This window comes from Echiichthys vipera (genome assembly GCF_963691815.1).
Source record: "Echiichthys vipera genome assembly, chromosome: 9".
Lineage (NCBI taxonomy): Eukaryota > Metazoa > Chordata > Actinopteri > Perciformes > Trachinidae > Echiichthys > Echiichthys vipera.
Genome location: NC_139834.1, coordinates 16,550,403 through 16,622,491, shown reverse-complemented (window position 1 = coordinate 16,622,491; position 72,089 = coordinate 16,550,403). Strand labels below are relative to the sequence as shown.

At 40.9% G+C, this 72,089-nt stretch overlaps 3 protein-coding genes across 3 annotated transcripts in view; 1 reads left to right on the top strand and 2 right to left on the bottom strand.

The window, feature by feature from the left end:
• LOC310951869 (rho-related GTP-binding protein RhoA-D) overlaps positions 1–1,122 on the top strand; it is a 17,000-nt gene extending 15,878 nt beyond the window's left edge. The window contains exon 5 of the mRNA XM_083920329.1: positions 1–1,122. This exon is cut by the window's left edge and continues 746 nt beyond it. The gene's annotated coding sequence lies outside the window, so the exon portion shown is untranslated.
• A 327-nt stretch (positions 1,123–1,449) lies between these two features.
• LOC310952130 (putative helicase mov-10-B.2) lies at positions 1,450–13,332 on the bottom strand. Its single transcript, XM_083920633.1, has 23 exons — positions 13,177–13,332; positions 12,948–13,050; positions 11,293–11,471; positions 10,582–10,678; positions 10,310–10,451; positions 9,920–10,172; positions 9,695–9,808; positions 8,614–8,791; positions 7,541–7,683; positions 7,254–7,430; positions 6,164–6,276; positions 5,814–6,010; positions 5,452–5,549; positions 5,171–5,268; positions 4,981–5,079; positions 4,761–4,863; positions 3,862–3,979; positions 3,050–3,241; positions 2,835–2,906; positions 2,616–2,741; positions 2,449–2,537; positions 2,215–2,327; positions 1,450–2,099 (listed from the first exon to the last, which is right to left on the bottom strand). The coding sequence occupies exons 1-23, from the start codon at positions 13,308–13,310 to the stop codon at positions 2,038–2,040; spliced, it is 3,000 nt and encodes a 999-aa protein (XP_083776759.1). The 5' UTR covers positions 13,311–13,332; the 3' UTR covers positions 1,450–2,037.
• A 27,061-nt stretch (positions 13,333–40,393) lies between these two features.
• On the bottom strand, positions 40,394–56,050 carry LOC310952317 (protein Wnt-2b-A). The gene is made up of 6 exons (XM_083920897.1): positions 55,953–56,050; positions 53,528–53,713; positions 50,607–50,827; positions 46,679–46,956; positions 43,433–43,697; positions 40,394–41,652 (listed from the first exon to the last, which is right to left on the bottom strand). The coding sequence occupies exons 1-6, from the start codon at positions 55,976–55,978 to the stop codon at positions 41,423–41,425; spliced, it is 1,206 nt and encodes a 401-aa protein (XP_083777023.1). The 5' UTR covers positions 55,979–56,050; the 3' UTR covers positions 40,394–41,422.
• Between the last annotated feature and the right edge of the window lie 16,039 nt (positions 56,051–72,089).

Below are 72,089 nucleotides of genomic sequence, written 5' to 3'. Positions count from 1 at the left end.
CTGAAACAGCAGAGCTCTTTCTCTCCTGACCTAAAGGACTAAATTTAGAGCCTGTTCACTTTGTGTTTATCTACTGAGACCTACATGTTCCTTTGCTCTGTTTCTCCTTCCATGGCGATGGCTTAAGCCGGCACCGGAGACAGTGGTCTATTGTCATGGGCACAATACTCAGTCAAGCTCACACTGGCTCCGACAGACTTGCCTCTACCAAGATGTCACCAGCGCCTTCCCCAAATAGCCTCCTGTCTGAACTCTGTACTGTTGATTCAGAGCCACTATTCAGTTATTACACATCACTGTGTACGGAATCTATAGGTTACACACCATTATTAATATTCAGATAGATTATAGGCCTATTCTGTGTATAAAGATTGTAATAACATTTTCAATTGACGGCTCAGATGTTATTATGAATGACCAGTTCAGTAACTCTCTTGACTATTTGAAATTGAGGCTTGGTTGTTGTGCCTTTTATTTGACACTACACACAAGGGACATTCCTTAAAATGTGATTGGAATAACAAGGACCGCTGAGTGCATAGCCAGGGTCGGTCCAAATTTTTCTCTTGAGTAGCTGTTAAAGATCTTTTGAAGAGGGACCATGTCTGGGAACAGCTGTGGTGTTTTTGAGCTCAAGAGCAGAAACGGCAAATTAGATCTTTTCTTTTACACCATTGCGTCCTAAAAGTGCTGTTTACAGATTTGAACAAGAAATTGCAACAGAGTTGTGATGAAACCACAACCACAATTAATAATTATTCATTTTATCCAAATGTGTGTTTTCATCACAAGTGACATAATCACCCAACCTCGTTGTCATCTTCTTCTGTGAGCTTCTGTATCATGGCTGAAGGAAAAAAATACACACAGTGCAAGTATTTTTAATGGTCCCTGCATTGATTTAACCACCATCGTAAACTCTTAACTGAAGTGATATTTTTATCCAGTACATATAGAGATCAGAATGCTTGGGTTATTCCTGGACAGTGCCTCTTTGTCTGAAATTTAAACGCCATACTTCAAGAGAAAATGTTGATTGTGATGCCGCTTTACAAACAGGAGTGGAATGTGTTGAATGTCTGGATAAGACAAACATGTTATTAAAGTATTTTTGAAATACTACATACTCTACTGGTTTGGTTGAGCTTGCTTGCTTATTTATTTTTTTTTCAAACTTTTCCCCCCAAAATTTCAAATCAAGTAAATAATTTAAATATTTTTATGAATGCATTTACACTCATATTCTGACTTGAGGTGAAACGTCCTACTAGACAAATAACCAAGTCCTGTTGCATTTGACTGAAATTGCTTTGGGGATAACAATGACCTGGACAAATGAGAACATTCAGAGGCTTATTCTGACTTGTCTATACCAAAATGACTTTATTTTCTTGTTTGAAACCTGCTTTGATTTTTCAGAAAATTCCAAATAGACAAACATTTTTCATGTTTAATATTCATTTAAAAAACTGATAATGATTTCAAAATAGACTGGACATATACAGTACATACATGACTGAAAGAACAGTGAAGATTGAGCACAGTTAAAAACTACCATTTAAATAACCCTGAGACTGACGGTTTGGTTGGTAGAATTAATTTTAAAGCAACTACAAGGAACTTTCGATTTGTGTTGATTTTAGCGTCTCCTGTGTAAAGGGATAGTGTTCCCATGAGCACCATCGCATCGTATAAATTTTGATCTGTCTAGCATGTCTTTTTTTTTTAGTTATGCTGTTTTTTTTTTCAAATCATTTGCTGTGATTTTCACCAGGTAAAAGGCGTGTTTGCAGCTGGTTGAAGATACGCGTTGCTAGTGCAGTCTGCTGAGGTAGCTGAAGACACACTGCTCTAAACATGAATCAGCTCACTATTTTTTATAGTCTTTGGTCAAGTTCATATAGCTCACATTAAAAATATATTTGGAAAGGTGCCATTAAGCCTTTTTTGGAGAATGTAAGTACAAACGTAGAAACGTTGTCTTGAAACATTGTTGCAAAAATGAATCAGGATAAGAAGATTGCGCTCTCCTTTCCCTCACAGGTCACTCCTCCACTCGGGGTCAAGCAGCTGCTGAACAGCGCTCTCTGCAGTCTCCACTGTCGGAATAAAACAGATTCACAGAATGAAAGCAAGGTGAAGAATTTTAACACCAATTCAAAAATGTTAATTTTGAGGGGGTTACTTATGAAAATAAAGATATCTGTCCGTCACCTTGAACATCGATGTTGATGTAGAGGGCGGCGAGTCTAGCCACCACGTCCTCATCTTCCTCTACATGCTCATAGCCATCGTAGCCTCCTTCATCTCTACAGTACTGAATGAACCTGCAGACGAGCAGGGAGGGAGAGAATGATGCTATCAGGGACTGCTCTCTTCAATTTGTATGTAAATGTTAATATGTGTATGCTGACAGCAGAAAACCAGAAACATCCATGTGACACACACCGGGCCCAGGTAGGATCTATGTTCAGCACTCTAGGGTTTCCCACCACGATCAGCAGGGCTTTAGCTCGAGTCACAGCCACATTGAATCTCTGGACGAGAAAAGAGTTTGTCGGAATATGTTTTGCGTGCACATACACAGTGTACGTGTAGTTGTTTCTGGCCTATACCTTCTCGTTCTTGACAAAGCCGAGGTTAAACTGTTGGTCTATCTCTGCGTAATTGGGGCTGCTCCGAACTGTAGACACCATGATCACTCTCCTCTCCTGACCTTGGAACTCTTCCACTGAACCAACCTGACACACACACACACACACATATGCATTCACACTTAAAAGACGCTGCATCTGCTGTGTTTCAAATTGCTTAATTGTGCAATATTTTGTTACCTTTAGGGTGTTCATGTCCTTAAATTTAAAGTCTTTCCCAACTTTTTCCAGAGCCTTGCGGATTTTTTGCACCTATATGACACCAAGAAAAAAAACAGCTCCAGCTTTTAATCTACATGTAATTACATTTTTCCACTGCATGTGTTAATCTGGCACAAGTAATGTGCAAAAACACTACAACATTGTTGTATTCTGTGTGTTGAATTCCTTTGCACCTGTTTCCTGTAGGGGGCGATGATGCCTATGTCCCTGGGTGAGATGTTAGCAAGGCCCCTCTTGCCATGAGTCTGCAGAAGTTTCCTCACATAGTCCATTAGCACCTCCACCTCCGCTATGTTGAAGAACGAAGGACTGCTGGCCTCGCGCTCGTCAACACCAGTCACGCCTTTGAAAATCACTGGGAAGTCCTGAGAGGTATGTGAGATATATTTTATTACATAAAAGTAAATGTTACAGGAGTACTGTGAATACTGCACTCACTCAGAAAGGAGAAACTGCAACTGACAGTGAGTATTAGGCATAGGTTAATTAAAAGAATTGTGTTATCGATTGTTCCGCCAATTATTTTCTCGTTAATTTGAATCATTTAGTCTATGACAAAGATTATGTCCCTTTTGGAAATGGAACCATCAAGACATTTTTGTTTAAAAAATGGAAAAAAGATTAATTGATTATGAAAATAGCTAGAAATAGATTTTCTGTCATTCAACTAATCGATAAATCTACTCATTGTTTCCGCTCTAGAATGAGAATGAAATGGCTCCATTATATGTTGGATAACAAAGATATAATAAAGTCTGTAGGTGCAGGCAAACTGGTGGTCACTTTTCATGCTTTGACTTCTAAATGTTCATTTTCTGTTTCTGCACATGCACTCTGGTGTGTGTGTGTGTGTGTGTGTGTGTGTGTGTGTGTGTGTGTGTGTGTGTGTGTGTGTGTGTGTGTGTGTGTGTGTGTGTGTGTGTGTGTGTGTGTGTGTGTGTGTGTGTGTGTGTGTGTGTGTGTGTGCTTAAAAGGGAGACATTACCTTCTTCTTGAGGTGTTCCCATCCGCAGTAGGAGTTGCGTAAAATTTCATCTGCGCAACACTGCAGCTCTCCGTCATAGAAGAGCTCGTTGGGAACCTTCAGAATGGCAGGATGGGACCTGAAAAGTACAAAGTCAAATGAATCAACTGCATCATTTCTGTCAAAGTGTGACTAAGGGTCTACTCACATTTGGCCCAGATGATACGTGCCGGCTGTTAAGTCTGACATAACACCCTTTCCAAATACGATTTCTGGGTCCAAGCGATCCGTTGGAGCAACGGTCGAACATGTGAACAATCACCTTTATGGCAGTTAGACATATTTTTCATCGATAAGAAAAAGAGGTAAAATGAAAATTGTTTTTAAAAAACTCAGATCCATTCAAACAACGGGGAACACAGCACTGCTGCGGTGGAAATACGAAGCTTGGACCGGCTTGGACTAGGAAATCATATTTTGAAAGGGCGTTACATCACGACTTAACAGCCGGATAGCATGGTTGTCCCATCCCCCACAGACCCGGCACGGCGTGCACTCACATTACTTCAAAAGATCAGGGCCACGGCATGATTGCTTCTTGCTCATACGTCATCACTCCTAAGCTCAGAGTGTTGGTTTTGTCTGACTGCTTTTGAATATCTTCATCTGAAAAAATCTGAAGGAAACACTCAACGCAAACCTTTTGGCTGCATCTTTTTAAATGTACGTCGCGGGGAACAGTCGCATGTAAATAGTCATCAAGACCGTCGATGCTTGTGCTCCTACATGAGCGCATGCTCGTGCTCCTACATGTGTAATCGTGCTAGGCCCGGTTGAGAGAGGTGGGCTTCATCACGGTACAGTTGTACTCTACTGGTCAAAGTGTGAGTAGGCCCTTATAACCATCTCTTGTGCCACACCTGTAGTTGCGCAGCAGTTTCGTGACAAAGCCATTGTCGAACACATCCTCGTGCTTCTGGTACAGAGTGAAATCATTCATCATGCGCTCCAAAAGGGACCTCCCTGCAGACAGAAGAGCCTTTTAACTCCAGACGCACACACACACACACACACACACACACACACACTACAAACTACAGTGTCATAAGCAGGACAGTGCACATGTGAGTCTGTACTTACCCATGCCGTATTTCTGTGCAAAAGGGGATCGGAGAATGGGACCAAGCTGCTTGGGATCTCCAGCCAGAACAACTTGACCAGACTCAGCATCGAGCAGCCCTTTGTCCCGCGGATAACAAAAATCAACCAACACATAAAACAAAGTTCAATACAATTACAGAAATCCCATTGAATTGTTTGTGGCGTCTACCTGCCAGTGCCACTAAACATTCCGTCTCCACAGCGTGTCCTGCCTCGTCCACAAAGATGTGAGTGAAATGACCACCAGGAATGTCTCCTGTGACCAGCCTGCGGGGATCATAGATGACAAACATGGCAAAAAACCCACAGAAGGTAATCTGTAGAGTTTACTGTATTTTGGATGATAGAGGATATTACTAGGATGTGAATACTGCAGTATGCAACAGCGAAATGTAACTTTTTATGATGTCATGCAGGTGAGCAAACTGCACTGTCAGAGTCAGTCAGTACCTTCCAGCTGTTAACAGGGTGGTGACCATGATCCTATACTCCATCAGTGTCTCTTTAGCGGGATAATCGTAACACTCCCCTACCAGGTTAGAGCATGCCTGTGAAGGTACCACAATGTCCATGCAAAAAAACAACTTAAACACTTAAAACTTAATAAGGCTAGAAAAAGTTTTAAACACTGGTAAGTGCAGCAATATTGTTGTCATCTATAGATGCTATGCACCATTAAATCTACTTGGGGGGGGGGGGGGGGGGGGTATATTATCTTAAATTGAATGAGAGTGTGAATGAGTGTCAGTTACTTTCTGCATCAAAGAAATACTTCCCATCTAAAACAAACATCATGCATCAAATGCACTGACCTTTAGTTCCTCAGGGACAATTTTTGGGTCTCGGCTGCTTGCGTACATGCGGAACACCTTACGCCCGTCCACATGGTCCAGAATCTTCTTACAGAGCAAATCAGCAGCACTGTTGGAGGGAGCGCAGGCCAGGATGTGGCAGGAGCTCTGGGTCTTCTCTATCTGCTTGATGGCCTCCACCAGAGTCACAGTTTTACCTCAACAGACAATGAACCATCAGAATTAATACAAATGCATTGATTTTTTTGGCTTTGTCAGTGGCTGGCAGGATAACAAATCAAACCTAAATTGCTTAAACAGTGCAGCGCTATTGAAGACCAAGCCGAGCAATAAGCATGCACTGTCTGTACCTGTTCCTGGAGGGCCAAACACCAGGTAAGGGGCAGGTTTGGATGAGCCAGCCACAATGTGTTGTACGGCTTGATACTGTTCTGGGTTTTTCTCCAGCTTTATGTCAAACAGCCTGTTGAGAGGAAGATAGACAGACATGATGCCAGAGCTAAGTGACAGGTAGAGTCAGCTGTCATGTTTAAATGAACAGCGAATCACATACTTTTATCAGATAACAGAAGTACCTGGTTTTGAGAATGGTTAAACTAACATGGCTTGTCTTGTCATGAAATTATGAGAAACCTCCAGTGTTGTGCAAGATCACACTTGGTACAAGCTAACGCAAAGATCTGTTCACGCGGATGAAAAATGAACTAGTTCACATTCTTTGTTCATAATTTAAATTTTTAAATAAAGTTCACAGCCCTGAAATATGAACTGTTAATTTTTTCTGTTTTTGTTTATTAAATGCTGTTCCGAGACTGGATGGACGCTTTAAATCGATGGTATTTCAAATTTGTGGCTGACATGGCACATGACATTCAGTTTGGTTTATTTGTTCTTTTTTTTCCAGAAAAGTTGCTCTGTCAAAGTCTGTTCCCCAGTCTAATAGTGTTCCCCTCCTGTTGACATGAGGGAAACAGCATTGGAATGCCTCCATTAATAGGATATTTAATGCACTACATGCTGTAGTGTCATATTTAGTGCAGTATTTATTTCTTACAATAACTCTGTATTTGTAGGTGTAGCTAGGAATTAGTTAGCCCATCTGAACTACTGCTATGTCCGTGTCTGCATTTGGGTCCAGTCTCTTTGTGTTATCCCCGTACGGTTCATGACACCCACCTTCTCCTGGAATTTCATTCATGAAAAAGTCTGTAATTTGTCTTAAGGCTGGAACAGGCCTCTTCCATGTGCACATAGGTGAGTGTGCACAGGGGCTGTTTGGAGACGTTTGCACAGCTATTTTTTTCAAATTGGCACGAGTTTTGAGTGTAACGTTTACTCCAACAGACATCTCTCCTGAAAAAAAACCAGCTTAAACTTTATATATAATTTATATACACTTTATATACAGATATATACAATTTATGTGCTAGCATGTCTAACCAGAGTTGAGGAAGCTTAGGTTCCTGGGAGGAGTCGGCAGGTGCAGTAGGAAACAACACTTTTCCCAGTCCGAATGTAGTTGCCAGCTCTGCTGCTCTTTGCTGGACACGCAGTGTCAGGCGGTTGACAGTGAACTCAACATTGAACTTCATGTTATCTATGAAGCGATCCAGCAATCTGCAAACAAATTCACAGACAAAGTGTATGAATCTCGATGTTAACAAACATGTTAAATACGGGTCAAAATCAATACTTTACTGTATATCACTGTAATGTCTTGATCTTACTCTGAGCCAAAGCCGAGTTTGACACTGTCCAGCAGCACGCTATGGACATAGCCACGGTACTTTTTCCCTTTTTCTCCCGCAGGGTATGCCAGCAGCGAATCCCCTCGTAGCACAGATGGTCGGTTCTCAGACACACCAGGTACCTGGCAGGTGAACAAGAACAAGGAAAGACGTGAATATGCAGGTGAATGCAAAATCGTTTAAAATATATCAGATATTATTTGGCTTTTTATTAGATTTTTTTCATCAAACTGCATAACAACCTCATCTCAGGAATGTATGATTACACTTTAGGCAGTGTACCGCACATCCCCTGAAACTACTTACTTATCACAAGTAGACAGCTCTAAGTACAGGTGTAAATGCTCCCAAGACGCATTGAGTACGCATTGAGATCCAATTGCTCGGACCACATTCGGAGGTGGTCTGGGCCTCATGTGGCCAGATTCTTTTAGCAGTGTGTACACAAAAGTGTCCTAGGCCACAGTGTTCTTAATCAATCGCTTTGTCTTGCTCTGCGTATTTTGGTCGTCTCTGTATTATGAAATATTAGCATTTTGATAGTATTTCTCATGTTTCGTAGATACCACTGAGAATGAATCCGGTGTTTTTGATGTTCTCTTAATCTCTGAAACTCTGTGTGCTGCTGTTTTGTCAGACGATAAGCTTAAGCTTACATTCTTATGCCAGGTGTGAACAGACATACTTAGAGCTGTCTACTTGTGATCGGATTACCTAATACACATGTACTGTAATTAGCAGGTCTGAACAGGGCTTAACAGTGTATTTTGGATGAAACCTAGACAATCCCGTCAAATCACTAATACTTGCCGTATATGACTAAAATTACTATTTCTTCGCACTGGTTGGTTTGGTTTATGATTTGAATATTCATAATATTTGTCTGTTTTGTTTATTCATCCTGTCCAACCACTACATACATTTAGGTTGCTAGCTAGTGGTAATTATCAAAGAGAAATATCTAAGCCACAGAGGGAATAAACAAGTGACAAAATGTGTATTATTATGTGAGTACTGTAATTTAATTGGTGAATGAACGGGCACAGATTAACCTCCAGGATGAGAAGTTTCTTGTTGACTGGGTCTCTGGTCATGACGGCCTGTTCTCTTTCACTGTTGGGGATGTTGTATCTTTTGATGTCCACCTCCATCTGAAGCTCCTCCAGATACAGCAGCAGCTGAAACTTCTCAGAGTATCTCTCCCAGCTTAAGGGATTTTCCAGCAAACTTCTAAACAGACCAAAGGAAAAAAACTGTATTGCAGAGAGAGAGTGAGAGAGAGAGAGAGAGAGAGTGTGTGTGTGTGTGTGTGTGTGTGTGTGTGTGTGTGTGTGTGTGTGTGTGTGTGTGTGTGTGTGTGTGTGTGTGTGTGTGTGTGTGTGTGTGTGTGGGGGGGGGGGGGGTGTGTGTGTGTGTGTGGGGGTGTGTTCATGTGTGTTGGGTTTAATCAACAAAAGGGATTGATCGTTTTTTCAATTAAAATTTTCTTTATCAAACCTAGAACATCCCAAGATCTTTCCCTATTTTGCTCTGTACTAAGCCACAGACCAGCTGTCTGGGTCAGATTTTCTGTGGTTTATGGGAGAGAACATATACAAGAAAATAAAAATGCCTCACCCACCCCACATGATATAAATGGTTAAGATTCGACCTGTATGTCTCAAGTTTCCTAAAATCTGTCTGAAGAGGATGGAGGACAAATATCTGCCAGAGCAAATGAAACATGAGCTGGACAGAATCGTCTGGTTCCCATGCTAGCAAGATCAGCTATTTTGGTGGAAAACAAATGAAATGCATCGTCAACTAACATTTTACTGATACGTTCAATATTGCACATAGAAAAAGTTAATTCTATAATTTATGGTATCTATGCTATTTTTGCTACTTGCCAGTTAATTAAGAACATTTTCTTGTTATGGTGATAGAAAATGTTAACTTGCTAGCTCTTCATTTCCCTCAAAATGTAATTGCTCTTGCAAATTAGTTGTATAAAAACATATTCTACTGGCTACACTGTAATATATACACCCTAACGTCACATGAAAAACACATCAGTGTGGTTTGGCTTCCTATATTCCTTACACCAGTGTTGTCCTTTAACGACTGACCTGGAAATGAACAAATTGAATTTACCTTTTCTCGCAGGAGTAAGTTGACAGCTTCAGTGACTGGATGAGCTGCTTCATGTATTTTGGTACTCTATACTGTTTTAGTTCAATCACATTTTGTAGGTGCATCACTGACAGCCTGGTAAGAGGAGACAAATGGAAAAGGTTAGGTAAATCACAAGGAGACATACAGCATTTAAACGTTTACATCTGCTGTGTATTTAACAGTGTGTTGAGTGAACCGTGATACCCTTCAGGTCGCTGTCCATCCACAATCGTGAAATCAGCTTCAGGCGTCCAGGCGGGGAGGGAGCGAGGTTTGTAGGGGGCTATAGGTGCCAGCTCCAGTCCTAAGGCAGTTATACACTGAGCCTCAATAAAGCGCACAATGTGGAACGCTGCGGAGGAGGGCTGCAGGTCTGGTTTGAACTCAAAGGCCAGTGTAGCTGGATAGAAACCAACCAAACTGCAGCGGAAGTAAACCTGGATTGCATAGCTGTCACCTTAGCGTAGAACATAAAAGGTAACGTTTAGTGTAGTCTTTAGTGGTTTATTGTGTCCAATAATTCTGTCTCAGCGGAGAAACATATGGCATCATGAATTCCAATAAAAGTAAACGTGTTTATGATATTTACATTACCTGGTTGTAGACATAGAGGGTTTGTCTTGGTCACATTGAGCTCATCCTTCAGAATAACATCCCTGAGCCAGTGCAGTGGGGTGTAGTAGGTAAAATACACAGGTCTTGTTCCAGTATTTTCCACGTTCAGATTTACCATGCACTGTTAAAAGAAAAAGAAAAACAGATCCATGCAGTGGCGCTTCACATTTGAACCACGACCAACAATGGGTTTAAGCGTTTCAGCAGATGATCATCATGAGAACATCGTTCATTTTTCATAACATCAATACCTCACATGTGCCATCCATATGCAAGCGCAGCTTCCCGTTCTCAAACTGATGGTCGGAGTCAATGCAGATACCATGTTTGTCAGAGATGAACTGAGCCCTGCGGGGGGCATAAAGCGCAGGTAATATACTGTATTAAAGGCGAAGAGTGTGTCACTTTGAAGATCACTATTAGATCACAGAGCGAAATTCCAACTGTACTGTTTCAGGTATGTTTTTGTTTTATAGCTGCATGGAGAAATAATAAAAAATGAGGGTAAATGCAGTGACAGAAGTTAATGACAGAAAAGCATTTGATGAGAACCTGTATAGTTCACAACTTTATGGACCACTGTAAGCTGCTGGAAATTCAATTTCCTTGCGGGAGTCATCCCAAAGGGATCAATAAAGAGAAGTCTAAGTCTAATTTGCTCATTAGATGTTGTATCTCTGGCAGTTTATGCTTACACTCTACAGTTATTTCCTGACAGTACATTAAGCCTGTTGTTCTGGGTCAAAAGAGGACCCTTTGTGTGCTGAAAAAGACTTTTAAACTCCAGTTTCCATTTTTTTGACTTGCCTACAAAAATCATAAAACATTTTTTATTTCAGATGGATTGCAATGAAGAAAAAATATAGTAAAAAAACAGAAGACAAACTGCTCTTTCTGCACACTTGTAGAGACAAGCAAAGGTAAAAACATTTTGGGGGGCTCTTGCTGTTTGCTCCTGTTACCTGTCTGTCTTTAGTCTGTTCATCAGAAGACTGGCCAGCTTTCTCCGGGCTCGAACTCCTGTCTCTGCCTGATCTCCAGAGGTGATCTGTATTGTCCCTGGATTGGCCGCCCCATTCCCAACAAACTCTGCCTGTCGGCCCCTGGGGGAGTGCCACTGGTCCATAAAAAGAGCTGTGACCTGTGCAGAGGAACCCTTCATGTCAGTTTTGCTGTCAAAGAGAAAAGTCCACTACCAAGTAGCTGAGTGTCCTCTGTCAGGATTTTTTTATTTAAAGTAGCAGGTGTAAGGGGGTTGTCAGTGTACCCTAAGGTCCCTCAATATGAATATAATATATATAAATATATAGCAGTCTTTGTGTTAAAGGTCCCATATTGTAAAAAGTGGATTTTCCTTGTCTGATATTATAAAGCATTTTAAAGTACTATATAAATACTGTGAATGTATCAAAATGCTCAATCCACAGAGAAAAGTACACAGCCGTATTCAGAAAATGTTCTTTTTTATGACTAACGTACAGTTGTGATGTAACAACTACTCTATATATACAGTGAGTGGTGTAGTGGAGGGTATACGCAGGTATACGGAGTATACCCACCTCTTATTTGGGGAGTTTACAGTATACCCACCTATCAGCCAGAAAGACACTGAAATATATAGGAGTTTGGTATCTTTTACTTCAGTTCAGTTTTGTTTCTCAGAAAGTGGAACCACCCTGCCATAGCACAAGCAGTGATTATGCAAGTCATCAGGGCTTATGGAGCTGAACCCCTTTTTTTAAGAATTGACACATTGCTATTGTCAGTTTTAAAACATTCCATCTCTAAAAACTTGGCTTCAAATCTTTGATATTTTACCATAATATTAAATTATTATTACTGTAATAAATGATCCACCAGAATAATGAGATTGAAAAGAAAATATGAATTTGTGCTTTGACTTTACATTGTAGCATTGCAGGTAGTGCACATGATACATATTCAATCAGGTATGTAATAGACTCTGATCCATAATTTAGAGCAATGAAACTCTTGGTAATTCAGTCATTTTGAATTCAATTGGATCGTTTTTTCACATTGTGCCACTAAACAACTTAAACGTTGTTTTTAATATGAGCTAGATAGATTTTGCTTCATGGTACTGGCGACCCCAGCCAAAAAAAACAACAAACAAAAAAAAATATTTTGTTATTGACTTTTAATAAAGTCAGAAAACCTATTCGCAATTAGCCTGATAGTCCTCGGTACATTGTTGCCACCAAGGGGGGGGATACAGTGTAGCCTACCATATTAGTGACATTGACATTGGTCAACACAGCGGATGTAATGCTTCAAAGTTCAAAGGATGTAAGAACTTCAAAGTTGGCAGCCTAATATCAAGTGGAGCGTCATCTGAGTTCTGAATTCACAGGCCCTCGGTCTGAGAAACCCTGTAATCCCGACCTCACATCACGACATACAGTACTAGCTGCTCCTGGCATCAACAGTGGTGAAAGCTGTTGGAAAACACTGTTTATCACAACATCTGGAAATTTTCATCTGGAACCCACCATAAACCAAAGATGGCAAACTCCAAAACGGTATTCGCGGTTACCACTGCAAAAAATAAATAAATAAAATCTTTGAACAGGCTCAAATACAATGCGGAAGTGCATACCGTGGAGTTAAAGCGAATATTGTCTCTTCTTCTTGTTACTTTGTTGCACGTCTTCAGGGCATAGAGGACTGAACCGAAGTTTGGATCTTTGGTCCCCGCATTCCTACAAAGAAGCACAAAAACATGTATTTTCTAAGGCATTTATCAAAAAAAACTGTCAAAACACAAATCTCCCATCTTAAGATCTCTTTATAATGTATATAATGTCGACAGGCCTAGAACACCTCACCTGCTCCTGAACTCGTTGTTGTAAATGTCTCTTAGTTCAAGTCTGTCTGTGATGGATGCTCGCTCACTCTCCTTCAGAAACTCAAAAAACTCCACTCCAATTTGGCAGCGTATAGATAACTTCATATTCACCATAATTGAGGATTAATATGTTCAACCAGGACAAACATCCGCGTTATTCGCCTGAGTATGAATGTGGTATATCGCTTATTTTCTCATCTCAGAGGAGATTTGCTTATCCGGAGACTGTGGTTGCCTTTATATGCCCGGACAGTCCACAGGGGCGGTGTCTCCGCGGTCTCTCGTGTTAAGGAGGTGTAATAGTGAGGCGGTCATGTAAAGCAGGTGCACCCACACAGAGAGTCAGTGCGGAGAAACGAAACTTAACGTGTTGAATACAGTAAAACCAAATGAACAAAACGAAACTGCAAATGACCAGGAAATAGCCATAAAAACATCAGTTGTGAATGAGTCAGCATACTAACTTAACCTTTTCTGTCATGTGACTAGTTATTTTAGTCTGTATAATGTATGATGTCCTTCCTCATAACTGTAGGCCTAGCCGAACATCAGATATACAACATTAGGCTACAAATTAGGTCATTGCCCCCTACTGATACATACATTCAGTATTAATATGAATACGACTATTACTACTTCTACTACAACCACTGCTACTAATAATAAAAGTAATAATGTGAAAAATGAATGGTTTTCAAATTTTTAAATGAAAATTTAAAGTGTTTTCAACATAGCAAAACATCACATTATAAGATACTTGAGTTATTTGTCATGTGCACAACAATTACAACAGCAGTCCTTGCCAATGACAATCTTGACTTGTCTCCTTCAACAATGTAATATAAAATAAAATGTACAAGAGAAAGACGAGTAAAGAGAGCAACCTGAGACCCAAATAAACTTAAAAAGTAGTGCAAAGACATAGTGCACATTCAAATTTAAGTGATGGTAAAAGGTGTAACATATGAATATAAAGTCAAATGTAGAATAAGATTAAATAAAATAAAATACAGGACATTGTCAAGAAGGGTCAAAGAGTTGGGACCACTGAGCCCCTATGAAGAGCAGTATGGTGATTGTGTAAAGGACAATAACATTCAGCTCTAAAGTGTACTGAGGTGATTATACACACACACACACACACACACACGAGTTAGGCTTTGACTGTAACCAGCTTTATTATGACTATAACTTGGAAGGATGTATAAGACTTATCACTTAATAGCAGTTTCTATTGTCTGTCTAAGCATTTATACAGTATTGTAGGATGACAGAGCTTGTTTTCGTATTTTAATTCTCCTGCCACAGACATGGGATAATAAGTGCTTCAGACATTCCAGCTCACCGGACTGGCCTGGGTTTTTACTGGCTTCTTCCACCTTAAGCAGTAAAAGTGCCAACCTGACACTCCACAGATCTGAGAAAGAGATGCTCTGACCAGATAAATGAACAGCAGGACGTGAAACAACCTATGCCCCCCCCCCCCCCCCCCCCCCAGCTGTGACAGACACTTAGGACTGATCATGTGTCTTATATCTCAACCTAAAATCTATTTTCTTATTATTTTTCCTCCCTCCCTTAAACCTCATCTCACACACACATACACCCTCCAATACATACCTATCTTGCGTTCATCTCCCTCTTCCTCAAATGGAGCGGAGGTAAGGAACTGACCAGGACAAATCGTAAATTCACCTTTATGACTTGATCTCTATTTTCTCCTGCTCAATTCCATCATTTTGTAATATGGTTAATGGAACTGGAGAGGTATTTTCTACTAGAGTTTTTATTTCAATTACTAACAGGCATTGGTCAGTACTGAAGCCACTTTTTCAAACTCCTCATACAGTCCAACGTGCATCTTGAACAACCAGTTAATCTCACCTCCAAAACTCATTCAAACCACCAAAACACATAATATATGATTCAAAATAAGCTTGTTGGACCAGAAATGTTTTTTTAATGTTAAATACTGGAGCTTAAGATGATTGTGCGTCGTTTGTTGGTTCCTTCATCAAGGGTTCAGATGTTGCTGTATCACTCTCCACTGTGGGGTGGGGTCAAAGATGGAAAGAAAACCCAAATATATTTTAAACTTCAATACAATTTTCGGACAAAACAAAGACATACAGTATGAAGAGTGTGTGAGTATGTGTTAATGTGCATATTGGCAGAGGCTTGGGAAGTGTACGTTAGTCAGTGTATCTTACTCTTTTTTGCATTTGAGACTGTAATGCCACGGTAACCCCCTTCTGTGAAGCAGTAATGGATGAATCTAAAAAGAGAAGTCACTGTATGAGGCACGTGTGCTTAAGATATGTGTTTGTCCAACCCATCCGTCTCCACTGAACGAGAATTAGACTGATGAGGACTTATAGCCTTACTTGTTCCAGACGTCATCAGTTTTCAAGACTCTCGGGTCTCCAACCACAATCAGCAAGGCTCTTGCTCGTGTCATTGCCACATTGAACCTCTGAGGGGACAGTTTCAGTTAGTGTGAATGTATTAATACCATTGTGGACATTGTAATCAATGTCTCCTCATTAATATTGAAGTATTTGAACCCATGGTGCTGTAAATTCTAAAACGAGCATCTTATTTATTATGGAAATCTTGCAAGAACATCATATATTGCTCTTGAGTCATTGTTCGTTTGTGTAATGCTTCTCACCTTCTCATTATCAACAAAACCTAAAGTGAATCGTTGCTTCTTTGCAGTCAGTTTGGGATTGCTGCGCACTGTAGACATCAGAATCACGTTGAACTCTTTGCCCTGAAACTGCTCCACTGAACCAACCTATGTAAAATATAAATGTAAGTCTCTTTGGTACTGCACTTTCAATGTCTTTCAAACATGTTTTGCAACCAACATACAACCACTTTCTTTCTCCATACCAATATATTTTCCAAGTTTTTCTCCCTTAGATCTTTGTCTGTCAGAAGGGCGTTCTGGATTTTCTCCACCTGTCAGCACCCCAAAATAGGACAATATTAACAGGATTACCCTTACCAGATCTGGTGTTGGTCATTAGTGTCTGATCATACTCACACTTATATGTAACTATCACTTTAGCAATATTGCATTGCCAAAGTAAAATATTTCATGGCTATATTGAACAGTAAAACAGAGTAACACATGATAATAATTTATCTTGTTTGAGGTGTCCTCCAGCCAGTTTTACAGATGTGTTTTTATATTGGCTCTCCATGGGGTAAATGTACTTTGGGGCCATAGAGGATTATTTTTGTGTTGCATGGCGCTTTGCTTCTAAGAAGAAATAGCAGCAAAGCTGGTGTTCATATCCAGCTCTATTTATATATCCACGAATGATTGTCATACTTTACTCACTTGTTTTCTGTATGGGGCAATGATGCCAATTTCTCCTGGTTCAATTTTGGTTACTTCCTTTTTTTGAAGATGAGCAATGAGGGCTTTTAGGTATTTCTTTACCACCTCCACCTCTGCCATGTTGTAAACAGAGGGACTGTTGCCTTCGCGTTCGTCAGTACCTGCCACACCATGGAAGATCAAAGGGAAACCCTGGGACAAGGAGAGAAAAATGAGAAAAGGGGGACTACGTGTGTGTGTGTGTGTGTGTGTGTGTGTGTGTGTGTGTGTGTATGTATATATTACTTTCTTGGGCAGGTGTTCCCATTGGCAGTATGAATTGCATGTTGCTTTATCTCCATAAGGCTTAAGTTCTCCATTATAAAACAGCTCATTGGGAATTTTCAGAATTGCAGGATGTGATCTGAGAGAGTGAAGAAGAAAGGAAGACAATAGAAAAATGTGAAGCAGGGACAAGCTTAGAAAAAGCATGGGCATGGTCGGAGGTATCAAAGAGGGGTTTAAAAGTAACATTGTAAGATGATAATGCAGTAAATATAAGCATCGTCACTGCCCCACCTGTAGTTCCTCAGTAATTTGGTTACAAAGCGGTTGTTGAACCCCTGTGTCTCTTGCGACTTGTAAAGGTTGCTGTCATTCATCAGACGCTCCAACAGGGACACACCTGCACAGAGTAAATGTCTTCAAACTTCCTTAGGTACAGGCACTAATAATAATAACAATAATAATGATAACAGCATTCAGATATAACTTTAGTGAGTAAGTAGCCACAATTTCAAGATCTGTTGCATTAGTTTCAAATGTCACTGTTATTTTCAGATTTTGCAATAAATAAACGTTAAAAGTTATACACATTGCTCACCCATGCCATTTTTCGCTGCCACTCTGGATGTGATGATGGGGCCTAACTGTTTAGGGTCTCCAGCCAGCACTACCTGGCACTTCTGTGAGTTCAGTAAACCTTTGGAGCAAACACAGAAACATTAAGGACACACGTCATACAGAATGTCAGATACTGTATGTTAAACATGCTCAGCTTGCTTGTCACCTGCTATCGGAATGATGCATTCTGTTTCTGCAGCCTGGCCTGCCTCGTCCACAAACATATAACTGTAATGATCTGCAGGAATCCCTCCGGTCACTAGCCTGGAGAAAGAGAGAGAGGGACAGTGAGTGATGAAAACACACACACGCACACACACACACACACACACACACACACACATAATGTGGATAATGTATATAACTTGTCTGAATATTTGTACTTATTTTATTGTATTTTGATGTTTTGCTTTGGCAATATTGTTTTTCTCTAAAACTTTCATGCCAATAAAGCCCATTTTGAATTTGAATTGAAACTGAGAGAGAGAGAGAGAGAGAGAGAGAGAGAGAGAGAGAGAGAGAGAGAGAGAGAGAGAGAGAGAGAGAGAGAATAATAAAATTATTCAAATAAAGGAATTGCAGTTGTAACAAGTGCTTTTTGATATTACTTTCTTGCACTGAAGTGAATGACTGATATTTTTTTTAGGGAACACCAAATGTCTTAAGGTTAAACTAGAGCTTGTATGAATGTAATGTAAAGGGTGTCTGTTAGCATATCAGACCCAAAGCAAAGAACTCTTGTCACTTAACATAAAGTTGCATTGTAGTCATGTGGGGATAGCAGTTATGCCCGTGGGCATCGCAGGTTATCCATTGATCGGTTGGGTGGGTTCAAAAATATGACATTCGGAATAACAGTGGATAGGTTGCAGGTGAAATAATGCATCATTAGGAAAATATTAATTACATTCTATTCAACGCATGCATTCAAAATACCTCTGCATGCAATTGTATAGCACTACGACCGACTACTACCAATCAGCGTAATAGATACTAGTATGATAGGTGTAACTACAAACATTAATGATGGTCAACACCAGTTAGCCACACTATTGAGCCAGCATCAACGTTACCACTATACTTAGAACTTGTATCTGTTGTATAAAAAAAAGATTAAAAAAAGAAGAAAGATATTGTACCTCCCTGCTGTTAGCAGGCTGGTGACCATGATCTTTTGCCTCATTAGCTCCGCTTTAGGGGGAATCATGAGTGCGTTCGTTTTGAGGTCCAGGTTGCAGCAAGGCTGTAAAAGAAATGAAGAGTTCAAATAAAGTTTGTCATCATTTACTTAACATTAAAAACAATAGAATATCAGAGAGTGAAAGATAATATTTAATAGAGAAATAGTATAACTAATGTCCTATTAGGAAGATCTTTGTGGATTTTCGAAAACAATCCTTGTCACTCCACTCAAAAAACAGAGTGGCTACACTGTGTCACTACCAGCAAACTTCACGGAGAACAATGAGGGCATTGCTGATCTATTTTAACCGAATATTCTCTGAGTCTTTTTGTAACTGGTAGGTTGCAGACAATGTTATTTTCACTTCAACTGTTCAACCTACTTGAGCAGTTCAGATAAAAGACATTCAACTGTCCTGCTGTTATTACAGACATGTGAACTAACCACAGACACTTCCCTAATTCATGGACACATGTGGTGCACCGCTGCAGAATGAAACACTGATGTATGAAACAGCCAACCAGATTATTTCAGTCATCCAAACCCACTTTTTTCAGTATTTCAAGTAACTATCTTTGAGTCATTTTTAATCCTCCATAAATGTTTAGGTTTGCTTATTTCTGAGGACCTGAGTAAAAAAAAAGAAAAAGATCCAGACCTTTATATTTTCGGGAATATTTCTCACAGAGCAGCTTAGTGCATACAAGCGATACACCCTGTGCTCGCCTATCATTCCCTCCAGAATCTTCTCACAGAAATGATCAGTTGCACCGTTGGAAGGAGCGCAAACCAGGATTCTGCACGATGGCTGCGTTTTCATAATCTGCTTGATGGTTTCCACCATAGTCACTGTTTTGCCTGACCAATACATGTAAAAATACATTATTTAATATTTACTTAAATAATTTCGTACTAATAAAAATGAATACTTAAGCATCAATAGACATTCACACACACATACACACACGTATACAGTACCTGTGCCAGGTGGACCAAAGACCAGGTAAGGGGCAGGTTTTGCGGTAGCAGCTAAAATGTGTTGAACAGCCTTGCTCTGCTCGGGGTTGTTCTCCAGCTCTAGCAGTCTAATGGAAGAGAGACACAGGTGCTAAAGAATGACATCAGCCTTGAGAGACAGTGTCTACGTGCAGGTATGTTCACATGTACAGAGAAAATTGAATTGTAGAGATAAATGTAATAAAAGGCATACAGACCCAGTAAGACAGTATCATGTTTTCAATTAGTTATTGACCTTGAGGGACTCTGACCTGGGTAGATATGAACTGTGGGATGAGAATTTTCCAGTCGGGAACAGCACCTCCTTCAGTGTGCTAACGTTCACCAACTCTGCTGCTCTATGCTGGGTACGCAGGGGCAAACGGTTGAGAGCAAAGTTACAATGGAACCGCATGCCCTCCTTGAACTGACTCAGGAACCTGTATTCAAATTCACACAAAGTCATGTGGAGCAACATGCAGTTATACAGATCTACCTCTTGTTTATTTAGCTGATTTTAATCTGCAGCATTATAATGAGTATGCATATAGATTCAGTCATCTAAACCCATTTGACCCCTTCTTGTGTTTAAACAATAGTCTATTCTTACTTTTCACCGAAATGCAGGCAGACCTGCTCTGCATCCACGTGCTGGACCAAGCCTTTGTGAAGTGTATTTTCAAAAACTTCTGGCTGGTCTAAAGGAGTTACCAGCACCATGTTACCGGTCAGCCTCGATGGTGAGATGTGAGAGACACCTGTGATCTGATTACACAAACGTTTGTGCCATTTACAGTTTCATCCTGACTCGTTGAGGTAAAATCTCCAGCCAAAACCATAGTGATCGTCACTCTTTTTGTCTTATTGTGGGTTTGAGGCACATCACCTGCAGAGTGAGAAGGTTTCTGTTGCTTTTGTGTCTAAACATGGGTGCATCCTGGTTGAATTTCTCAATCTCTTTCTTCAGATTGTGCTCCTCCACATGCAGCAGCAATTTGAACCTCCAGGTGTAGTTTTTCCACTTCAGAGGTGTCTTCTCCAGGTCCCTAAAGATAGCCCAGTGAAATGAGAAATTGTATCACTTCATACAGCATAGCAGGCATTTTTCTTGCTTTGAAAGCTTACAGCGTATTGTGGCATTTTCTGATGAATTTTACTAACCATAGATTAGCCAAGGCACCCTGAATCTAAAACTTTCTCCATTCACGTTTATATTCTTACATAAACCAGTACCCTTAACACACTATAAGGCACAATATAAATTGCTGTGTAGAATAAAAGTGCCAATATAGTCAATTGCTATGAGTACTGCTTCAGTGAGTCATTTAGAGAACTGGTTAGATTTCCTTAAACCAATTACAGCAGCAGGGTGCCATTATGCCACAATAGATACATTTGTAAGCTTGAGACGTGTTTTTACACACTGTAGTGTTACCAGCTCTTTGCTCAGGGTGGAGTGAGACTACTTCAAAGATGAGTCATCATTTAATGATAAATGAATTGTCCTTGACATGTTTCGTTCTAAATACTGCTGGGTAAACAATTAAATTGTTCTACCTCAATAGAATAAATTAAATCTGGTACTCATTATGTTCACCTTCTCATTTAGTGTGTGTGCATGTGAAAATACATACGTTTCGCATTTATCAACGTCTTTTATCATTTCGGGCATTGGATAACCCTTCAAAGGCACCACAGGCCTAAGCCACGTCATTTTAACACTGAAGAGGAAAACCAAAGACAATGCAGGATAATAATAGCTTACATAACTAATAATCATACGAGTGACCAAAACATTAAGTTGCTCAATCACAAAAATGACTGTATTGGATGATTTCATGTGCAATGCTGTGCAGCATAACAGACACAATAATAAAGGTAACATGAATATTATAGAATATTAAGTTGTTATACCCTTCATCAACTGTCTCAATTTGAAGGTTGCGCAATGAGTTTGTGGATGTAGGGAGGGGCTCTTCACTCAAAGATGTTCGATGTATGACCTCCAAGAGGCGCATGATCTGAATACAAGCTGAGGACTGCTGGAATGAATCAAACCTAAAGGCCAGTAACTGTTCATAGAAACCTGCATCCTCAGAGTAGAAATGGACCTGGATTTTAAAGGCCTCTCCTAGAAAAAGGGAAGAAAGGAAAAGAAGGTGAAGAAATTAGACCCGCATGTAGTTACTTTGTGAAATGTAAATTAGAATAGTAGCTGTGCCAAAGCTGCAGACCATGTAAAAACATGGCTTTTGCATATACATTCCTAAAAAAATAAAAAAATAATAATAAATTCTGTATTACATGTGAGATTCAGTATTTTCATTGTCAAACCACTTATTATGATGTTACAGGTGCCTATGCAGAGCCTAACCTAACACATGACTGTCTGGAGTCATTTGCAAAAGGATTATAAACAGTAATTTGGGTGAACTGGACTGAAAATGACACTTACTTCAATTATGCAAAATGACAATGTAACTCCTGTTTCTGTCACGACTAAAGCTTACAGTCACCAGTTTTATAACAGTTGTTGAATTCCATTTTTACATTTTATCTTCCATTTTTGCCATACTAGACACATTGATTGAGCCTTTGTTATGTCACAGTCACTACCTGTGCTGTTTGTGTGTTTTACCCCTCTCTCTTTTGTCCACTGTATAGACCTTCTTGTGTGGGGCTTATGATTGTGTTCGTCTTTGTCATACCTGGTCCAAGAGGAAGATTTCTCAATTTCTTGATAACATTTCCATGGCAGTCTCTGACAGTGAAAGTGTCCTTTACAAATTCAGAAGCATGAAAAGTGAAATAAACCATTTTGGCACCAGAGTTCGTCACAGTGAGTGGCACAACTTTCTGTTGGGCAGGAAAAGTTAAATGCACATTGTCAGCATTATCACTGCATCACTGTGTAAATGCACATTCACACACAAAAATCCACACTTAAAAAAGTGCAGCTTATTAGTCATCATAGTCTCACCTTGTTTTCATACACAGTGATGCAGATCTTCTCTTCTGTTGACGGAGGATCTGAGGTTACAGTGACATCATGTTTATTGGCAACCAGCTGAGCTCTGTGTTGTTGGACGACAATTATTACAAAAAGGCTTGTTTGATTATATCATAATTGGTCTTGCCAAACACGTACAGTACTTTTGTTGCAAGTATTTGTACTTTATGTGTGCATCACAGTTGTTGGGATCAAACCAGCAAAAATCCTATTTTAAAAATGAATAAAGAAATCATATCTGCTTTATAATAAGCAGTAAATACAGCGAAAAGACATTTTAAATGAGGCAAAAATCATCAAAATAAATGCTTGCATTATAAATAGTCTTAAAATTCAAGTTCAGAAAGGCTGACTCAATGAAAATTGGATGTGGAAATGGAGCATTGCTACTATTATAGAGCCAGATTTTAGTTAAAAGAATAAAAAGATTATATGTAGCGAAAAATATAGTGGAGGGAAATAATAAAATTGGTATAAGATTAGTCCGATTTGGTAGTTGAGCAGAGTGCACCATCCACTTTCTATTGCATATCAAGATAGTGCTGGGATAGAGAAAGCTAGTGGGTCCTGGCTTGTCCTGGGAACATATTTGACCACCACCGTCCTTGTGGCCTGGACCCAACAGATATCAGAGAGTTTGCTGTATTTTGCACACAATCAGTTGTGCTATGTGGACATGATGTGCTTTTATCAGGCTGGGAGAAGCAGAGAATGATTCGGATGCTGTTGAGAAAGGGGGGTGGGGACTGAGGTGGTTCCTCTTCAAGGTTTTCTGGTTAGTTGTGTTATGTCTTCTCTTATAAGAGTGATTCCTCTCATCTCTTTTCCTTGGTAGAGGGGGCAGATGGCAGATGCAGGTAGTAAAATGGTTTGGAGACTAACTTTTACTCCTGACTTCAGGTTTCCATCTGCCCCAAAAAGATGTCAACAATTCCGGAAAAAGTTTAAATTCTTATTAAAGTGCACTGTATGGAGGCTACATGTAATTGAAAGTGCCAACAATCTGTTGACTCTTTGAACCCCTTAGTACCTCTGATTGCTCTTTTACTATGTCATTGCCTTTTACATATTTAAAAAGCAACATCACCCATAATTGCAGCTTGAGGTCAACTCATTAAGTTTCCCTGTATCCTTTTACTTTAGGGATCACTCTCACCCTGTTGTGTCAAGACAGGTGGATATAAAGGTCATCTGAGATCCAGGGTCCTCCAGCAGTGGTGCAAACATATTATCAAGTTATACACTTGCTTGTTGGGGAGGTTTGATGCTAAGTCTTCTTTTTTATAGCTTTTCACAGCTGTGTCCTACTAAGTACTAAAGGGGTTGATGCACCTGGATTGTAGTGCAGGCCAGCATGTAGTATCACAAATCTTAGGGAGTTCATTTTTCCTCCCATTTCCCAGGGAAATCATTTATTCTTAGGCGTTGTACCTGTTTCTTAGTAGTCCTGTTGGTGTCTTTTATAAAATATGGTCGTACTGATTCCTATAGCATCCAGGATCCACGGTCAATAATTAGCAGAAAACCCCCAAAGATATCAGCGAAGGAATGTAAGCAAAGCAGAGAGTAAGCAGCAAAGTGTGTGAACTGTAAGAAAGCAGGAAGCTTGGTACTACAGCCAAAATAATCCTATTATTTCTATTATTTCATATAACCAATGCTGTCCTTTATCAGGAGATGTCAATTATTGTTTAGGACAGGGTCAGGAAAAGTTTTAAAAATGTATATCACACCAGTGATGATCTTCTGCCTGTGTACACTTCAAATACATTTAGAAAAAGATTTGTCGAATTAACCTTCATTTATTTATTAATTTTAATTTAAGTCATAACGTCATGGAACCTTAATAGTACGGTGCCTTTGAATAGTCTGTAATAACAACTTTTCTTACCTGTATTTCTGAAACATCGATGCCAATCTCAGACGAGCACCAATCTTTTGGCGAGCCTGCTTGGCCATCCGTGCTTCATCATTGAATGTATATTGTGGCCCATTCAGGTAACCAGATTTTCCTGTATTCTGGATAGACTGCATCACAGACAACCTCTGTGGCTACTGTTGCTGCTGGTGGAGTAAGCTAATTTGTCTCTGATGGTTGTGGGAACAAAAGAACCAGAAAGGGTCAAAAACCCACCCTCTGCAGTATGAGTATACTGAGTTGTGAATACAGCTGTACGTGCTGGCATTGACATTTCATCTGCCTTGCTATTCCCTAGGCTCTTGCTTTTTTATAAGCTTGTGTTAAATGTGATGTGTGTTAAACTTTTCATCAAAACACTTAACTACCTAATTAGAGCATCTAACCTAAAGTAGACCAAATAATAATAATAATAATAATAATAATAATAATAATAATAATAATAATAATAATAATAATTCCTACAAGAATATGTTGTCCAATTGCACAGGTTTCACTGACCCTGCTGTCTGTGCACCCAACTCCAGGACAGGAAACACAAAATTACTAAACATATTGTTATTAAATGGGTTAGGGTATAAGCCATAGCACCTCACATATATGTATCAATTAAGTTTATAATCAACTCTATAATATATACATATAACAGAAAAGTTATGGAAATATTGTAAGTTTTGGTATCTTGCCTAAACATACTGTTAACATTTTATTGTTATTCTGATACATGGCTGACAGTAACAATGGTACTTCACTATACGGACAATTTTATTTGCCAGGTCAAGTAGTTAGCTAGTTAGTTAACGTTACTTGTTGCAACATTTATCCCCTAGAACATGGGTCTTCAACACTTCTTAGGCCAAGGACTGTAAACTGAAAAGAGTGACAAGCCCCCTAATACAAATATTGTATTAGATTAAGTTGCATACTAAACTGGGCCCAACTTCAAGCCTAAAGGCTGTACACACAGCTTTATTCGATGCATGCAATACTAAGATATAACAATGATCATTATTAACATATTCATATATTTATACATCATTTGTTAATGTTAGACATACATTTGGAAAGCACACAGAATCCATTAGCTAAGCCAGTGGGCCCATGCCTATCATCAAGGTTGTGTACATGGATTTATTTTTTTATTTCACAAATTATCTTTGCATTTATGTTCAGACATATTTCTTAAAAAAAAAAACAACAACGTTGGAAAGATTATCAAACAATTTGGCGGACCCCCTGCAGTAACTGTGAGGACCCCTGGGGGTCCCGGACCCCCTGTTGAAGATCTGTGCGCTAGGCAGCAGGGAAAAACCCGGGAGGAAAGCTAACGTTAGTTTAAGATTAACACCGTGATTGGCACGGATGAGTCTGCATGAGTGTAGCTAACTCCGGTCAATAAACATCATAAAAATAACTGGGTGTATTGGTAAGTATATAGCTAACGTTAAGTGCCCGGTTTAACGTAGTCGGGGATTTACTGAATTCTCATAGTTGATATTCATAAATAGATTAGCATGCTAACGTTGCCACACCACTAAAGTTAGCTACCCGTAATATCAACTACAGCAAACAGCAGTGATATAACTATTTAGCTAACATATAAAGGTACAGTTACTTACTTTATAGGCGGAGAACAGGTAACGTAACGTCGAGCAGCACGGGAGCCTCGGGGGGATGAATTCAAAATTAAATTTTAATTTGAAGATAAACATAATCCAAGTTTGAGTGTATCCTAGCAACTGTAGGGATGTGACGTGCAACTATAATTCCAACAGGTGCTGAAGAAGATCCCTGGAAACTAAAGTACTGTATGTTCTGTGGCACATTTTGCATACACTTAACGCATGAACTTGTCCCTTGCTGTTCAAATTTTGGGAGAGGCTCAGGCACAGCAGGGGCCACGGGAACACTTGATCACGTCTCCCCGTGACACAGGGCATGACCCATAGACTGTATAAATGGGCATGACCCATAGACTATGCAGAATATGACCAAATTAGAATGCTCATTTGGATTATCAGGCCTTTTTTAAAATTGTATTTTTATTTTTTTATTGAAAAGATTCAATTCAGACATTACTTTTCTTACAGGTTCCAGAGTCATACACAATACCAAAAATATTTCTTAATTTAGAAGTAATTTTAATAGCAGTTAAAATGTACATTTTAACTTTGACCACTAGGGGGCAACGCAGACTAATAGTTATTTGTGCTTTGTATCTCTGAAATAGAAGTAGGTCTAAAGTTTCAGCAAGCTGTACCTAATGGTAGTCTGGTCTCTTTTATAGTTTGCTTATGAGGTCATTTGTTTGCACTCTTAGGGGTAGGCAATTTACGGTTTGTCTGCAATGCTTTGTGAGTGTATAGTGACAGAATCACAATATATACAGTATATATACACACACCTTTGGAAACATTTTCATCGTTGATTAATCTGTTGATTTTTTTCTCAATTGGATGTTTGGTCAATACATTTTTTAATATAAATTTGATAGTTGACAACTAATCAATTGATATTTGCAGATCTAAAATGTGCAAAAATCGGTAAGCAGGTGCAAACAAATGAAAATGAATTTATATATATATATATATATATATATATATATATATATATATATATATATATATATATATATATATATACACTGGAGATCAAAATTAGAGAACAAATTATTAATACTTGATTTATTTTTATTGTTCAGAATATGATAGCATATCCACTGCTGTACTAGCAAGTTTTCTTTAAGCAAAAGACAGAGAATAAATAAGGTAAAATTGGGACGTACAATATGCACAATAGTTCCTCAAGAGCAATGCTAGAGAGTTTGGTACGTTTTGATGCTGTTTGTAAGTTGTGAGTGTGTGTATCTGAGCGTAGGAGGTGTCTACTGAAGACGCTGAAGAAAGTTTGGAAGTGGCCAAGTGAGGATTAGTGGAACAGGGGGTCGGCTTTGTTTGACACAAAATCTTCAGAACAACCAGAGGTGTTTGTTTATCCTGATCTATGTTAGTTCTGTGCATGTGTCTGTTTGTGTGTGTGTTTCTGTCAGCCCCTATCTGTCTGCCTACCCATGTTTGCATTCGAAGCTGAATGCTGTCAGACTGCATGATGACTCAGCCGTCCAGATTGTCTTACTGTATGATCGTCTCTCTCTCTCAGTCTTGCTGCGCTGAGAGGGACTCAGTGATCATCTTAGTGTCCTGGCGGCTACGACCCCACATAAGCCAGAATCACACCCAGACACCAGAGCTTGTATGTTTCTGCGTGTTAGAGAGACATAGTGCCCCTGATAGCAGTGTGCATGTGTAACTGTTTATCTGACGACATGTCGATGCATTGTGTGTTTGTGTGTCAATGACCCAGAGAGACAGCAGAGCCAAAAAAATGACTTAAACGGCCGCAGCTGCATTTCCATGGCAACATTGTGTTTTAATGGAGGGACATTATGGGCTAGAGAGCAGGCTAATGACCGCTCTGGCCGTCGGAATGCCTTGATCTTATCACTATGGCGAGAGAGGATGCTCCCACTTTCTGATGGTCTAATAGCCCCTGCTCTAATAGACAGGCAACCTGGGCCACTGAGGTCACTCAGAAACACAGGACCACCCCTCCCACACATACAGTACACACACACACATACTCACACACACACACACACACAAACACACACACACACACACACACACACACACCCACAGTGCTGCTTTGCCACAGAAGCATAAGCACTTTAATAGCTGGTTATATGTTTCTTATAACACTGCCTTTCGGATAAATGTAGCACAGGTATTTGTGATGGAAATGTAGTCAAAGGGCATTTCTTCCAGGAGAGGAAGAAACAAGGGAATGGACGAGGGAAAGCAAAAGAGAGATAAGACTTTGTTGAAAATCTGGTTTTAGAAGAATGGCCTGTCGCTGTTTTGGCACCCTCACACATGACTCGCATACCGTCACGAATCTCACACAGCACAGCAGAGTGTATACACGGGCAAAGCCTATAAGTCCATTTGAATACCACAACAGTCTTCTTCTAATCTGTTTGTTTGAAATTTGTGATGAATCTGCAATTTTCAGCCGACCCAACGCAGGCCTTATCCACACCTATTTGTCCATGCTAAGGGTTGAGTTATTTCTCATCACGATTGGTTGGATGCCTGTGTGTGTGTGTGTGTGTGTGTGTGTGTGTGTGTGTGTGTGTGTGTGTGTGTGTGTGTGTGAGAGAGAGAGAGAGAGAATGTTCCTCTTTATCTCACTCAATGAGTGAGTGGAGGCTGGCTGTTAGGCTATCTGTCCCTCTCAGACACCCAATCTGTCTCTGTCACTGTGCCGGCAGTCCGCACACACACATACACGCATATACAACTTTTGTTAGGTGCCAATATCCCATCAACGTCACGCTATTTTATATTTGGTACTTGCCATACCAAAAATGACTCACTTTATTAATGATTGACTGAAGTGAGTAGTGTTTTAGTTGGACTTGCTTGTAATCAAATCAAGAATGTTGATGTAAGATGAATTTATCAAAGTCCCTTTCCTTCTCTGTCATGACAGGCAGACAGACAGTGCTCAGGGTGAGAGCTGCGCCTGTACTGAAGTGTCCCATTGAGTTTCCCGAAGTGGACTTATCGCCTAGCATCCCTTCTCACATCTCAGTCTTTCCTGGATCCAGACACAGCTGAGCTCAACACTCATCATGCCCTCCGTACACCACAGAGGCCTCTCTCTTCTGGGCTCAGTCCCCTTCAAGAACACAACCTCCTTACAGTTGGCAGAGTGTTGCTTGAAACTCAAGGTAATGATCATGTTTGTGAGGACAGTTGATAGCGATGATGCTGACAGAAATATTGATGCCACTGCCAAATAGAGCACTAGTTCTGAGTGGACAGAAAGGCCCCAACAGGAAGGGAGACATGAATCCTCAATGCTTGCTTCTATAGCAACCAATGTTCTGTAGACGTTTAAAGATCCCCTCCAGACATGTTTTATTCTGTTATTAGATAACAATAGTGAAGAATTGAATGGAAAATGTGGAGAGAGAAAGATGACACAAAGGTCCCCAGTGGGATTTAAACAACATTTTTGAGAGAGGACCTGTATCAGGCCATCTGCACATGCTGTAATGTACAACTATCAGATTAATGCTATGATAGTGTAGAGTAACTATACACAGACTGATCATTTTTTTTCTACCACCTGGCTGTTTCAAAAGTTTCACATTGCTACATGTTCTGTATCTACTCTGCTGCTCAGATAATGTGATGTATTGAGGCTTTTTGTCTGTCAGCTTATCACTGCAGTATTTTTTGCATACTGCTCCTTCAAATTCATCCCCTGAGACTCTACACTATGGTATTATAACCAGCTGCCAGACCGACTGTATCTGTCATTATGACTGTATAGCCATGGAATGATTTAGCTCTAGCTATTGCTGTCACTTACTGTGGTCGTTGCAGTAGCTGTGCTTTGGTACGATTATGGCTGTGACACATTTGTTTTAAAGGAACGGAGCACTACGACATGCAAGGTATTAAATAACATGGTTGTGCAACTCCGTGTGTGGTGTATTGGTAATATGTCATAGCTGATAGAAGAAGAAGCACTGCAGGCTCAAATCCTTTGTTGCTTAATGATGCTTTCTTGGCGAATGTTAATAGGAGCAATAAAGAGTAGTCACAGTTGCTGCGAGAGCTCAGCCTTTTGGAAGGAATAATTACCAATAAATGCATAATGTTAAGTGTCACATTGTTCCCCTTTCTGTAGCACTTACCAAAACTGGCAGTGTATTATGGACTGGACCAACACACTAACTGTTCCTGTAGATCAGGGGGAATGCAAAAATATTGCGGGGGAACACAAAACCTAATGCGAGGTACAGTAATATATATATAAAAAAAGGGGGGGGGGGGGTACAAGGGAGAGTTCAATTAAAGGAATTATTTACTTTATTTGTTTTACACAGGATGACAATAACTTTGAAAAAAATAGATCTGCAAGCAGCAATGTGTGAGGCCTACCCATGGGACAAACACAAATAGATGTTTGAAATACTGCAACTGTCCAGCTCCACTATGGACACACATAATATATACAAACACTAAAAGTAGCACATCAGATTAAACAAACGGGATTAAATAGCCCATGAAATGCTATTATATGCCAATCTTGTTTGTTTAATCTAGGTAAAAAACGTAGTGCTAAAACGCTACATGGTCTTATGTGGGGTCTCGTTGTCACCATTAAGGTTGCCAGGCAAACAGCAGAGACTCCAGGACGATATTGAGCCAAGGTATAAAAGTCTGGCACATACAGTAAACCCACGTAAAAACCACAAAGTGTAATTTTATACTTTCAGATATACAGTGTTAATTATTGATTGATTATGTTTTAGAGGTACTGGTAAGTGGGTTTTGTTACCATAAGAAAGAGACAGACTGCTTGCAGTAGCTTCATATTTACCCCACAGACACAACAGTGGTATCAACCGTATTGAACTCGATAAGACAAAGTGAATAAGCATATTTAATGTCCAACTATTTCTTTACAAATCTCTTTTTTTTTTTCAATTATTATTTTTCAGATAATGACTTGAATACCAAGAACTGTGGACACAAGGATGCACAAAGTAAGGATTTAGTTTATATTCAAGAGAATTCTGATGAACATTCACATTTGGCCAGGACACAAACAATGTTGACGTTGAAGATGTGCAAACCTAAATAGTAAATGCTAGAGCCAGCCAATGTAGCATGCAAAGTGCGTCAGACCACATTTGGTGATGCTCCTTCCTGTTTCTTTGTGAGGACAAATAGGCAAGTTATACATTCGTTTGTGTTTGTCTCCCTTGCAGTTATATCTGTTTTAATCCTCTTGTAATGTATAATCTATGTAATGTATATCTCATCTGTACTTTACATCAGATTCAATAATTAATCCACAAAACAGTCTCTTTCTTCAACTTGCTTTGTAAGGGCAACATTTCCAACATTTCTCATTGCAAAGTGACTGAAAGACTGGTTACAATACCTATAGAATGATAAACAGATAATCAGTGAAATGTCAGGGGTGGAGGCTGTGACTGATGGATAATCCAAGTGATGAAATCCACTTTGTTTCTGTGTGCACAGTGCAGTGTGATGAATTGTTTCTGAAGGTTTTGCTACATGTATATTTGCATGTAGTTTAGTCTGGCTTGGTGTATTGCTGTGAAGTGGAATCATGTCTATTGATTTGTTTAGTAGGAGGCTTTTGAAGCATACACAACTTTTGTTCTTTCTCCGTCACTCATCCGCTTTGACTCAAACTCTAGAGTGAGAGAGTGTGTTCCTGTTGGAGTTGGATATTCACGTGCAGGGTGGCCATATTGTCAAATTCCCCCAACCTATCCAAGACAAAGACTCCCTTCAAAATCACCTTCCCTTACAGCGTGTAACTCAGATTACATGTTCCTCGTGCTGTTGTTGTTGTATGCGGCTTGGCTCTCTGTGTGGTAAACAGCTGTTGGTGTGTGCTTTAGTGTTAGATAAACACATTAGACTGTTGTTTACTCTCCCCTAAACTATCCCGGTTCAAACACTTGATAGAGACGGAGCTCCATGCCAATAACGAAGATGTGAGCATCGTTATAATAGTGAGAGCAAAATCATGCTGACCGAGTGGACTCAAGACACACACAAACACACACACACACACACACACACACACACACACACACACACACACACACACATACACACACACACACATTTGGAGATCTTGTTTTAGTGTTTGTATACATTTTATTATGTATGTACATAGTGGCAGAGCTTTTCCCTGCATAAGGGGCTTTGTGAGACCATGCAACACATAGAAATTATTTATGATTTTTCACTCTCTGACTGTGTGTATGTATGTACCCGGGGTAAATTGGTGTTTGCATGTACAGTGTAAATGTGTGTGTATATGCTGTCACATCATGTGTTGAATGTATGATCTATAATGTACACCAAGTGCAGAGAAGCTAGTGCCGCCTCCACAGTCTCTGCATGAGAGGTGCTGTTGTCTAGTTGGAGGTGAATCAAAACCATATCAAACTTTTGTCAGTAGTTGGCTTCAGTTACTGGAGGAGGACACATCTCGGTATCGCCAAAACATGGTGTGGTTTGCTCCAGCCTGTCTAACTGGCTATGGGTATAATTAAAGTACCTTGGTACACCAATGTGATGTGGCTGCGTCCCTTCTCTCCTGAGCGTTTCCTGTTGTTAGGCCGATTGCGTGATTGTCTTACATATGACAATATGTGGCATATGTTGCAGAGGTTTTTTTGTTGTTGAGGATATTAGTGTATTTTTTATTGTTATGCCATCTGATCTATTATAGTGGCTTTATGGACAGTAGTATTTCCTAAAAAATAAAATAAAAATAATTTGTTTTACATACATAAAAGCAAAACCTCTCATCTTTTGATGTGTAATAGAATAACATTCTAGATATATGAGATCAGGCTCCAGATGTGGATGTTGTAGCATCTGTATCAAAGCTAGGTTAAGCCTGTGTGAAAGCTCTATTATACTTGATTGAATTATCTCCTTACAGAGAGTGGGAGGCCAAAGCATAAACAAGTCACTCTGAACGCAGAGAGGGACAGATGAGTTTCCCTCTGTTGTTTTTGTTACACCAGCACTTTATTGTAAAACTGAAATGATATTGTTTCCGTGGCAGCTTTGTGTAAATGTTTTGTGCACAGTATTCCTCCATTTCATGCCGAGCGCTCACTCTGTTTACCACTGTTTACCGAGCGACTGAGGCTACTGTACTATGTCCTTGCTCTTGATCAGCTGTCTAAGGGCCGGTGGAAGGTAAAGCCCAGTCGGGGGTAGTGTTGAGGCTTGTTTGGGCTGCAGACATCAGCTGACTGGTTGTGAAAAATATGTATTTGAAGTCAAAGATAATGCCAAGTTTCTATAATTCTTGTGCCAATATACTGTATATTCTGGAAGATGAGCAGGAAAATTAACATTGGAAAAAAACTGCAACTCAAAACACAAACAAGACAATCTTCCACATTCCAGACTGAGAGTGTTTGTTTATGTGGTGTGAGTTTGGGATTTGTTGTACGAGTGAATTTGTGTGTCTTTAGTGGTTTGTGTTTTTTAAAGGTGAAGAGTCTAGGAGACTGGCAGTGGGACTTTGGCTCCAGTGATGTGGTAAACACATCTTCTCCACTCTAAGCATCAATAAACACATAGTTGTGAACACGTTTGAATACAGGTAGACACTCAGTAGATGCTTTCACCTTTCAACCATTTGCCACTTAAGAAGCTACGGCCTTAAATGATTTTTTGTGCAGAGGTTTTAGGAGACAGAGCGTACAACCCTTTGACACATCATAAGTAAAAGTCACAGGGATGAGCTTTGGTGTGATTGTGTGTGCACACTTGGATGGCTCAGTGCTATCTATCAATGTCACTCAGGTAGCCATGGTATCACTGTTAGTGTCAGCATCAGTGTGTGTCAGCTGGTATCACTCACTGTTATCTATGTCTGTGAGGCCTACACAATTTGACCCTGACCCTGTATCTCTCCTGTTTCCCACACCTCTGTCTCTCGTTGTCTGTTTCTGTGTGTGTGTGTGTGTGTGTGTCAGTGTGTATTGTCAGCCCAAACCCCCAGATTCCCTGGTATGTTGGTGGAATTTCGACAATTTTTCCAGGTCACCGTTGTTTGTGCCTAGCGAGGTGTGTCTGTAAATTCCCACACAGGGAGGGAGATAAACACACTCACACTGTCACACGCATACACAAATCTTGTCACATCGCAGCCCTCACCTTGTACGGTGAAGAATTCACCGTGACTTACTGTCTTAAAGGTCCCATATGATCATCTTCATGTTTATACTTGTCGTACTGAAGATGTTTACATACTTTAATGTTCAAAAAACACATTTTTCTCATACTCCATGTCTGAATATACCTATATTCATCTTCTTTCTGAAACGCTCAGTTTTTGCGCGTGTCTCTTTAAGACCCCCTCCCGAAAAAGGCCAGTCTGCTCTGATTGGTCACCATTTCCAGGTCTTCCGCATCTGTTCTCTGCTCTGGTACAAAAAACATTCTAGTCTGTATGTTTAGGTCATATTTCCATGACACCACTGAGTGGGGTGAATTTTTTTATACCAGGCTAGTTTTTCTTCTATTGGAGTCTAAAGTTTATGAATAATTAGGAGTGCAGCCTCTTAAGTGACAGCTAGCCCCTGGCCCTCACGTCTCCTCTGAGGCTGGTTGTCAGGATTAGCATGCTAACTCCGTCATCTCGACCTGGAATGCGGTCATTCGTGTGGTGGCGTTACCATTAGTGACACGATGGTTTACTCTTCGATCAACTGTACAAAGAGATGGTTTAGGAACACACCATGTTAACGTTAGCTCTGTTATGTTAATTAAATAGCTGCACTTGCACAATAACTTGCAATATAGCTTACTATCGATGGCATATAAACTAGATGCTAATCTGGAGCACCGGGAGGATTTGGCCCATGAGGGTCGGGGGTTTTCAGTCTATGGGCATGGTACTATGTTGAATATCAGTTTAAGTCATAGATCATAAATGCTGGCTTCCTGCACTTCACCCACAGAGCCGGTGTGTTTCCCACTAAACTGACATGGGAGTGCCGTGTGTCTCTACCCTCTAAAAAATCCTGGTCACGTCAAAAAATAAAAAAATGACTCCCATTCAATATTGACTCCCACACCATTTTATCTAGTAACATGTTCTGTTAGCCTAGCTCCCGGGCGGCGGAGCTAATGTGGCTAATTCTGTAAACGTCAGCCAGGCAGCCGCATCTCCCTCCCCCTAACGTCACATCAATGCCCTTTTTTGGTAAGAGGAAATGAGGCGGATTCACAGTCTGACAGGGTAGCGGCTCCCAGAGGTGAGTACGATTGGATCAAGTTGAGAGAACGGACCCTGATGGAGAGGCTACGTCCATTTTTATACAGTCTATGCTGCTCTGTCTTTGCACCATTATTGCAAATGGGGGATTACATTAATGGCACTATAGCTGCACTTTCTACCTATATACGATACCAGTCCAAACTTTTGACTGGTACTGGTACGGGCTTTTTCCATTTCTCTGTGGATTGAGCGTTTTGATACCTTCACAGTGCTTGTATTGCACCTCGACCTAAAAAGAGATATGGGACCTTTAAATGTCTGCCTCAGTATTGGCACTCTTTGTCCTTTAACCCTTGTGGTGGCTGTCTGTGAGTTGAACCTGTGGAATATTCTGCCATAAAAAGCTAAACTTGCCTTCTGGCCTAGCAGTGAGCGAGTTATATCACGGATAAATTAGGGATGACAAATTGGTGCAGTGTCAAGTCACACAGGTTTTCTACTCAAGGAAAATTTGTTGAGGTCACTCTGCTGGTTGTACGTGTCAGTAATAGGAACAATTATAGAAGCACCAGAAATGTTTTACATGCAACGGTGAGTGAGTGCAGAAACAATCCCCGGCCAATGAAGGGAAATTGTGAGGAACTTGCCACTTACTCAGCAACTTGCCAGACCAAAGATGTGATTTGACAACCGGTTGCCTGTTGGGCCAAACTCTTGAGTTGCTGCGGGGCGGACGGTGGCTGAGCGGTTAGAGCAGTCACCCCATGTAAAGAGGCTCAACGTCCTTGAGGCAGAGGTTCGACTCCGACCTGTGGCCCTTTGCTGCATGTCTCCCCCCCTCTCTCTCACCCCATTTCCTTTCCTGTTTATCCTATGCAATAAAGGCTTGGAAAACTGCCAAAAAAATTAGTTGCTGTGACCCAGTATAGGAAATGACATGTTGTGGGTCTCAGGAGATAAGTGTTTTGTGTTGTAATCCCCTTTTTCCCTCAATACAGCCGCTGCAATTCATACCCATACTTTCACTCCTTCTCTGTCTCTCCACCCCTCGGGTCCTGGCAGGTCACGTAAATATTAGTCTGAGCTTCCTAATAAATCAGCACCTCCTACTGCTCCCACAGCCTTCCAACCCAAACCTGTTCCCAAAAAAGCTGCGCCACCTAATGCTGATAATGGCTGACACCCTCCCTGTCAGATGGAGGCAGAGCAAAAGGATGAAAGATGAATGGAAGAGTTGACATTTTAGACTGCTTTGAATCCATCTGAGCAGGTGTTCTTTTGAATAAATTCACCTTTTTATTGGCCAGCCAAAGAAAAGCTTAGCTACATGAGCAAGCCGTTAATGTTTAGGAGGTGTCAACGGGTGACAGAAAAGTGGTCATCGTTCATAGTGCTGAAGTTTCTCTGTTGATACACCTAAACTTTATGACCCCTGACCTGGAACAGACTCCTCTTCCAACCTCCGGGGAAAAAAATGAACCAGGTTCTACTGGCCCTGGGGGGTAAACTTATCCCACCACACACACTTGTATGTTTGCTTGCACTTTCTGGTCTCAAACAGTGAGTGACAGAATAGAAAGGCTCGCTAACATGCTGAGGGTTTTACCAGACAGGTGATAGGTGAGCTCAGGGGGCATTGAGGGGGGTCCGGTCCCGGCCTGCAGGTATGTACATGTGAATATGTGTGTGAAACAGATCACATAGCTGACACCCGGACCACCCCAAAGTGAATGTGATAGGGCAATTGTTGATGAGTTCTCTGGCTAGATTCTCACAGAGAGAAACCTGTATCAGAGGTAAGGAGCAAGAGGGAGGTGGAGGGAGGTGGAGGGAGGCGGTCAGAGGGGATGTGGCAGGTGGGGCGAGTAATGATGATGAATTGTGGGGAACATGGTTCTTTCTGCTCAGATTAAGATCTGCTGATAAACATGCCCGCCAGGTCTCTACGTAACCTTATACATTTCTCCTTCCCCTTCATCTATCCATGTGACTCTTCCTTGTCTCACACCTCTTCTTTTTTCCTCTGTCTCAGTCCAAGATGGATTCTAGATGTCAAACTCACACAGTCTAGGTGGTGGGCTCTGCCCTGTCTATGTACCCCCAAGCTCTGTGTATTTGTGTGTGTTTGTGTGTGTGCACTTGAACCCATGTTTGTGTATGTAATCGGAGTGTGGTTTATCCTCTATTCTCAGGGTTGTAGTCATTTGGCAACCAGAGGTCAGACTGAAATGCATTACTGCCTGGACACAAGGTTGATAAATCTACATAACTGTCAGTACTGCGACAGCGGGGGAGTCAAGAGTGAAAGAGTAGAAGTGTTAAAAAAGATGACACAGTTGAGAATAACTGTGATGATGTTAAAGAAGTGATTGGGCTGCCTGCATGGCTAACAGTCTAAAGATAATGCAGCAATGTGTATACATAGCATACATAGCATTTCCGTTTGATGAAAAGAATTGTCCCGGAAAAAAAAGGATGTGATGTCACAACTATGTTAATAAATACCAATACCAAAATAAATACAGGCTAGGAGGGAATGATGATGGGATGGAAGTGTGATGTGACCCTACCAGACATTAAACACTACTGGGCTAGTATCACACAACTGGGCAACCTTTACATTTCATTTCACTGACAAATATTTGAATTCAGCCAGATCACAGTTTCAACTACTATTGCCTGTGAGTTGGTCCCAGACAGATTACTTAGCTTTGCTGTGGAATTAAAGAATATTTCTGGTTTATTCCAACATGAGTCTTGGGTCTTACCTATCACGTTAACAACAGGGATTGTTATAGGGCAATTAATACAAGCAGTCAAGACATTCATTGTAAACAAGCCAACAGATCATCTAAACCAATCTATTTGAGGTAAAACTGAAAGTGAGCACACCTGTAATGTCCATAATAATCCCCTATTACAAAAGAAAACAGTGCGGTGACAACTACCACAACAATTTTACTATTTGCCTTTTTTTTTCAAAATAACTTTGGCGTGTGTAGGGGTGTGTTTGAAACTCGTATGATCGTCTGACTTCTTTTTTAGTGACACCACTCCCATTCCTAGATTCCAGTCATCAGCTTGGTGAGTGCAATTTTATCATAGCCAAAATAACTGCCTAACCTACAAAAAAAGTATCCAAGTTGACCTCCTTACTGTGTTGCTTGATGCCAATTCTGTGCCCTCAGCAAGTACGGTCTTTCTCGCCCACAGTGCCACACTGCCTGCCAGCTCTTAAGACGAATGGGTTGCCCGTAAAACTCTGTAACAAGAATGCTGTCAGCCTGGCAGGCAGAACCGAGATGGATTGTACCGCAGGAAACTGGCACTAAAATAGTCTCAATGAATGGAATTGTTTGATAATATTACCCTGAGAGACAATAAAGCGTATCTTATCTAACAATATGTGCCTCCCGTGGCTATTAAATGACTTCCTCTAGGATGAGCTCTTTTTGGGGCAGAATTATGATATTTGTCCATTAAAATTTTCATCTCAGACACACAGCTGCTGTATCTGAGTTTGTGTCTGCTTCCTGCATTAAGGTAGAGCTCTGTTGTTTTTTACCCGCAGATCAGTCTGGTAGCCTGCGACAGAAAGAATTTGGAGAGTTTTCCAAGTGACCGAACCAATCAGCATTGGTTTTGAGGCAGGTCGAAGTGTGACACAATGAAAAGCTACTGTTCAGTGTAAACAACATGATGGCTTCAGCGGGTGAGATGAGTGCAGCTTACGCTTTTTTCTCTTGGATCCTTCTGTTGGAATATGCACCAGGCACCTGAAATTATGCCTTTTATCTATAAATTCCGATTACATAAACGGCAAATATCCTTTACCGACATGTTGTTTACTTTCTGAGCTTTGCCTCGACGCTCTGTAAGTCCGTCATATGCTTCGTTGATCTGTTTGGTTGATTTGGTCTGTCTATCACCAACATAGGTAGTGATAGACAGATGATTTATCCAATCAGCAACCAGTATTTCTCCCCCTTCCAAAAGATCTTCAACGGAGAATTCCCAGATCGATATGCAGTCAAATGCGAATTATGCAAATTAATCTACCTGGCGGAATAAGGTTAGCATCAAGGTATCTCCAGGGCAGATGCTTTGCATTTCTTTTGTCATGGCCTCGGTTTGTCCAGTCAGGCCTGAAAAGGACTGCATCCTGTCCCAAGCCTGGGCAAGGAGAGGTAATCTTATCACTATGACACATTTACCAACACAGAGTAACGGGTTAGAGTTGGTTTGCTGAGTAAGTAAGTATGTATTAATGCTTAAGGTGTCCGTGCAGTTGTGATTACTTTCGTCTTAAGTTTGCGCTTGTGTGCCATATTCCTTTAAATTCATGTTATCAGGAGTCTCTGGGCTTTAATGTAACAGAGACTGAACTGGACAGAGAGTCTGGGGAGCAGAGGGGGCTGAGGCGGGGAAGATTGCCAGAAAGTATTCCCTTTGATAAGCTGGCCAAGAAGCCTTTGATTAAATGTGGTCCCAGCAGGAGCCCACACTAGGTCCTCTGTGGCACAACCATGTCCAATTACCAGCTATCAACAGCCCCGGGTAATTACAGCCATCTAGTCATTAGCCTGGGACCCACCTGGAATTCCACATAGCGAGGGGTGGGATGAGGCCAGCAGGGGATGGGGTTTAGGTTGGGCCTTTAATCAAACACTTCCCTCCCCTTGACTGATATAACACACACCCACCCCAGCTCACACAGAATCAGCCTTTGTTAACGGCATAGATTGTATTATTACTACCCCAGTGTCTCTCAACTCATGTTGTTGAGTAGCAGCAATATTGTGTGTGTGTTTGTGTGATGGGAATAACACAGCAGGTTTTGACAGCAGTGCAACAGGAAGTTACTCACTATCCTGCTCGGTCACACTGATTAGTTCTGCTCTGTCTGCATCTAGTCTCTTTCTTGCCTTCTACCTCTATGTTTGTCTGTTTGAACAAAAAACAAAGATTCCAATGTCATACTAATGCAACATATATTTCATATGAACATCTGTTTAGATAAGGCAATATACACAATGTTATACAAGCAAGCTGGAGAGCAGAGAAGTGAAATCTGTCTGATGTTGTGCTTATGTGTGACTGAATGACCACCTTGTTTCTTCTTTTTTTCCTCAGCAGCAGTTTGTCGTCTTACTCGCTGAAAACAGTACACTGTATAATCATAATAATGGGAGTGCTCTTCTCTCTTCTTGTGTCAGTCAATGTAGTGCAGTCTCATCCGCAGATGAGAAATGAAACAACACTTAACAAATTAAATAAATCACTTTACAGCTTTTTTCTCTCTCTCTCTCTTTTTTTTTTAACAGTTGCATTCAAAGTCCCAATGACGCATCTGTCCATTTATATATCAAGTGTCCATCTCCCTGTCCTCTGGGAGTCCTCTGCCTGGACTTCTGCTTGGCCACACGGAGCCAAACTTCCACTTAGATGTCCACTTCTCAAAGTGCACTTGTCAAGCTACTTCCCAAACTCCAACCAAGTATTCGTTTTTGGTAGATAAAAGTGTATTTCCCCCCAAAAAAGAAAGAAAATTATGTGAGTATATGATGTTGTTGTAATAATACTGGATACGTTTGAAGGCTCAGTTAATGTAAAAATGTGTCTTTAAAGCATCATGAAAGCAGCAAACCATTTTTTAACCCAGAACCACACTCGAGAAAAAAAGGCCGTCTTGACTGAAACTTCGATGAAAGCCCAATCCTCCCAAACCCCAAAGTGTTCACTAGTTTCATCGTTCATCATCTGATTCCAGCAGTTCAGTCACAGGGCCATTCACAAACAACGACTAATGGGTGTTAATTCATATTGATGGGTACTGAATTCTAGTGCTTTCAGAGAGACCTGTAGAAAAGCCATGCAATGATGAACCAAGTTGGGGGAAGGAGAGGGCGGAGACGCAGAGCACTTTCGGACATACTTTCTCAGAATGCCAAGTTCCACAGGATGTCCTGTAAAGGGGAAAGGGGTGGGGTTGCATTGCAGGGGCAGAGGGGGCGTGTCCTCAGGTCTGGTCCAACCATTCAGCTCGTTTAGGAGCTTTGCACGTGTGTATGTCCACTGCTTCCTCACAGTCCTTACACTCCACAGCGCAGCACCATTTGAACTTGCATTCGCACTTGGTGATTTGCTTAACTCTCGTAGTGTCGTAGCCCCGCCCACAGCACATGACCTCACAGCCATCTGTGCCGCGTGATGTCTTGTTGCAGACCCGACCAGCCGTGCCTAGAGAGCCTGCACAGAGCACAAAAGAGTTAGCTAATAAGAGATAAAAGTTAAAGGTCCCATATTATTCGAATTTTCAGGTCCAGTGTTGAAAAAGCACATTATTTTTCTCATACTGTCTGTCTGAATTTACCTGTATTCACCATTGGTCTGGTGACAACTGTCTCTTTAAGCTTCCCTCCCGAAAAATGTAGATCACATTTTTTCTTAAAAAAGCACTCAAAAATATCAAAATAATTGGTGATTAACTAAATAATAACTACAACTTATCGATTAATCATTACAGCTCTAATTTCGATAAAAATATGGTGGGCCTTTGCAGAGGGTGCATGCGCCAAGCCCACCGAAATTAAAGTTAAATGTTGCCGGGTGCTTTACCACGCTGAGTTAAAGTTTGCTTCACTCTCATTGAAATGCTGCCCCACAGGCTTTGATCAGGGCGTTAGGCTTATAGAAAATGGTGTTTGTCAAAGGCAGCGTGCTAAATAGAACAAAAATGACACTGTTTTTAAAAAGAAAAACATCACCATCTCAGTCTAGACAAAAGGAGTTGACTTCAGGGTTATACTGTACACAAGTTTAAAGTCTAACTTCACCCCCAGGTCTGAGCCTAACTCCACCCACTGCAACATTTTGAAAAACGCAACAAAGTGTGCATAAGGCAGGGAGAGAGAGACAGCCCATCGTTGATTGGAGGGCATTACCATTTTTAAATTTGATGGGTTAAGACTTGCGAGGTTAGGGCTGATTTAAAACAGTAGGGGGCATGTTGAGCCGATTTTTATGAATTTGGTGAGAAATCCCCACATAGATTAGTGCTGGAGTTTCGTGTGAGAAGCTCCCTGTTTGAACTGCTACCTATCACAACAAGCTGCCCATAGAACAACAGACCCACACACACAACTATGCAGTGTTGGTAGAGTGGCCTATAGTTACACTGCCTTTCCCAAGCCACTGCTTCCTTTGAAGCCACTCTGTGAGTGTGTGTGTGTGTGTGTGTGTGTGTGTGTGTGTGTGTGTGTGTGTGTGTGTGTGTGTGTGTGTGTGTGTGAGTGTGTGAGAGAGAGGGAGAGAGAGAGAGAGAGAGACAGAGGGAGAGGGTTAAATGGACAGTGGAGCGTGACAGACAGACAGGCTCTCACACTCTGAGGCCCACTCTGCCCTCCAGCTACACTTAGTTCAGACAGACAGAGAGGGAGAGACTGTGACAGACAGAAAGAAGTGATTTTCTTTTTAATTAGCTGCTTGTGTCCCTAGGCTGTGGATTCCACCGGGAAGGTGAGAAAGGGGGGAGGATGGATGAAGGGATGAAGAGAGAGGCAGACAAAGGGAACGAGGACAAGGAAGAACTGGACAGAGCTTCTGAGTGATGGAGGTGTTGATCCCGAATATCATAAAAAGTATGTCCGACAGTCATAACTAAATAGGTGAATTGTGTAAAGGTTGATCAACATATCCTCGGACCATAGGGTTGTGTGTGTGTGTGTGTACATAGAACGATAGAGGTCAGGTGGTCACAGAACGACCGTGTCCCCAGGGTACAAGGATATTAGCTTCCACCGACATCACAAGGGAGACCTGCTGTGTTATCTGACAACCATTACACACACACACACACACACTGACATTCACACACACAAACACACTAGTCATGCATGAAACATACACACATAACACCCCTAAATCATAACACAGTCGGGGAAATCCATCAACAACCATGAGAAGCCTCTCTTTGTCTTTCAGTTCAGTCCACCTTCTTCTCCATTCATCTCTACATTTGCTATCTTACCTGCTGTTTTGTCTTGAAGGCAGTAATCTGGAGAGTTCTCAAAGTAAACCAGGTCATTCTTGGTGGCCTTCCTGAAGGCTTTGTTAGCTACAGCAAAGCCTGTCCCATCCTGAGTCATCGTCACCTCGATGGCCCCGTTGTATTTCCTCCTCAGGTAGTCACCGGTTTTCCTGAAGTCTGACATGGCCATCCAACATGTCCGCAGCGTGCACGAGCCGCTCACACCGTGACATTTACACTCCAGCTTCATGAACCGCTTCACTGCCTAAACGCATAGATAGACGCAAGTGAGGATTATGTGTATGTTGTTTTAGCCATTGTGACTTTTGGTTTTACATGTTCTGAAAAATGCAGAGCTGAAGCAGGAATGTTTCTTAAAGTGTTTAACCTTATTTCATGAAAACATATTTCTCACACTTCTAGTGGTATCTAGTCTTGCAGATAGTCTTTGGCTTTATCTGCAAAGGTTTTTGGAGATATATGTTTACCTCTGAGATTCCTGCCTACACTCTATTACAAAGGGTGTGGGAGGATTTTTGTTTGAGGTGCTAAAATCCTTGACAATTTGCATTTTTTTTAAATCACTCTGGATAATCCACAGATTTAATCTGAGATACTAATATATGGGGACACTCTCCGGAAAGAGATGTCGTGGAATTCTCTGAATGTGTTTTTTTAAACACTGCCAGCACCACAAACAAAATTCCTTTTACCTAAATTGGGTGGTGAAATAAATCTTAGACCCTATTTACCAGAGGTGGGAGTAAGTCACACGTGTGCAAGTCACAAACAGGACTGAAGTTACTGTGGTGAGAATCAAGCAAATCAAGTCAAGTCCCTGCTAAGTCAAATAAGTCCCAAGTCAAATCAAATGGCATTGTGATGATCTACCCCAGTATCCACATTTAAAGACAATGGTCCTCAGGAGTTGTGTTTTATTTTCAACATTAATGAAAACTGTGGCAGCCTGTGTCAAGTTTAAGTCAAGTTCAAGTCATGAAGTCAAAGTCAAGTCGAGTCTAAATTCCTCAAAACCAGGACTCTTGTCCCCCAACTCGGCTAGTTAGACCACACTTAGTATTAACATGTGATCTGTAAATTGGAAAATCACATGTTAATGCAAGGTGTAAATGTACTAGGACTGTCACTTTTTTACAAAAAATCAAGTTCAAACACATTTGTATGCAACCCACCTAGCTTATCCTAGCTCCTAAAAGTTCATAGTAGGAGCCCCCCTGCAAGAGCACAAGACACAACGTGTAAACACTTACACACTATTCTGGTTTATCAGATTTACAGAGCGGGTATAACCCCCCTTCCACTAAAGGACATTGTTGCTGCAGCCGTGGCTAAGCACCACCCAAGACGATTGTGATTGGTTTAAAGAAATACAAACAAGCTAGAGCCTTATACTTGAATGTCACTCATGCAGTGGTCTGGCAATGCAAGTCACTGACAGTGTGTGAAGAGGCTGTACAGATCAAATATTTCCAACAATCGAACGGTAGTTTGAATTTCAAATAAAAAACTGACACTAAAATGCACTCAGAATGCAATTATGAATGGCATTGCATTGAGATTAGATCCCAGTAAGGTTTGAATGTGGTCTGTACACTTGTTTTTTTTTTTTTTTTAAATCCCTCGAACAAGCTCATAGGTCACCAGCTGTAATTCATATTAAGTTTGGGTATTAGCAAGAACCTACAATACGTATCATAGTACAGGGGTTAAGATTCAATATATTGCTATACTGTAAGAAAGGTGATATATCAGGGTTTTTTGGTGGGTTTTTTTTCAGGAGAACTGGCTTGTTTCGTCGGAGTGGAAGATTCAAATGGCTAAAGATACATTGTCACACTGCTATCCAGCGTTCGGAGGTTTAAACAACACAAAATGAACCACTGTCTGCCACGAATCTGTAAACCATTCATTTGAAAACAACAGTGTTTTTGAGAATCGATACAGTATCACAAAGCATAATATCGAGATAAGTGCAAAGATATTTTCTTTCACCCCTACTCTGCATCCACTAGTTTGTCTGCTCTGCCTACCGGATTTGCACATAGAGATTTGATCACAGGGGCCCTCATTTTTCAAACGAACGTACGGCAGAAAAACATGCGTACGACCATTTCCTGGCAAACTTCGGCATTTATCAATTTGGACGTGAGCGGGAGCTACAATCAAATCTCACGTCAGGTCTGAGATCGTGTACACAAATTTGAGCCTGTGTATTTGCGGTGCAGCACAGCAAAATCTGGCTGAAAATAATAAACAAACCTCAGTTGTCGTTAAGCATAAGCAGTCACATATTAAGAACAGATCAAAACGGATTCTTAAAACGAATAAAAAAAATTGATTGCTACCACTCGATAAATGTACAGGTGATTTGTGATGCCAAGCTGTCGCTTTTAAACGTGGTGGCCAGGGGGACAAACACGATTCTTTTATATTTCAAAACAGTGGCTACCCTCCATAAATTGCATTAAATCAAACAAGGTATCAGATGATTAACATCTTGGTGTGGTTCTTCTAGGTGACAAAGGTTATCCTCTAACAGAATACCTTATAACCCCGCTGACAAACCCCGCTACAGAGCAGGAGCACAGGTTCAACAGTGCGCACACACGCACAAGGGACACAGTGGAGCGCTGCTTCGGGTTGACTGCCTCCGTTATTCTTTTCCATACAGCGTTTTTATGGGCCCCTTTTATTCCACTCTTAAGACTGCCAAAAATCACATCTTTATTTTGCTCCCTCTCGATGTCAGGAGGCCGATCTCTGTGTCGGAAAAGTTTCTTTTCTTCCCAGTGTTTCTCCGAACCAGGAATATTTAAGGGCGTAACATGTTAATGACGATCGAATTCAGCCGCTGCATTGATCAAGGCCCGCTCATTCATACACTGAGATTGGTCAGATACGAATGTTTCATAAATCACACGTGTGTCCTGTCATACGACCAACTCTGCACTCAGATCTGCGCCCATTTACACGCAAGATTGATAAATGAGGGTCAATATGTGTGAAACAGAGATAACAAGAACGCTTATTAATACCAGGTATAAATGCAAAGGTACCAACATGATATTGCCAGGTACATTTGCATGTTAGTTACAGGTGTAAGTGGGGTCCAGAATTCATATTTATCAAATCTCAAAAATCTGCATAGCTAGATATACCACTAGATGTGAGGAAATATGTTTGGTTATTTTTGGTAAATTGATGCTGCTGTAGTGGCACACTTACTGTTCTGCCGCAGCGGTTGTTGTGTAGGTTCATGAGCGCCCGTGCATCTCGGACAGTCCTCTCTTTGGCATCTATGAAGGCCTTGGCAAACTTTATCCCATAGTTGATATTATCGCTACAGCCACCCCAGTCAAACTCTCCTCTCTCATCGCTAGCCCGTCCACGCTTGTGCGGGTCGCAGTTACACGTCTTCAGCTCCCCCTGGCTACAGGCGCGAGTGAGCGCATAAACCACTCCTGCTGAGGAAATAGCGTAGACGAATGCTGCTTCACGACTGCCTGAGAAAGAGAGACAGAGAGGAGAAAGCACAAAAGCAAAAACTAAGAGTTTAGACTAAATTACTCATATCATGCAGTACAATAGATTATATACAACCTAAAGACTTAAAGCTACGCAGCCCAAATGTACAACATGCATGCAGAGATACACATAATGCTATGACCAGGCCTGGGCCTGAGCCACCGGGACATGAAGGTGCAGCTGACGGGGGCATATCAGGCCTGATGTGGAGTATAGGACAGCGCTGTTTAAATATTATCATGGAAATAATCCCAGCTGTGGGGCTCTCCTCTGCTCACATAAATTGTTTAAATACAGACACAGTGATACCCCATTAATCAACGCCAGAGTGATGTCATGACAGTGTTTTCTACCATTGCTTCTTTAGTTCCTTAGAATATGACTCATCTATTGTGTGGCCAAAGACACAGAGAATTAGATATAGTGTTTAGTCACAGTTGCTTTTTGTAGTGCCCGTGGGAGTGAATGCCTCAAAAGACAACAGCCAGAGGGAAAAGAACTTGTCCCTCTTTAGTCAGCCTAACGAAAATGTGGTGTCCACTTGGTGCCTCTGTACTCAAAGTTGAAACAACTAAAATGCTGTTTCAGATAAAAGAAAACAATGCACCTGGAATGAGATTCTAATTTCTAATTTGTAGTAAATTCATCCTCTATGTGGAATCCTCTTCTTGTACAGGAAAAGCAAACATGTCCAGTAGGGATGGGAATCTTTGGGAATCATATGGGAAGCAGAGAGAAAAACACTGTGTTGTTGTTATTAACATATCTCCGGTAGTGGAGAACAGCCTCTGTGCTGCAGCGTTAGTACAGAGCCATTGTTATCCAATAAGCTGCACAGCCGCAGGTCTTTAGAAATGAAACGGACTGTGTATGGTGTTATTTTCTTCGCCCGACCAGAGTTGGCGGAGAGTTTTGTAAAGTGCTGCAGTGTGAGTTGGTCAGCTGGTCATGAGCTACTCTCTGGGTGATGCTGGTACAAATGCTTGCCTTTTTCGAATATGAACTACAAAATATGCGTGCTGTCCACCATCCACGTGCTGCACTTTTCTTATCATTCAGTTCCATTTTTGGCAATTGTGAATTAAATCTATTAAATTTTAGTATTTAGTGTTCAGCGTGTTTTTGATGATCACGCGACCTTTTAATTTTTTGCCACCAGCAAGCCAGTTCTTTTAATTGCACACCAGATGGTTTTGTAACACAGAACCATCTGAGAAGCGGTCATTGGAAATGGGCTGGTACTTTTGAAAATACCTAGCAAGAACTGGATGAACCATCCGTCTATCAAACTCTTGTCAAAGTCAGTCGGTAGGAGATTGAAAATATCTTTTCCTTCAGTGCTGTTCTTTGCTCTTCTTTAAATAAATTAATTCAGTTCTGCTATATTTGATGCTATTACAGCATCTATACTAACCTCTTTAGGAACCGCCATTGTTGTTTTTAACAAAGAGTCGCTCAGCACACACACTTAAACCACAGTTGTAACTGCCAGTTGCTGCTTACAGGACACTGATTTGTCTGAACTGCTGCTAGTGCACAAACACATTACTTGAAGGCTGACAAGATGGATTTTTGTGATCTTGTGATCCTGAGAAAATCCAGCTGCGAAACATCAACATTTAATAAAAATTGCATTCATGTTCCCCAGATGATGAACTCTTTCTATTTTGGACCCCTGCTTTCCTTTAGCACCGCCTTTAGGCTGAAAGCCTCTGCATAAACAATATCTCATTAGGTAATGGCAGGTTGCTTTGTCATTTTCTGAGCACATTCAGCTCCCAAGAGGATAAACTAATTTTTAGACCCTATCTACATAGAATGTGTTTCATCTGTGTTAGTCATCCATCTCACACTCATCTGACTTCCCCAAACTTGAATCTACCTTTCATTTTAAGGTCACATTGGCCAGCTCTAGCTTCTATTTTCATCAATACAGCTGTCTTCACAAACTGCATAATTAGGGTCCAACAGTAAAGATTGCCTGATGGCCAGTAAAAAGTTACATTGGGACATTAAATACAATCAGCCAGTTTGCCCTATCTGACAAGTCCTTGAAAAAGTTAAAGAAAAGACAAAAAAATGTTTAAATAATTACCCAGACATTGCTTTGTGAGCGACATTTTATGTCTACTCTACTCTCCGAGACTTCACTCTGCTTTGCGTGAAGTTCAGCTATGTTCCCAGCTCACACCAGCAAACTTCAGACAGCAGTTCTTTTCCAGCCTTGATTATACATGTGAAAATATGTGAAATTTTAAATCGTGGTCCTTAGAAATTTTGTCCGGATCAGTAGATACTTGACCGACTGGGTCCATGCCAAAAAACATTATTGCTGGGGTGGGTTATGTGACCACAAAGCAGCCCTGTGACTGAACACATCCTTGATGCAGTCTTCAGACACTGATGGAAGACGTGCTGCTTTTGCCACAAAGCCTGTGTAAACAGACTTTTTAATATTGTTTTCTGTCTCAAGATAAGATCTCAAACCTAACTGATATGGTATTGATTATAAATTACTTGGGGTGGTTCACTTTTATTACCTGAAAACAAGGTTCAATCTGCAGACCTATCTGAACCAGCATGGGCCAGCGGAGTCTGTGTGATCCAACCTGCTTTCCCTGTATTCACTGGAATGTCCCGTTCCATCTCTGGGTTGAGGAGGGGGCAGTGAGTGCTATTGGGGGGGGGCGTATGTGGGGGAGGATGGAGGAGGGCACTGCTGGTCATCATTCAAACCTGCGCTGTTTGTCTGACGGTGAGAATATCTCTCTAAATATTTACATCTACATTACTGTTTATTCCTGTCCACCACACACACGCAGCCTGTATCTCCATTTCTGCTATCTTTTTTTCCACACATTGTCAACCCCCACACATGTTTAGGATGGCTGGAAGAGGGACAATAACATGTCAGATACTAAGACTGTGGAGACAAGCACCTTATTTTGTGCAATCTGAATCCAGATCCACTACAATGAACTGCTGTAAATGAAGCATTAACATTATGCATTGCTCCAGAAGCAACAAAGTCAAGAGCAAGCATAATCCACAACCATAACCTTTAAGACGTAGCACTGCATGCAACAGTGACTTACAGGTGCATCACCTCATCCATGCTCTGCATTCAGAATGTAGCTGTAATGACCTATACTGGCTACTGTAGTGTTATTGCAAAAAAATAAAACTTGTAGAACAATCATCTTTGAAATAGCCAGCTGGCTGAAGACACTTTGGCTATCGGTTATTTTTACTGAATAGCCCTTGAATAATACATACACCGGCTATAATGTACATGTAGGTTAACATGCATGCGTGTCTGTGTGCATCTGTTACAAAGCAGAGAGAGCTGGCAGGAGTGGAAGAACAAAATGACGACAAGACTGCGTCTCGAAGCCTGTGTGTTTATTGACGAGGCGTAAAGCATTACAACAGTCCATTAGCGACTATAAACACAGAGCACCAGTATACGTGAGTATGAGAAGGAACGATCAGAGAAAGAGCAGAGAGAGGGTAGAAGGACAGGGAGGAGAAAGGAGGATGAGAGAGGTTCAGTATCTCTACTCTTTGGCTGTATTGTCAGTAATCAGACAGGAAGACATGTAGAGTAGACACACACCCATGAACTTACTCCGTAGCAAGACGCGTCCGAACACGGTGTGGTCACGGTCCAGTGTGCTGCAGTTCCAGCGGTGGTGTCTGAATTGGTGCTGGCACTCTCTGATCCACTCTTTAGTGCCCTCTCCGATGGCCTGCATGATGTCCGGGTGGCGCTGGCAGAGTTGTCGCTGCTTATTCACCAAGCCTGGGATGTTGTCGCAGATCACACGGGCCCCCAGCGCACCAATGTACCTGAAGATGCAAAAAAGCACAATCGTCTAGGTGGTTTTGAACTGAATCCATATGCAGAATACGAAGTGCAGCAGTGATTGATGGTATATTGCAATTAATTAGTGCATGTAGGCACCCTCATATGGTGGTAGTTGTATACATACGTGGACACACACACACACACACACACACACACACACACACACTCAAAGCTGGTGAGAGAAGGACAGCTGCAGTAACAGTCCTCTGTGAGTCAGAGTTCACTACACTTAACAGTTTAAGGTTTGCGGGCAGGAGGGGAGTGGAAACCATTTACTCCGCTCTCCAAATAAATAAGCACTTAACCTCTCTCCAAAAGACATGTGTGTGTGTATATGTGTTTAAATGGTTCCCAATGGGATAGTTGAAATCATGTCGTCACAAATCAGAGCACGAAGTCTGGGGCCTCCAATAACCCTGTCAAACTAAGACCCCGTTTACTCCTCTCTGTCTTCTGCCTGTTTGCTCTCATGCTCATCTTACTCACAGTTATCTTGCACTCATCTTCCAATCTTTCTCCCTGCCCTAATAAAACTGACTCCTACAGTAACCGATCAAGATAAATGCTGCATTGAGCTTGCCCAAAATATCCTCTAAACCTATTTGTGTTTGTGTGTGTGTGTGTTTGTGTGTGTGCACGAGACCTCTTGCAACTCGGTGGCTGCAGAGCTTTGGCGGGTCAGCAAGCGGAGGTCAGGGAGCACGTAGCTGTGTGGTCGTATTTTACGAGGCCGGACGAGAGGATGGAGACTGGAGGCTCTCTGCTCCCCAGAGTGGGATTAGAGAGGAGAAATAAGAACAGAGTGCTCATCAAAGGACAGAGCCAGAGCGGCGATTCACACTTAATTTTCTCTCTGAGAGTCAAGAGGACTTGTGGATTTTATAGGATAGTAAATCATTATCAACAGGTCTAAAACAACATGCCGTAAAGCCGCGCGACTGTACTGTGAATCACACGAGAAAGACAAGTAGGACACAAATAGGGAAGGCTTCCCTATTGACTTCTGATGACGCAGCTGATATAAAATCGGCCTATCGTCTTCCAAAGCCCTGTTGGATCACAGTAGAGGCACTGAAAAAAGAGATCATTTTCTCTGACATTATCAGTAAAAATATCAATACTAAATTTGATAAAGATGAAGCAAATATGCAAAGTAATTTCTTGTCCTCTTCAGTATGTTACCTTTGGCAAATTAAGCAGCGGGTGCTTTTTCATGATTAAACAATGCATGTATTATGATGTATTTATGCATTAGACAGGTTTTTTTCCCTCACACAATGGCTAAAAAATCCCACTATCATTTTTCTGCGCCCCCCCCCCCCCCCACACACACACACACACACACAGATCTGTTAAAGCCCTAGATCTGTCCATATCACCACTTACTGTACACCCACAGAAATGTGATAAACAGTTAGATACAGTATCTCCTGCTCTAAATTCCCCTCAAAGCCAATAATGCCCAGCCAAAGCCTCTACACACACTCTTCCCACTACTCCCCATAACTGCTTTTAATCTACACAAACTATTAGGCATTCCATCACCCCCATACCCGCCCACACACAGACACTTCTCCTATAAACACACTCACACACATGGACATTTTCACGTATGTTATTGCGCAGGCTATGAGATATTTTTCACCCCCTCACCTATGCTCTAGATGGCTGGCTTTCGGGTATTTTAGAGAAGTAGTCGGTGTGTGTGTGTGTGTTTGTGTGTGTGTGTGTGTGTGTGTGTGGTACCTGGTGAATTAATGACTGCTCTGCCTTGTTGAATGCAGGCCCCAGCTGAGCTGAACACGCGCTCAGCCAACAGCGCCAACATAAATTACATTTATCGCTCTATTATTATTGCTCAATGTGGCAGGCCAACAAACTGACACGACGAAAAAAAAAAATGCATTTTAGAAACAAAATCCTAAAGAAGGTTGAATCTAGTTCACAAACTCATAATTGAGGTTATTTCCACTATTAACGCTGCCGCTTCATAGGCTACCCCCTACTCTTTTCAGGAGCAAATCATTCTGAATCAAATTAAGTGATGACAGAAAAACACGTGTATTGTTTCTCTTTGCAGTCATTTCCCCATAAAAAATGCAAGGCAATGCACTCACTCGTGAAAAATAATAGCCTATGAAAATCTTTTTAATAACCCCTTTCGATTTTCGCAGCAAAAATGCATAAATAAGGACAAAATAATAACGTTTGAAATGTTGCAGCAACATTGGTGAGAAAAACACTATAATCTATACAGTGAGTGCGATAATAAATTAATAAACCCTCAAACCTCATAATGGCCTTGTCGGTCTGCTGTTGGAAAATCGCTGCTGTGAATTAATTGGAACGAGTTGTGCTGTTTCTTTTGGAAAAAAAGGTTATTCAAATAGTAATCATAAGTTAAATGCGTTGGCAGTTTGAATCCCTCAAGTTTCTAACGAAATACTTAAAGCTTAGGCAAAAGGCCCAGCTCCGTTTAAAATGATTAAGATCAATGATGGATGTTTAAATCGTGTGCCATTTCCTATACCTCCCTTTTACAGTTAGACTTTTGATTTAATTTAGTTGGTAGCCTAATAGTTATTTACTTAATTTATTATAAGAGAAAAAAAATCGTTTCCCATAAATCTCGTTGGCAGGAAGGTAGGCCTGAAGGTGTGATGTACGCTGACAGTACTCACCACCATGAAGAGTCCACCCGAGGCGTCACCAACAGCAGCAGCAACAGACACGCGCAGTAAATCCTCGAGCTGGCACCGGAGCTTTGGCATGAAGAAGACCGAGGTGAGAGCTTGGCTCCCGGCGAACCACAACTCCGAATCCGTGCAGCCCGCAGGCTCAGAATCCTGTTTAAACCCAGCATAGCTCTGCGCTTAAAAAAAACGAAACAAAAAAAACACCAAAGGCTCTCAAAAAATAGACCTATAAGATTTCAAGGGAGGTGGGATGGGCAGGTGGTGGGGGATACCGGCTTTAACAGACGAGGTTTGAAGTGAAGTAGGTTAAGCACCCATTCAGTAGATAGGCCTCATTATCCAGTGTGTGGCTCCATATTAATAGCGCGACCGTCAGGAGCGCGTTTTCGGTCCCATGTGCGCACCAGACTCTCCACTTAGCACTTATTTCACCTCTCCACCCAGCTCCACAATTACTTATCCTTGTTTTTTTTTTTGGTGTCTTAGTTTAAGAAGCAGAAATATAGGATCCGATCCACAGCTGGAGCCAAAAGGTTGGCAAATGCGAGACTCGCTGCAGTTCTGTCGGCTGTGTGACTCCGTGCTGGGTCGGATGCTCGCACCGGACCTCTCCTTTATCAGTGCGCTGTGGACAGAGTCAGAGCTGAGAGAGAAAGAGAGAGAGATGAGGGAGGGCTCGCTGCCGATGGCTCCTCTTCATTGGGCAGAAGCAGGGGTTACAGAGTTTGACTAGAAGGAGATATTAAGGAGGGATGATGGAGAGAGGTGCGTCCCTCTGTGAGTGAAAGATGCTATTGAGATCGAGCCGATCCAAATGTGAGGAGCTTATCTGTAATCACAGATATTGTTAGAATTAATGATGTCTTTCTAAATTGTACAACCCAGTAATTCAATCACTGGAAGAAAAAAAAAGTTTTCATATTTTAAAGGGATTTTTGACAAAATGAGTATTATCCCAAAGTGCTGCAGAATGCAATCCTTTAGAGACAAAATGCCCTAAACAAGCACCAGTACCCTCATTTGGAGGGGGTTTAGTTAGTTAAAAAATATGACATTCGTTCTAATATTAGAAAATCCCATATAATAGCCTACGGGTGTGTAATTTTGTTTAAAAGTTTTGATTTTTAAGTTTTGTTTAGGTGAATCTTCCTTTTTTTCCACACCTTTTCCCCAGAGTCAGAAACTACTAAATGCCTTAGTTATGTCAAGTAATATAAGGCTGTGATGGCTCATTGTTGATCAAGTTATCATGATTCCATAGGCATCCAGGAAGTGAGTGAAGCTAAGCAAGTAAAATAAAGTGTGGGTGGTTCGCACTGCTTTGATGACTTGCAACTTGACTCAACTTGGAAGTTTAAGATTCGTGACATGAGTTGACTTGAAACATGACCACAAGAATGACTGGTTTGTGTTCATTTTATGTTTTCAGTTTAAATGTTAAAGATGTTCGCTGATGTTAGCAAATGTTAGCCTGATACAGTGTTCCCTCACCACTCTGTAGAGAGTTCACGTTAGCCTGATAACGACCGATATTCCTAATCAACCCAATCACCAGAATAAAACGTTGGCATTTTGATTGAGAACAAATCAAGAAATAACTAAGCTTAAGTTTTTTTTTTATTACGTTGTAATCTGGCTGTCAGTATTTCACTGTTTAAAAGGGATGGGGAAGTGTTTGATTAAAGTGATTTAATTTAATATCAATACTTATAATACATATTCAATTCATTCTCATGCTTTTTGAACAAGTTAGATGATTTATCCAATAATATTATTAGACAGGCACTAATACCTTATGACTTCTCTTTATAGAGGCGGGATACTGTAGGTAGATTACTTGACTTGACCAAGAAAAAAATGACTTGTGACTCACTTGAGACTTGGACCAAATGACTTAAATCAGATGTCTGCCTCACATACACCTTTCACATAATTACAGCTTAACATAGATCAGAACGTTAATATCAACTTGCCCAGGGGCTGGGGACAAAAATAGTCTTTTGGTAAAATCTGGCACACTTGCATCATATTCATTTTTTAAAAACGGGTGCTGTCTCTAATAAAGATATAAATCAAGTAAGTAAATCTCTGACTTTGCTTGAGTTTTATTATGATTATGATATTAGCAAATGCTTATTGAAATATTTGTTATGCCTGCAGCCGGGCACCCTCTAAAGCACAGCAGAAATGAAAGTTAGAGAAAAAAGGAATGGGAAAGGGAATGTGGGACTGGGAGAGCAGAGCCAAATCGTCCAGTGGAACAGGCTTAAATACGAACCACATGTGTAAAAGAGAGAGTGCTGAGACAGCGCTCGAATATAGCACATGCACACACACAAACACACACACACACACACACACACACACACACACACACAGTGCATTGTTCTTGGAGAGCGACCATCCTTACCTTTTTTGTAAGGAGCGTGTGTGCATCTTCAGGTTGTCTTCAGGCCTTGGCAGTGAGCTGTCATCTTTTGTCAAATATCTGAGATTTCTCTTTGTCCCTGAATGACTCGTGACAGATTACAAACTTCTAAGTTTTCAAAGATCTTTCACAAACTCAGAAATGACTCATTCACAGACACCAGTTCACACCGTTCTCATCAGCGTAGACAAGTTGAACTTCTCCGGGAGTTTGTGATATTGGATTAAGAACACCACAGTTGATTCAGCTGACCCAGTAATGCTAACAAACAGGTTAACAACTTAGGAAAATCCCTGTCGGAATTGAAACTATTAGAATTAGCTATAGCTGTCACAAACTGCTATTTCATGGAAAGCTTGGGAAAACAGCTCTAGTGTTTATGCCAAAGCTGCTGTTAAATCTAAGCTCCTTTTAGAAACATTTGTATTTCTACTTAGAGCTCGGCAGGCAGACAGGCTGACAGAATGGAACACACACTTACACTTTTAAATGTTTTTCAGTGATAGCCAGGCACATTCATAACCACACAGACTATAGTAGGTATAGGTTTGTGAGAGGCTGTGAGGTGAAGCAAATAAGTGCAGCTCTGGTGAGCATTTGTGTGCTGCGGCTTAGCTCACACAATTTTCTGCTAAATGAAAAGGAATTAGAACAGCTGAGTTATGCTCTCTCTTTCTCCCTCCCTCCTCTTTCTGTCTGTCATCCCAGCCTATGAACTTGACCCCCAGTTTTCTCCTCATAAACAATAACAAAGTCAAATGCCTTCTTGTCAGTTGGAGGAAAAGTTTGCCCTGATGTACGAAGTCCATTCTGGCAACCATCTCTTCAGAGGAAAAGTACTGACAGAGGTTGCTATGTTTAAACACTACACTGGGGTGACGTAGGGATAAAGGTGAGATTTACAGAGCCAGAGGTTTTGGACTAATCCAATTGATTTCTGTGTTGATACATTATAATCACTCAGGATTTTTTTTCAAAGGAAAGTTGCAGGAAGAAAATGGAATGGGCTGAATGAAACCAAGTGCCAGCCAGAGGCATGCACTGTATGTGAAAGAGTTGGACCAATGGCCCAGTAATGTGTCCCCTGTGGGGATTACTCTGTGGGCTGTTACCAGTCAGGCAGTCCAGGGATGAGCTCAGCGTGTATTCCCATCGCCCTGGCAGGCTGCAGCAGGGAGGACAGCCTGTCGTCAGACCTGGCAGAGTCCCTTTACTGATGGGACACACGGGCAAACTCAACATTGGGCAGGTCCGAGGGAACATTATCAAGGGACAGGTGGAAGAAGGACAAAGACAAAAAGGATATCAACTAAAGCAAGTTAGGGGGAGGGTGTTGTATGCCGTGGAGATTGTAAAGACCCTTGAATCTGATATTGGGCCATATATATATATATATACAACGCAGACCCTATATATATATATTTATATATATATATATATATATATATATATATATATATTGGGAAAGTTGAGTTGTCTAACATCTCACAATAACAACAAATGCCCCAGTCATAGAAATAGAATGAGACATAGAACATAAACGAGTATCAAACTTACTAGTCACTCACCATTTAATGAATAGAATCTGGTGACTTACCACAAGAAATATAAAGCAATTAAATCCAGCAATCCTCAGTTCCTGTCTAGCAGCAAAGGGACGTACATAGTGCATAAAAGACGCCTCTCTATGCTTTGTACTATTGTTGCAAAACTTCAGCTCCTTGAGTCTGCAAATTGCTGAAAGTCGGTTAATACAGAGGTTTATGCTACAATGGTCTATGCAATGGTAACAGTAGGCATGGAAATAGCTGCTGTGTTGATTTGAATGGGAAGGTCACTATCATTCTATATCTATGGCCATCCAACTCAATCTCCTCCTTAAGAGTTTCCACATTTGCTTCTCAGAGACTGCTGTCATTTCTCACATGGCCAAGGGCAGTTTCCATTCTAAATATTGTATTTTTATCCCTGCAGGATGACTTTTTGTATTGTAGATGGCTTTGATACTCATTATTACTGTTTGTTAAGTAGCTTGAGGATAAAAGGACCAGACCTGAGTGGCTGTTTGGATAATAATCAACTGAGAATCCAGTTACATTACTTTTAAAGCCAATGAAAGGTCAGAATACAACGCAGACCCTAAAATACACCGTCCCCCAGGGACAGGCGACCACAATGTGCGTGTCCACGAGTGTGCGCACATGCATGTGTGCTAGCCAGAGAACCAGATCTGTGTAATTTATTGTCCAGTAAATTTAGATCTGCCGACAGAGATGAACTGCCTTGAACAAACACAGCGGCGCTGGAACTCCAAAAGCTTCTGAAGCATTTGGCTAGCTCTCTGTAAAGGTGTCGGGGCCTGTTGTCAACCTCTTTCCCCTGATGCAAAGGGTGCAACAAAAGGCTTGTGCATTAAGAAAAAGTTTGTGTTTATGCAAATGCAAAAGAAATGCTCACAGACCTGTCCATAACTGCGGCTACAGTCGCCTCTATAGGGCTACAGTCTGCAAACCGTTTCTTTCTTTATCCCCGGAGTAGCTTATCATTAATAGATTTTATAGCTCCTGTGTATCCGTAGATGTGATGGTGATAACTCTGTAATAGAATGTTTACTAGCTCGCTGGAGGATGCCGTCATGCTGGACAAATTGGGAGCATGCACACACATGAACACACAGACACACACACACACACACATAGACACACACACACACAGACTCTGGCTGCAGAACAGGTGATACAGATGACATCAAAGGGATATCCGGGGCGGCATGGCCTCTCTGACGTTTAACACATGTCAGACACTTCTTAGAAGAAAACAGGCACGCTCCACTGGCAATACATAGACTGGGACAATGATACTCAGACAAACAGTCACAAAGACAGAAATAGTCGGGCAAACATGATTCATATTAGATGAGAAACACTAGCATAAACTTTAGTTCAACTGCCTCAATAACATTTTCAGATGATAATATTTAAATATTACATTTAAAGAGGGAATTGTTGAAAAATTAAATGTACCTTTATGGATGCTGGTCATTTTTACAGAACAGTGTCTCCTTGCTCCCTTTTTAGTGGAACTGAGTTTATGCTGAGTGGTTTCCTGTTTTAGTGGGGAACTGGCTGTGTGACGTACACTGCAAGTCATGGGCAGCTGATCACATGGTGGCTAGCTGAGGTAACGTAGTGTACAGTGAATCAGTAAGTTGAACTCTGAAACAGTGATATATTTTTTTCTGTCTACTTTTTACAGCTACGCTTGATTTTATCATTGGGAACTTGTTGGGAGGAAAGTTTAATGAAAGCAATATAATTAGTCGTGTTTAGTTAACTGTTATTTTAGGATTAGGACATAGGATGAGGATCTTGTGTGTGCACAATCGTGTGTGCAGATATTATAGTTATTCTTCTCAGGGTGATGTCATGTATTTTTTGGGGGGGCTTTTTCACAATTCTCCCATTAACACTCAAAATAGTTGGATGACAAAGCAAGGTGTTGAAAATAAAGTGTCTTTTACCTCATTGTTTTAGTTTTATGACCTGCAACTTTAATGTTTTGGTTTAGTCTCATAGCTTAAGCAGCTGTTCTCAGCAAAAATGACCAATGCACTGCCCAGCACCAGAGGCAGACAGACAAAGTTAGCGATTAGCTGGTGAACATAGTTGGTAGAGAAAGACAAAGCTAAAATGAGAGTGACTGTTGGACTTTAATTCATCAGTTGGCCAGAAACATGTTAACGTTGCTCCGCGTCTGCTAAATATGTTTGCCATAACAACTTTATAAGGTGATGTAGAGGCGATTTTAGGATCAGACCTTAGGGGGGCCCAGCCCCTAATAAGAATTGTGACATTTGCCAAATAGAAAGGGTTGAATACGACTTTGAGAAACACCATGGAAAACATTTGGAGATTTCTTTGAGAATTGCATCAGAAAGTTTAGAGGTTAATAATTATAGAGTGCTCGAGCATGATGTTGTCAAGGATTCTAAAATTGCCCATGAGATGATGATATGTTACTGTTTTGTTTACAGCTTGTGCACACAAGTGGCCAAAAAAATGAATTTAGGTTTAACCGTGTCCTTTTATTTATTTTCTACCCTTTATTTCACCAGGCAAATCATTGCAATGGTCATTAAGCGTTTTGAGGGGAAGAGGAAGGGGACACCTAATGCCGGGCACCAAAGGAAATAATACTCTTTTGAAAGTATAGCAGTGTATAGAACACACCAGAGGAAAAAGGGGTTGGATTGTGAGCAAAAGAAATTGCAGGCATACTGTATATTATCATATCAATATATAATTTACAAGTCTCCCCACTCAAATTTCTTTCCAAATACAGTTTTTGCAGTTCTACAAATTTTAAATTGATTCATTATTAATTAATTAATTAATTGATCCGAGCAAAAACCCTAACCTGAACAGCTCTCTCTGTGACTAATTTGTATACATTTAGAGATCCATGAAATTCCCAGTTCAGACCATAATGTGGTGGTTATATGAGCTCTGTGTGACCTGTGACAGAGCATGCACCCTGTGGTTGATACTGCAGGAACCCTGCTGTGGGTCTTCTGTGAGCATTCACCCCGAGTGATTAACGTTCAGAGTTCGATTCTCAGAGAGAGATTCTTGAGTGCGGGCCATTATGGCCCTTTGGCAAAAAGCTTTGTGGTGAGGGCATAAGTCGTAGGAGAGGTCCTTCCACGCCCTGAGTGATGAGAGCAGGGCTTAACCGGCTGCAGGTGCGCTTGAGACAGGCGGGTTGAGCCTTTGAAGTGGAAGCCAACTGGGACCCTGGCCCATCTCTGACCAGCAGCCAGCACAGACACATTCGCTTTCAATTAACACTCTCCCTTCTCTCTCAATCGCTGCTCTTTTACTTTCTGCTTTTTTTTAATGCCAATCTATATATATGTTCAGAAGAGAACAGCCTGAACACTATGGTGCGGTAATTTAATATCGTACTAGTTGAAGACTATTCTGACCATCTCAGTGCTTGTTATTTGGGTGTGTTTCTGTGAGTGTGTGCTCATTTTTTACTTCACCTCTCGCTTAAGCCTTCATGAATCTTCTTGTGTTTCAGAGCCAAGTTGAGGATCCAGAGAACTGCAAGTCCTCAGAGCTCTGACATCCTGATCTATTGTCTGGGATTTATCTTCAAGTGATGAAATCAGAGATCCTTCACTCTCATGCTCTGTCATCTGAACAGGACACATCCTATCTCTGACACTGCTAAACAAGCGAGCATACCAGCTTTATTACCCAATTGAGAAATATTGCAAATATTATTTATTGGCTGCTTTTATTTGAGCATATATATATATATATATATATATATATATATATATATATATATATACACATACACATACAGTATGTATGTAAGCATGCACACATCTCATTAAAGAGAGCAAAAAAAGGGAAATAAATGGCTGTTTCGATGGTAAGCTCCCTGGAGGCAGCTACATCTGGCTCCTGTTAGCCACAAGCGTATAAAAATCAAATGTGGTTTAGTCCCAGGCATTCTGTACTACAAACACACACACACACACACACACATACACACACACACACACACACACACACACACACACACACTGGGAGGTAGGACTCAGGCATGGTGGTCACCCCCACCAGTCCCAGTCTCTCCAGTGCCAACCCTAGTGAACTCAGTAGATATCAAGGGGCTCAGACAGGGACTAGTACTCCTGGCACAAATAGTAACAACAACCCATATACAGCCTCTATACAAAATATTAAGCCCTTAAAACCCTGTGGATACCTGTCTGCTGGGCCTCTGCTAATATGTCTGAGAGTGGGGGGTGTCAATAATAGAAAGAGTTATAAAAACGTTTAACTCATAGTTCTATATATGGTAAAATACACAACTGCATTCAGACAAAATAGGAAGAATAACCACCACAAAATATCTTGCACACAAATGTGAACATAAACCTGTAAGAGGACATTATTATTTATTTTATTTTTATTTTGTGTACTTGCATAGGGTGACCCTAGCATTTTATTTTTTTCAGTTAAAATATATAAATTAAGAAACTTAACTCACATGATTCTCATTTTAATAATAACACTAGAGCTGAAATTCCTTTTCAATTTACTGTATTCATGAGTCGACTGACTGATAATTTCAGCTATTTTTCAATGCTAGCGGCCTACTGTGTGCTCTTAGCTAAAATGCCTAAAATGTCTGTCTGTCTGTCTTATCTAGTATACCACTGGACCCATCAGCCTAATATTTGCTGTATGTTCAATGACTTTTTGTGGTTTCGGTGATTCACAATTTTTTGAAAAACCTATGATTGACTGACCTCTCTATTTTATACTGCTATTGACTGCTGACTCCTCACTCCTCTTAATCAGTCGGTAGGGGCCACATACTCTACTGTAGGCCACATCTTGGCCTTGCTTGGGGCCAAAAAACTGACATCCATTGAAAATTATGCTTGTCCTCTTTTTTTTAATCGTAGCGTCTGCAGATTATTTGCATATCCCATACATTATGATCAACCAAAGCTAGGCACGATATGAGATTAATACATTTCTGTCTTCACCACCATCTTGACTATGGGGGACCTCAGAGGGACAATTAAGTGCAATTTAATTCTTCTTCTTTTTGGGAGGTACCCACCTGGCAGAGATCTGCACTTTACACTTTTCTAGTTTGCCTGGTATTTGGTCATGAAAAAGTACTGGACACAAACATTTTGACCAGGTGGTGGCACTAGATGAAAAGTCAGGGGATCACCAAAGTCAATAGGATTCAACCTGGGATTCATAAATATCTGTACAAAATGTCATGGCAATCCGTCTAATAGTTGTTTCAGTCTGGGCCAAAGAGATTGATCTAACAATATCCCTAGAACCACAGTAAGTCAAATATTCTCGCCTCTAGTAAAACAAGCATTGAAATGATGTGACCAGACTTGCTCCACACCCCAGACGTCCAAAAAAACTGCGTACACTCTGTGACACGTGGCTGTACAATAAAATTGTGACTCAATGATTAAACAGTCATCATCATCATTTCTGGTGATCGCTGACACACACTTGAAGTCTGTGCTCTGGTGTCTGAATGTGTAAGTCCTGTGTAATTGGTGTAGCAGTTGACAACATCATTAGGGAGAAACTGTTAGGCAAGCAAATGGAGAGGTAAGTTTATTTCTAAGTTTATCACACGTTTCACCTCATTAGAGATTGGATTTTAACAGAATTTCTACTATTTTCTAGTGTTCTGGTTGTGTCTGAATGTCACTGAGGTCAAAGCTAGCTCATCCTGTGTGTTCCTCCAAACCCAGCAGGCATGTCTGAAAGACTCTGCAGCCCTGTGAGTCTGGCTCTCGCCTTCAATTTCCTGTCATGTTAAATCCTGGACAAAAGAGCTATCTAGATTTCAGCCTGGGTGGGACGTACAGCACTTCAATAACATTTGTGGTCAGCATACTCGTTGAAAACTGTTGTCATGAATGTTTGAGCACTGGCATCATCCTTTGTTGCACATACTACCCTGCGTGAAATAGTGACACCAGTTTACCAGCTCAATATAAGTTCTGTGATGGCCAAGCTGATGTCAAAAAGCTGCAAGAGAGTGTCGGCATCCAAATGAAAACATTTTCTTGGTGTAGAACACCAGATTTCACGCCATATTTTGACAATAGTTGTGTTGTGGCCGGCTGAGGCAGTCCAGTAACAGCTGGCATATCTTTGGCAGCAGGTTCACACTTGTCCTGGACTGTCAAGAGTGAAATGTTGCCCTTATGTCAGCTCTCAGTAAACTCTCTCTGACTGTGATAGACGGACCCTCTCGCAGTCTCTGGAGAGCTAACTCACGCCGAGATGCACCGAGGCTGAGATCAGCCTCTGGACTGCTCTAAGGACCTGGAAGCATCTCCTGACTTGTTGCTGCCAGGTTTTAGTCGATGGTGAGGATCAGAGAGTTTTAGGCCTTCTTTCGCCTTGTGTGTCTTGGCAGAGGTGAAAGAAGTACACAGATCCTTTACGTAAGAAAAAGTAACAATAGAACAATGTAAAAATACTCAATTATAGTAAAAGTATTATCAGCTAAATGTAAAATTTTAAAAGTAAAAATACTCATTCTGAAGAAAATGGATATAATAGTAAATGGTATTGTTTCCACATTGTGAGTCTATGTGTGTGTGTGTGTGTGTGTCACCATGGCAAAATGTGGTCCTAGAGACACCTACCGTGGCGGGTACTAGCACCAAGGCAGTTTTGAGTATTTTGTCAGGTGTTTATGTCTGTCTGTCTATCTATGGACCGATTTTTTTTGCTGCGATAGCGTCACAACTGCGCAAGGTACAGTCACAAAACATTACATTGTGGCTGGTGTAATCCTATTACAAGAGGGTCCCTAGTACATTATTATTGTTAATAATGATGCATTAATGCATATTATGCATCACTGTTGTAGCATGTGGAGGCCGCACTATTTTAACTATTTGATATACTATTATACTAGATATTAGGGTGGGGCGATTGGATGAATATCTCAGCTGTTGATTGGCTGAGTAAATCGCGATTGGATTATTTATTTATTTTTTTTTGGGGGGGGGGGGTCATTTTATTTTGCTTATTTATGGTCTGCCTCAGATTCAGAGCCGAGGAAAACAAAGTTCTGATACACAATTAATTAAAGTAAAGATTAAAGCATCTGAAAAGTTTGGAGGGGAAATCTCCTTTGGTGGATTTGGTAACAACTAAGACATTTGAAACATGACAAGTGGCCCCAAAATGACATTGCTTTGCAAAATATATATCGATATATCAGCGCGGCCAATTAAGCTCTACAATACATTGTATTTTATAATCAGATGTGTTTTTTTATTTAAATGAATCTAAAGTAATGTAAAATTCAATTTAGGCTGTTGAAGTAATGTAGTGGAGTCAGAAGTACTGAAGTATGAAGTAGCATATCATATATGTAAAATAGCCACCCCTGTCATTTCTGCAGCAGATATCTAAGCTACCCTCTCCTGATCCTCACACACAATTGTTGCAATGCCTGGATGTCTCACCATGTGCTTCCAATCCAGCTCTGAGGTCCTCTTTGGTGGTCTTCCATCTCTCCATTCTCCTACAGCTCTCTCACTCCTTTAGCACCCAGCCCTCCTCTCTTAACCCCCACCCTCGTCCCAAAACTCGTTCATCCAGCTCTGCCCCAGCACCCTTATTGCACCTGACAATAATTCATCTCTTTCTTCTTTCACCCAGATATAACATTGTTCTAGTGTTGTTTAACGTGCTTCCTGTTTGATTGTCTATTTTATTTTTTTTATTTGTAAAGCATCTTTGAATACTGAGAAAAGCAATATATAAAATTGATTATTATTATTATTATTATTATTACTATTGCTAATGGATGATCCCTGTCATTTTGCATCAGTTTGAAACAAAAGCAGCTTTAGTGATAATATTCTATGCAGTGTCTTATTCTGCAATATACTGTACATCAGCTCTAAAGTGAGTCTAATGTTGTTGAACACAAACCTAGGTCAGTAGCTGGTTAGCTTAGCTGGAAATGAGGAAACAGTTAGCTAAGGCTGCAGTTATTTTCATTATTGATTATTTTCTCGATTAATAGATCAATCGTATCCAATTCATCCTATACAAATTGTCACAATTTCCCACAGACAAATATGTAATTTTGATCCAAAATGCAAAGATATTATATTTACTATCATACAAGACGAACATAAAAAGCAGAAAGTACTTATTGGACAAGCTGAAACTAGCAAATGTTTGACATTTTTGCCTCAGAAATAACTCGATCAATCAAATTAGTTTCAGATTCATGTTTTTGTTGATTGACTCCCAGTGGTTCTCAAACTTTTTACACTGCGTACCAGCTCAGAAAGAATTAGGCTATTTAAGTACCACCATTGTGACCAACATTAAAATACAGCATAGGCCAACCCTATTTCTTCTAATTGGCACTTCTCTTCCTGATAGTCAACAATTTCAGGGTTTTTGAACAATTCATTTTACATCCACTTATTATTATCGTGGACATTATATACATTTTGCTCTATTATATGTAATATTATATTATACAGAGAAGAGAAAGCGTGCCCAAACTGTACATCATAATTTTTGTTTGTTCAGTCTGCTCAAAAACAACAACAAAAGTATAAACACATTAAGTCGTAGTCTTACGGTGTGTTTGAATATTTCTTGGCCAGTTCAGTGACTTTGTGTTATTCCCTTCTCATATTACGGCATCTTCATGTAGTCAGATTGAGCATCAAGATGGGTTTTTGTACGATAAGAGACCCCAAATGACAGACTATTACAGAACTTACGTGGTGTTGTATGAGCGACAAATTAAAGGTCTGGTTAATCCCACAAACCGCCTTATCAGCCTGCACTCTGTGGGATTTGAAACAGACGCTCACTTGCTCGTTCAGTGTGTGTCAGTTTGCATTTGTGCCCTGTAGCAGACTGTTAGCAGGGGAAACACATGTCCGCATTAAGCGGTTTCACTGATCAAGCTGATATGACTGGAGATAAAAGAACAGAGCGGGAACTGGAACTTGCCCCCCCCCCCCCCAACCGTGGTGCTGCGAGCTGTCAGCAACAATACCCACTCAGTCTCCTCATGTTATCGTTAAAAAACTGTATGTCAATTCCACACCACTGTTACAAAGCAGAATAAAATACAAATGAGCGATGATCGGAGTAGATATCAATGATTTGGAATTTTGTGAAGCACATGATATGAATTTAGTTTTCAACACGAGGATTTCGAAAAGGTTTTGTAAAGGTCTCCAGAATGAGAACAATGAAAGAAAGGGAAGGAGGAGAGCAGAGAAGTGACTGATTGCTGGGTATCTGACCAAATGGGAACCAGAGACTGTGAGATGTCAGAACTGCTATAGATTTATACTTTACCTGCTCCCCTGAGATCTGCCACACATACACCCGATCCGAGCAGAACAAAAGAGGGGGGAGAGATATGAAAAAGTATGGGCAGCGAGTCATAGGTCAAACTGTGCGAGGATTAGTGAAAGAGGCCTACAAAGATGAGTGAGAGATAGAGGACCAGCGAGCGAGAGGGCTGGGTCTGAGGAGAAAACAGCAACATCAGCTGGGTCTTATTTAGATCAACCTTTTGTACTCTGAAAGGAGCCGTGTGCGCCCACTTGTACATCTGCCCTCCGCATGTAGGACTGCAATGGGTGGGCTACCATGTTCTGCCTCAGCCCTCTTCTCACACTGCCCTAGGTCTTTGGTCAACTCTGTGCGTACTGAAACTGAAATGGTATTGATTCAGATACATCTGATTTAATGCTTAAGGATGATTCCCTTCAGAATTGTATTCTGAAACAACAACAAAAATCCCCAGTGGTAGTCATAGTGAGAAAATGAAGTTGCTTTGGGGTAGCACAACCCATTTTGCCCTATCAGAAGAAGATCTTGATGCATGTGCTCAAGCATATGGGCTTCTGGGACAAGAGATGTCCCATTACCATTTTTGTCTTCACAATACCGATTCCGATACCTGAACTTGAGCATCGGCTGATACAGAGTACCTAAACATACATATATATTATTTTTTAACAGCTGTATACTACTAATCCTGTATGGATGTGATATAATTGCTATCATTGTTGAGGTATAACCCGAAACATATTATACTGTACATACAGGGAATTAATGGCATAGAACATTATTTTTTTTATGAAAAAGAACATAAATAAACAACTTAAAAATCATTTTTTTACAGGCCTAAATAACGTGGTATCGGATCAATGCATGTCTTGCTCCAGTACGAATACCTGCATTTTAAGCAGTATCTGAGGTATTTTTGATGCTAGTATCGGAACAACTCTACCTCGGACTGGCCCTGAACATCAAGAACACGCAAGTTCTTCATCAGCTGCCGCTGCACAACGCAGTACTGCACGACTTCCCTTCAGTGGTACACACTGGCGACGGCGTCTTGAAAATGGGGATCCTTTCTTTGGCAGTTTCTCTCCTCCAGAGCTGACATTGAGAAATACATAGTCATATCAGCTGTGCCAGTGGGGCCTTTGCAAAACTCAACTGGAGAGTATTTGAGAGAGTGGGGACATACACTAGACAACCAATCCCGCTCTATTGTGTGGAACAAAGACATGGGCCACGAGTAGACACATCATAGCCCAGGAATACTACCAGAAGTGGTTAGTTGAGTTCAGTTCAGATGTTTATTTTCCCTTTTGATTTGCAGTAGAGGGTGAAAACATAAACACAAAATAAAAGACAACACTGAATTATAATCACAAAAGTTACATTAAGCAACCAAATAAAAAGGAAGAATCTGTTTATTAAAAAGTATCAATCCAATGGAATGATAGCCATGATAATGTTCAGCTGAGCAGTGAGGTCAAGATTCAGCGCAAATTAAGCGCATTTATTGCGCTTTGAACAAAGGAAAAATTGAAACTAGTCAGTATCCTGGCATACGATAGCCAAGACATCCCATTGCTGGTATGCTATTTTCTCGAGTCACTGGCCAGCGAGCAACCCAAATACAGCCCTTGTCTGATGGGCAGGGTTGTCCCACCACAGACGGCTCGTTGAGATCGCTGCATCAAAACCACGAAGTGTAACTGACAGACACATATGACAGCTAACAGACCGCGGAGCTGCTAACTGCTACTTTGACTGGAGGCTGGTCTGAATTAGAGCCCCTCGCCCCCTCCACGAACCTCAGACCCTGATCCAAACCTAACTCCTGTATAAATCACAGCCAGCCGGGTGATTTCTGAATTCTGACATTTGTTTCTTTTCACTGGCCAACTTAGCCTATCTCTGACTCTTTCTCCCAATCTCTGCCTTTCCTGCTCTCTCTCTCTCTCTCTCTCTCTCTCTCTCTCTCTCTCTCTCTCTCTCTCTCTCTCTCTCTCTCTCTCTCTCTCTCTCTCTCTCTCTCTCTCTCTCTCTCTCTCTCTCTCAGTGAGTTTGCTTGCATTTTAATAAGAGATGTGAATTTGGGTGTGCCTCACCTGTGCAGAGTTAACTCTGAGCACCTGATTCATCTCTTAGTTAAGCGTCCAGGCCTCACAGACAAGGTCTCTTCTAAACACAGCTGTAAAATCTTTATGGATATGTCAACCAAACTTTAACATTAAACCCGCTCAAAGGTCATAGCAGCTGACCGTAGATCAGCTGTAAAGAGATTACTTGCTTAATATTCTCTGATGATCTTCTGCAGATATCTGACAAGAGTGAGAACATAGATTTATCATCATGGGACATCATGGACATAATAGCGTGCAAGCAGTGTGACATGAAATGAGCAGCTGTGTGTGTGTGTGTGTGTGTGTGTGTATGCAGTCATTCACTGGTGGTGGTATATACCAGCTGAAAGGTCTAACTGGCCTTATCTAAAAGTGCTTAGATGGTATTAAAAGGTCACATGGACAGCCTGACTGTATGAACGTATGACTGTTCGAGGAGAAGCATATCCAGATGTGTGCTTGTATGTATGCGTGCGGAGGCCTAATGGCCCACAGTGACTTTCTCTGATCACAGAACACACACAACACAGCAAAAAGGCACATGAAAGCTCTGTCAAAAGAAACTCCTCAGGCTCCCTCACAGGAAGACCCCATTACAGCATACGCAACGATAAAAAACGGTCCCCCCATCTGCCCTGTGGCTTCCGATAGCCATCTCCTCCCCTCAGTGGGTTCCTACTCAGGCTGCGCAGGTCCGACTGTATAACTGGTCCCCAGAGAAACAACATAATGGAGTTAAGGACTCTGTTTATGCTCCAGATAATACAAATTTACCTTTACTTATTGCCAGATTGTCGTATTGCTGTTGAGCAGTCACATATTAGCATGCTGTGTTTTAAATGTTTTCAGCAAGGGCAAAATAGTGGCACACTTTGTGTGCACGTGTGTCTGTTGGAGGGAGCCCATTTAATCATTTGGTCACACTAAAGAAGAACAGGTGATGTATTCTGGTTTGTCTCAAAAATAGGTTAATCTACTATCCTTTTCATGTAAGGTGTGAGACCCCAGATCTTATTTTTTTTTTTTTGCAAAATCTAGTACTCTTGCGTTTAATATGTGGAGCTTATATATGATGCAGACATTGTTCAGAATGGTTTTAAAGCCATATTATTTATGATTATAAATGCAGGTAAAAGAGATAATATGAACTAATATGAAAGAGATGATATGAACTTTTTTCATCCAATTTCCAAAAAGGATTTTTTTTTTTATATAAATGTGTATAGTACATACTAACTAACTAATATACTACATATAAGGTAAATAAAAAAAATACTTTGTTTTTGTTGTGTCAACAATAGTGGTGTCAGATTTGGTTAGGTCAGAGCTCTCTGCATAAGCCTCAGGTTATGAACTTCTTTTTAACTTACAAAAAATGAAATTATCGGTTGTCTCATTGGTACAGTATCGTTGTGAGAAGTAGATAACAACATTGTGCATCCGTAATAAAAAACCTGTTCACAAAATGCATATTTACTGTTTATATTGTATGTTACAATATTCTTATTGAACTATTGAAAAGAAACAGAAGGTATGAATGGATCGGAAAAGGTGCATCACCCTCCAAGTAGTAGATGTGATTAAAAGAGCAGGAATAGCAGTTAATGATGGGTTGAGTTTTAGATATATGACAACTGTGCATGATAACAATCCTTGCCAGTGTCCAGCAAAAAGGCAGGAGGTTTACTGACTCATGGGCCGAAAGGAGGAAGGATAGTAGCTTAAGCACTGATGTGTGAGCAGCAACATTGTTAATGCTCCTTCACTGTCCTAGAAGAAAAAGCATGAATCATTTTGTTTTTATTAGTGGTCGCGTTTCACAGTTAATCGTGGGCTTAACTGTATCTGGAGAACATGATTTAAATGCATGTAACACTGCATCTGCCACATGCGGATGCAATACTATGATGTCTTGTTATCCTGGGAGTTGAACTGAGAGCCTGTTTTTCCCCACTGCAGTTGGAGCAATCTCATCATGACATTATAATGTAGATGAATGGCCCTGACCTGGCAGACTCTGCTCCATCACTGCTAATGGAAGAGAAAAGTCATACTTCACTGCTTGTGCAACTCTGCTGGCAAATCAGTCTGAATTACAAGGCTGTGCACCAAGGACAGGCTTTGTTTTTGTTTTTATTGATTGGCCTAAATGCAATATGCACATGACAGTGATAGATACAATATGCCATGAATGTTGGTGCCTCAAGTGGTAGAGTGATAACTTTCGCCCTCCTTAGATCTGTCTCTCTTGACCCTATCGTTTCAGTGGCTCCGATCAGCCTCAGGATCAGCCTTGATCCCCACTTGACCTGGAAACCTCAATGAATCAAACTCCTCTGGACTGGCAGCTCATTGGTACAGTACAGCATTCGCCCACAGACCTCACTCTATAACAGGATACCGTGGAGTAATTCTTATCTCAGATGCTGTTGTTTGCAGTTTTGGTTTGAGCTTCTTCGGCTCAAATTTGACATTTAAAATTTTGAACACAGTCCAGTGGAGGAGTCTTGATGAGGAACGAAGATCCTTTAGTTTATCTAGTTTGTCTAACGCTGAGTGTGGGAAGCACTTAGAGTAAAGCTTCTGCCTTCACATTGAGTTTACATAGTAAAGTCTGAGCCTGTTGTCAGCGGCTCTCACTATAAACAACAAACAGCCCAGAGGGAGTAAAACCAGCTACAGTTAAAGTGTTCGACACGCTAACACCTACGTGTACGAAAACATTATGTGCAGCGGTCTCTCTCGCCGTGAGGGATAAACACCCTGCCGTGTGGCTCATTCTGTTTACGAGTTAGCCTCTGGCCGGCCAGGGTCGTGGAGGTTGTGTGTGTGTGTGTGTGTTCTGAGAGTGTTAGGGAATGTGTGATGGAGGGATTACAGGCGAGCTGGCCGCCGCTTTCACAAGTAAAAAACAAATACAGGCAGAATGTTAGACAAGCTTCAATGTTTAGCGCTTGTGTGTTTGTGCGGGGGGGGGGGGTAGTTTGTCCTACTGTCTATCCCTATTAAGAAGGTGGCTACCACATCATAGATTATAAGGGGTGTATCAGTTGATCACCTATTTATCTCATTCTCTCTCT

Coding starts and splice junctions, on each gene's coding strand:
- LOC310952130 (XM_083920633.1), bottom strand. CDS start 13,310: ATGGTGAATATGAAGTTATCTATACGCTGCCAAATTGGAGTGGAGTTT. Junction 6,011..6,163: donor GTTTGGCCCTCCAGGAACAG/GTACAGACAGTG, acceptor TTGTCTGTTGAG/GTAAAACTGTGACTCTGGTG. Junction 4,864..4,980: donor TGCACAGAAATACGGCATGG/GTAAGTACAGAC, acceptor TTCTGTCTGCAG/GGAGGTCCCTTTTGGAGCGC.
- LOC310952317 (XM_083920897.1), bottom strand. CDS start 55,978: ATGCACACACGCTCCTTACAAAAAAG. Junction 53,714..55,952: donor ACACGCTCCTTACAAAAAAG/GTAAGGATGGTC, acceptor TTTTAAGCGCAG/AGCTATGCTGGGTTTAAACA. Junction 41,653..43,432: donor CCTTCAAGACAAAACAGCAG/GTAAGATAGCAA, acceptor TGCTCTGTGCAG/GCTCTCTAGGCACGGCTGGT.